Source organism: Eriocheir sinensis, unplaced genomic scaffold (assembly GCF_024679095.1).
Source record: "Eriocheir sinensis breed Jianghai 21 unplaced genomic scaffold, ASM2467909v1 Scaffold463, whole genome shotgun sequence".
NCBI lineage: Eukaryota > Metazoa > Arthropoda > Malacostraca > Decapoda > Varunidae > Eriocheir > Eriocheir sinensis.
In genome coordinates, this window is record NW_026111791.1 from 18613 (window position 1) to 90701 (window position 72089).

General features: G+C 42.3%; 2 long non-coding RNA genes across 4 annotated transcripts; one reads left to right on the top strand and one right to left on the bottom strand.

The window, feature by feature from the left end:
* Positions 1-1291: 1291 nt before the first annotated feature.
* LOC126992437 (uncharacterized) lies at positions 1292-7312 on the top strand. Its single transcript, XR_007746551.1, has 3 exons — positions 1292-1521; positions 4074-4288; positions 7167-7312. It is a non-coding gene; the product is annotated as an uncharacterized LOC126992437 (long non-coding RNA).
* Positions 7313-25090: 17778 nt separating this feature from the next.
* LOC126992440 (uncharacterized) lies at positions 25091-40896 on the bottom strand. 3 transcript variants are annotated; one of them, XR_007746554.1, is made up of 6 exons: positions 40763-40896; positions 36824-36924; positions 35949-36069; positions 34618-34770; positions 33644-33786; positions 25091-25659 (listed from the first exon to the last, which is right to left on the bottom strand). It is a non-coding gene; the product is annotated as an uncharacterized LOC126992440 (long non-coding RNA). The 3 variants fall into 3 exon arrangements; XR_007746552.1 differs by lacking the exon at positions 25091-25659 and adding an exon at positions 29515-29762; XR_007746553.1 differs by lacking the exon at positions 25091-25659 and adding an exon at positions 29515-29762 and having other exon boundaries at positions 39658-40896.
* Positions 40897-72089: the final 31193 nt, after the last annotated feature.

Sequence of the window (72089 nt, forward strand, 5' to 3'; positions counted from 1 at the left end):
TGCAGGGCAGGGACATGACCCTTGTGAGTGTATTAACGGTGTGCCTTTGAGGTCTGGCATGAGCATCCTTGATCCATGTGGTGAGTGCCAATACAATTGTGACAGGCGAAAATGACTAGACAAAAGCATGGGTGTCAGCAAGATTAGATTGGGGTTAGATACAAACGGGAGCTTAGGGTCAAGGCCTCGTACAGGCTACTGCCAGCTGAACTCTGCGTTCTTATGTTCTATGTTCCGATATTGTGTGTGTGTCTGTGTGTGTGTGTGTGTGTGTGTGTGTGTGTGTGTGTGTGTGTGTGTGTGTGTGTGTGTGTGTGTGTGTGTGTGTGTGTGTGTGTGTGTGTGTGTGTGTACACACGTGACGTGAATCCTTGTTCGATTACTGTTGTGTAAGTCAATCATTATGTTATCATTATTAATATTTGTGAATTAAAATAAAACTATGTGCTGCGTGGAGTTCTATATCCATAATGCGATGGGAAAAAAGTCGGGCGATCATGAGGGTGTGTTCGATAATCTCGGTCACTGCCGGACATGGAGGTGTTAAGGTACCTCCATGCTGCTGTGGTGCTGCCTTGCCTGATGGGCGAGCCTCCCATAACCCTCTGGGCCAGCGGGGTGCAGGGCAGGGAGACTTTGTGAGTGTGTGCGTCTGTTGTGTGCGCTGGTCTGGCATGAGCATCTTTGTCGAGTGACTTGTGACGGCCGAGAAAATGGACAAAAGTTGAGTGTCGGCAAGATGATTTAGCAAGAGTCTGAACGCATGTGGTGATATCCTTGAAACTATAGGGCGCAGGTCAATGGGACTTTAATGTGTTGTGTGTTTGTACCCAGCGGTGATGTGGTGTAAATATCCTTGTCGAGTGACTTGTGACGGCCGAGAAAATGGAGAAAAGTTGAGTGTCGGCAAGATGATTTAGCAAGAGTCTGAACGCATGTGGTGATATCCTTGAGATTGGCCGACTGGTAGAGGAGTGGTTCTCCCGTTACGCTGGTCGCGGGTTCGACCCCCGGCGCCGCAAACCTTTCCTTGTCTGGATTAATTTCTCGTGTGTTTCGTTACACGCGGTGGTCGTGTGGGAGTGTAGAAAAGAAAAAAATCCTGCCATTTCACTGCCAGACGATCAGTGCCGCTGCCTGGATATAACTCTGTGTCTGGGCCGCCGCGCAGAGACCGCCGGCACAAAGCAGCCCCCGCCGCCTCCTGCCCGGTGTTTACAGGCTAACAAGGCGGCGGAAAATCAACCAAACGCCTCAAAACAACCAGATAAATAAAACAAATCAGCGGGTGAGCACAGCAACGCGTACTGGCGGCCCCGTCTTGGTCCTGGCCTGGGTCTGGGGGCCGCCGCGCAGAGACCGCCGGGCCAAAGGCGTCCAGAGTGTGTCCGCCGCCGCCTCCTCGTTCATCATCGTCGCCTTTTCTCCCTTATTATTATTATTATTATTATTATTCCCTTCTCCCTGCGGCGGCGGCGAGGGAGAGAAGGGAGGAGGAGCGCCTGGCCTTCCTCCACACCGGTGAGTGGCGGAGGAAAGGGAGGGAGAGAGAGAGGGTGGAAGGGAGGAAAGGGAGAGAGTGGAGGAGGAGAGAGAGAGAGAGAGAGAGAGAGAGAGAGAGAGAGAGAGAGAGAGAGAGAGAGAGAGAGAGAGAGAGAGAGAGAGAGAGAGAGAGAGAGAGAGAGAGAGAGAGAGAGAGAGAGAGAGAGAGGAAAGGAAGCTGTGGGAGCAATATCGGAGGCGCGTAGTTATTCTCCATATTTACCCAAAACCAACACAATAATTCCCATGTAACTGTGTGCGCTGGCGGCCATATTTCGGAGACCCTAAGGCACATGTTGACGGGACTTTGTGAGAATGTGCGTCCATAGTCTGCACAGGCCTGGCCTAGATATCCTCGTCACAACGCTCATGACGGCCGAGAAAATGTCTGAAAGGAGAGCGTCGGCAAAGATAATGTCCTGTTAGTTCACACGCACTCTGCGATATTGTTGAAACTGTAAAGCGCAGAACGATGGGATTGTACGAGCGTGTGCGTCTCCAGTGTGTGCAGGTCTGGCATAAGTATCGTTGTCGCATCGCTTGTGGTGGCAGAGAAAATGGTAAATGGTTTGGTGTCGGCAAGATTAGTTTAGCGAGTGTCGGAAAAATTCAACGTGTTTTGCAATACCGTTGAAACTGTTGGGTGCAGGGCAGTGAGATTTTGTGAGTGTGTGCATCTATTTTGTGTGCTGGTCTGGCATGAGTATCCTTGTCATGTGACTTGTGACGGCGGAGAAAAAAAAAAAAAAAGCTGTGTCTCGGCAAGATAGGTTACCGAGAGTCTGAAGGCATGTTGTGATATCCTTGAAACTATAGGGTACAGGTCGATGGGACTTTAATGTGTTGTGTGTTTGTACCCAGCGCAGATGTGGCATAAATATCCTTGTCATGTGACTTATGACGGTTGAGATAATTAACAAAAAGTTTTGTCTCGGTAAGATAGGTTACCGAGAGTCTGAACGCATGTTTTGATATCCTTGAAACTATAGGGCGCAGGTCGATAGGATTTTAATGTGTTGTGTGTTCACACCCAGCACAGGTGTGGCATAAATATCCTTGTCGAATAACTTATGACAGCCGAGAAAATAAAAAAAAAGGTGTGTCTCGGCAACATGGTTTACCGAGAGTCTGAACGCATGTTGTGATATCCTTGAAACTATAGGGTGCAGGTCGATGGGACTTTAATGTGTTGTGTGTTTGTACCCAGCGCAGATGTGGTGTAAATATCCTTGTCAAGTGACTTATGACGGCCGAGAAAATTAACAAAAATTGTGTCGGCAAGATAATTTTAGCGAACGCCTCCAAAACATTGAACGTGTTTTGCGATATCATTGAAACTATAGGGTGCCGGTCAATGGGGTTTTATGGGCAGGTGCGTCCATGGTGTGCGCTGGTCTGGCATGAGTATCCTTGTCGCATCGCTTATAACAGCCGAGAAAAATGGAAAAAAATATAAAAAGTGAACAAATTTGGTGTGTGTGTGAGAGAGAGAGAGAGAGAGAGAGAGAGAGAGAGAGAGAGAGAGAGAGAGCACAATGTATAATCTATTGAGTGTACAGTATTTTGCGTTATAGCCAGACAGCTACTCGGTGCTTTATGACAAAGATCTAACCTGCAGTTATATATGTCAAACTATTTGGTGGGAATGGCAAAGGTTACTGGCGCGGCGGTAGAGTTCAGGACCGTGACATTGACCAAGTGGTGGTGGTGGTGGTGGTGGCTGCGGAGGTCATGTTTCTTGAAGGCCACTCCCTCTAAGCATGAAAAATGAGGAAAAATAATCACTCACGCAAACCATTTCATATTTTATATCAACGTATTTGTGATCAGTTTATGCATCATCTATTTTGGGGTTTATATCAGGGCAAAAATTTGGCCTGTTGCTGGTGTCGGGTTACTGGTGACCACTGGTTTGACATTCCCCAGACCTGTCTATATAATGCAAAATGCTGTGATTCATGTGTTGCTTCCTTAATAATGATAAGTGGGATATTACTTAACCCGGTAGCAGCGACGTGCTAGATTTGTGGCTTTACCGTGTAGTGGCTTTACCGTGTAGCAGTGACGGGCCAGATTTGTGGCTTTACCGTGTAGCAGTGACGGGCCAGATTTGTGGCTTTACCGAGTAGCAGCGACGGGCCAAATTTGTGGCTTTACCGTGTAGCAGTGACGGGCCAAATTTGTGGCTTTACCGTGTAGCAGCGACGGGCCAAATTTGTGGCTTTACCGTGTAGCAGCGATGGTCCAAATTTGTGCCATGATATAAACCCCCCAAAATAGATGATACATAAGCTGATCACAAATGATTTGATATATATTATGAAGTGGTTTGTGTGAGTGATGATTTTTTCTCATTTTTCTCGCTTAGAGGGACCATTAAGAAACATGGTCCCCGACGCTACCACCACCACCGTGTTAAAAAAGCTTCTTCATAAGGTAGGTCTCTGTCTTCCCTCCCCCCCCCCCCCTCTCTCTCTCTCTCTCTCTCTCTGCTACTAGTTCTACTTTTAATATATTTTTTTATTCAACAGGTTAGAAAAGAAGAACAACATGTTATAACCACCACCATCACCACCAACACCACCATCACCACTATGGCAACCACCACCCCCACCACATGGCTGCCACCAACACCACCACTACCAGTACAGCAACCACCACCACCACCACCACCACCACTCAGCCCACCGTCATAGAGAGTGGGCGGCCTCACCCTTTCCTGCCCTCGTATTTGCTGGACAGTGTGGTGAGTGGCTCTGTCCTGCCTCACACACCTTGCCTCACACCTGCTGACATTTTTAAAGACTGTGGCCGCCCGAGAGGGTTTAGGAGGATGTAAATTAACAGGGAAGGAGTGGAAGAGCTCACCTCAATGCCCTAACAATCCCAACATTCCCACTCAACTCCAAAGTCCACAAAATTACCTACGAAAATATACAAAGAATTCAAGCCTGTCAAAAAAGTCTGTTAACCCTTAAAGCGGTGGCTTGCTTGTTTTGCCGTGCCTGTCCTCCCACGCGGCATACTCAGGCAAAAACTTACCTCACTTCAACCTTTCATATCTTCACTCCTATGTATTTCACGTGACTCACTGAAGCACCATTGTAAAGTACATACCCTTAACTGCCCTTTGACGTTAAGTTGAAGACCATATAACCTTTGCTAGAGCGAGTACGGAAAATTGAATTAGGATCACTGAAAACACATTACTATAGACAGTTTTCCACCCCCAGTGGACTTTCCTTCTATGACTAAGACTTACTTACATTTTATGTGAAACACCCCCCAAAAAACTTAACTTCCGGATCTTCCTGATGCCTGTGGTGGGTGCTGAGGTCAAAGGGCCCATCTCGTGGATGAAATTCACTGTAAGGTGAGAAAAAGTGGCTGTCTATCGGACATCTTCTCAAAGCTAGCACAAGGCGTAAACTGACCAATGATTAGTCAAGGCAGCATGGCTGGGTATTGTTGGAAAGAAAACCACATGCTTACCCTGCTTCACCACAAACAAGATAAATTTGACGGCGCACTAAGTCAAAAAATGCCTTGTCCACTATTATCGACACCCTCGGTGTGAGCCCAGGCACCAGCTGTGACCCACTATTGTCCACACCCTTGGTGTGAGCCCAGGCACCAGCTGTGACCCACTATTGTCCACACCCTTGGTGTGAGCCCAGGCACCAGCTGTGACCCCTATGTGACCACACTAGTATCCACACCTCGGTGCCCAGGCACCAGCTGTGCCCCACTATTGTCCACACCCTCGGTGTGAGCCCAGGCACCAGCTGTGACCCACTATTGTCCACACCCTCGGTGTGAGCCCAGGCACCAGCTGTGACCCACTATTGTCCACACCTCCTGGGAGCCCAGGCACCAGCTGTGACCCACTATTGTCCACACCCTCGGTGTGAGCCCAGGCACCAGCTGTGACCCACTATTGTCCACACCCTCGGTGTGAGCCCAGGCACCAGCTGTGACCCACTATTGTCCACACCCTCGGTGTGAGCCCAGGCACCAGCTGTGACCCACTATTGTCCACACCCTCGGTGTGAGCCCAGGCACCAGCTGTGACCCACTATTGTCCACACCCTCGTGTGAGCCCAGGCACCAGCTGTGACCCACTATTGTCCACACCCTTGTGTGAGCCCAGGCACCAGCTGTGACCCACTATTGTCCACACCGGTGTTGAGCCCATGCACCACCCACTATTGTCCACACCCAGTTTGAGCCCATACCCACTATTGTCCACACCCTCGCTGAAAGGGTTAGGGATTGTGGCTGTCCGAGAGGGTTCAGGAGGATGGAGATCAACAAACTCCTCAAAATTACCACCAAAAATATGCAAAAAATTAAAGCCTGTCAGAAAGTTGTGTGTGACAAGAACTAACATTTTTGGCGGCTGTGGAACACTGGGAGGGTGTAGGGTTATGATGTTCACTACTACTACTACTACTACTACCATAGCTGGGCACGATAACAGAAAACCTTATTCCCGATAACCGATAACTGATAATGGAAAACCTTATCGGTGATAACCGATATTCATTAACTGGAGACACAAATATAGGCGATAACCGATACCCGATACCCGATATAAATCCACAATTCCGATACTAGCTAGCGATAAGTCCGATAGGCGAAAATGATACTATATTGATATTTCAAATAAAAAATCATAGATGAATTCAAATTTTCATTATCTGTATTTTAGAAAACTTAAAAACCTGAAAACCACACGTTGACACGTACCTATGGACGGTAATGCTAGAAACGCCTGAACTGGTGTTGTGTTATTTGGCGTCCCCACCGTCAAAAGCTGGTGCTTTTGTTTGCAAACACTGGTCTCTCATGAACTGCGCATGCTCTGACCAGCAAGCGTACACCTGTACAGTCTCACAAAGCTTTTTAACCGTAATTAAGAGTTGCTGGAAGGCTGAATAATCAGACATACAGTACCACTACCACCATCCCCGCTGTTTCTAGAATGACACTCTGTACGAGTTGTATGTAGCTATTTATATGTACAGAGTGTCGTTCTAGAAACAGCGAGGATGGTGGTACTGTTTGTCTGACTCAGCCTTCCAGCACCTCTCAATGTGTTAAAAAGCTTTTTGAGATTGTAGAGGGCTACGCTTACTGGTCTGAACATGCGCAGTTCACGAGAGACCAGTGTTTGTAAACAGAAGCGCCAGATTATGACGATGGGACACCAAATAACACAACACCGGGTGCCTTCAATACCATGGCATACTCACAAACGAATATGGAATATCAAATTTGAGGCAGTGAATAATAATTTTGGGGGCAAAGTTAAATGATTTTTCTCTTTGATATATTGATTTTTGAGTCTAACATAAAAAATAACCTAGTGTTTTAATGTTGATGATCTAAGTATGAATGTTTTTTTTCTTTTCTGAGAGGTGGAAAAAAGTAGCGATTATCGCTGGTTTGGTTACAAAAGTAACGAAGATACCGATATATATTTAAATAAGTAGCGGATGGCCGATAACCCGATTTTGTTATCAGCGATAAAGTATTGCGATAACGCCCAGCTATGACTACTACTACTACTACCACCACTACTACTACCACCACCTCTACTACTACTACTTCTACTACTGCAGGAGGATGGCTTGGGCAGCAGTGGCAGCAGTGAGGTGGCGGCCGGCGGAGGGGGAGAGAGACAGGCGGAGAAGAACGTCAAGGTCCATTTCAATTCTTCCTTCAACGTTGTCAAGTACAGGGACATCAAGGTGTGTGTGTGTGTGTGTGTGTGTGTGTGTGTGTGTGTGTGTTTACCTAGTTGTTAAATATAGGAAAAGAGCGGTACTAGGCTCGTGCTGTCCCGTCTCCATAACGCTTATTATCCAGTTTGGCTTTAAGTTCATGAATCATTTTTACACACACAGCCTCCTCGTCAAGTCCGTTCCATGTTGTTATGCTTCTCTATGGAAAACTGTATTTCTTGATGTCTCTTCTACAGTTGTTCTTCAATTTCTTACCATTGCCTCTTGTCACACTTCTGTCACGCACCACTAGGTCTTCCCTGTCCAATTTCTCCACTCCCTCTTGTATCCTGTACAATGCTATTAGGTCCCCTCTCTCTCTCCTTCTCTCCAGTGCTGTTAGTCCCAATGTCTCCAGTCTTTCTTCATAAGTACATTCTCTCATAGTTTCTGGTAATTTAGTCACTGTTCTTTGTATTCTTTCCAACTTTCTAATTTCTTTCTTCAATCTAGGTGACCACACTAATGCTGCATATTCCAGTCTTGGATGTATCATCCATGTTATTAGTTTCCTCACCATTTCTTCATCTAAATATGTAAATGCTGCTTTTATGTTTCTAAGAAAATCGTATGTTTCCCCAGTTATCCGGTCTATATGTTTTCCAAAGGATAACCAGTCTGTTATGGTCACTCCCAGATCTTTTTCCTAAGTTTTTTTTCAATGATTCTTTCCCTGATATTCGTCTACTGCTCTTACCAAACTCCATCACGCTACACTTCTCTGTATTGAATGTCATTTCCCATTTGCGTGACCATTCGCTCATTCTATCGAGATCTTGGCTCAGGGCTACACAGTCTTCTTCATTAGCCACCCTCCTCATTATTTTAGCATCATCAGCAAACACATTCCTATAGCTTGTCACCCCTTCTGTCATGTCATTAATATAAGTTACAAACATAATCGGAGCCAGCACCGATCCTTGGGGGACTCCACCAGTCACTTCCATCCAGCTTGATTTATTGTTCCTGATTACTGTTCTCATTTCTCTCTTCGTCAAAAAGTCTATAATCCAATCCAACATTGAACCACCCAGAGCTCCAACATGATTAAGTTTCCATATTAATCACTTGTGTGGTACTTTATCAAACGCCTTCTTTAAGTCCAGGTACAGACAATCTGCCCAACCGTCTCTTTCCTATACTATATCAATTACTCTTAAATAGAAGCTGATCAGATTAGTTACACAAGACCATCCTCCTCTGAAACCGAATTGGCTATTTGTTAATATACTGTATTCTTCTAAATACTCCACCCATCTGTTTTTTATAATTTTCTCACACATCTTTGCTACTACACTTGTTAATGACACTGGCCTATAGTTCAACGGGTCTTCCTTACTTCCTCCTTTATGTATTGGGACGATGTTAGCCCTCTTCCAGTCTCTTGGTGCCTTCCCTTGTGCTAGTGAGACATTAATCAAGTGTGTGTGTGTGTTTGTATGTGTGTGTGTGTGTGTTTGTATGTGTGTGTGTGTGTGTGTGTGTGTGTGTGTGTGTGTGTGTGTGTGTGTGTGGTTTCAATGGGTTCATGTACATTTTTTTTAGGCTGTGTGTGTATGTATGTTATTGACAAGAACTAATCTCTCTCTCTCTCTCTCTCTCTCTCTCTCTCTCTCTCTCTCTCTCTCTCTCTCTCTCTCTCTCTCTCTCTCTCTCTCTCTCTCTCTCTCTCTCTCTCTCCTTCAGTGCACCAATCAATGATTTCCTGTTCTTGTGTGTGAGAGAGAGAGAGAGAGAGAGAGAGAGAGAGAGAGAGAGAGAGAGAGAGAGAGAGAGAGAGAGAGAGAGAGAGAGAGAGAGAGAGAGAGAGAGAGAGAGAGAGAGAGAGAGAGAGAGAGAGAGAGAGAGAGAGAGAGAGAGAGAGAGAGAGAGAGAGAGAGAGAGAGAGAGAGAGAGAGAGAGAGAGAGAGAGAGAGAGAGAGAGGTTGATTCCCCTCCCACCCCCTCTATCTATCTATCTATCTGTGTGTGTGTGTGTGTGTGTGTGTGTGTGTGTGTGTGTGTGTGTGTGTGTGTGTGTGTGTGTGTGTGTGTGTGTGTGTGTGTGTGTGTGTGTGTGTCTGTGTGTGTGTGTGTGTAATCCTACCCCAAGGAAAGCCAAAATATTCACTGGGCGGTGGCTACCTGTGTCGATGTGGTGCTCTACCAGGTCCGTACACCCCAAGTCCAGGTCTCCTGTGGAAAACACATCTGCATTCCTCACGAGAAGCTCCCTGAGCTGTTCCACTTGGGGCTCCTCTAGACACTTGGAGCTCCTGTCAAACAGGTCGCGCAGGTAGTCAGGCAGCTCCTCCTGGGGCTTCGTCAGGGTTCTCCTGCAGACACAGGTTCTTGGTTTCTGGTCGATCTCTTGGCACAACCCCACCATGGTCCCTTGTTTTATTTTCTTTGGGCTGAAGGAGACATTGGCCACGACGACAGGCACTTCCGCTGCAGCAGGGTCTACCAAAGTACTGCCTACAATCACCCCGTTTTCTACCGGGCATCTACTTCCACTCTCTACCACACACAGGCTAGCCGGGGGGGCACCCGTAATTTGACAGGGTAACAGCATCTGCGACCTCGGAGGAATAATGGTGGTGCGCTTGACCGTCACAGGCAGGTCTTCCTTGTTCACAGTCGTTAGTGGCACCCTCCTTCCTCCTACAGTCAGCTGCTTAGCGCGGAAGTCCAGCTCGCACCTGTGGGAGACAAGATAATCCATACCTAGGATGCAGGGGTCATCCATGTCGGCCACGTACACAGAGAGGAACTCTTCCTTTCCTCCGAGCTCAAACTTCACGTCCACTGGGCCTCTGAGCTCTGCGTAGTGTCCTGTGACTCCGCACAGTCGATGCGGCGTCTTAGGAAGCCGACGATGACTCACCACGTCAGGCCGCACCAATGTGCGTTCCGAGCCTGTGTCGACGACCACAGGCCACAACACTCCGTCAACCTTGCCCTCCACTTGGCAGCTTGTCATGGTGGTTCTCCTGCACACTGATATCTTCGGGGCATGTACAGGACAGACTGGTCGTTGCCCCCGTGAACCAGTCCTTCTTAGTTTCCCGAGTGGTGGTCCCTCGTTGGGGGCACATTTTTCCGACACTCACTCTTCCAGTGCCCCTTTTCTCCACAGGTCCAGCACCGCCACCTTCATATTCCTTCTTCCTCTTATAGCATTCGTTCTCCTTGTGCCCAACCTTCTCGCAGTACCAGCACGTTCCTTGGAACCTGTCTGTGTCGCTGACAGCGCCCTTTCGTGCCCTAAAGCCAGAAGTCGAGTCGTCCCTGAAGCTTGACAAGCTAGACCTAACAAAGGACTCAAACTCCATGGCACGTGCCAGAGCTTCCTGCATTGATGCTGGCTAAGCTTGGTTCACTTGTATCTTCAGCTGAGGGCTGTCCAGGGCATCGATGAATTGATCACGAAGCAAAACCGTCAGCAGGTCAGGGGTGGCACCTGGGTATGTCTTGTGCGCCATGCTCTCAAGGTCCTGAGCGAGTTCCTGAAGAGACTCGCCGCGCCTCCTGTTGCGGGTTCTGAACCTAACCCTGAAGAGCTCGTTCTGGTGCTTGGTCCCATATCGTTGCTCCAGCGCCTGTGCCAGCCCGCTGTAGCTGCCCTTTGTCGCATTGTCGAGCTGAGCAAGGACCTCCAGCGCCGCCCCTTTGAGGCTAGTGGCCAGCTGTACCGCGCACTCTTGGTCATCCCATCCGTTCCGAGCTGCCAACAGCTCAAACTGAGCGCGGTAGGCCTCCCAAGAGACCTTGCCATCAAACTCCTGAGGCTTCTTTCTAACAGGCGAACCCAGCAGACTCATGGGGCTGGCGGAACTTCTTGCGGGGATAAACTCAAGCGAAACAGGGCTCAAACTACCCCGGACTTGTGTAGGAGAAGCATCTTGGGTACAACTAGCCCCTGCAGGCACTGGCTGTCCGTTTCCAGCCATGCAGTCTTCAAGGGCCTTCACTCTGTCACTTACTTCTAATATTTCTTTGTGTGTCGTCTCCCGTACCACCTCCATCTCTTGTTGAAGATTTGTGTGTTCTTTCTCCACCTCTATCAGGCGTTGTCCCAAGTTCGTGGTCACATCAGTCATTTCTCTTCGCACTGATTCACTTCCATCTTGTACTGCTTTTAGCTGTAGCTGTAATCCTGTGAAGCGATCATCTAGCTGTTCTTTGAGTTCTTGGAGTGTTCCTTCTTGTTGATGTTGTGCTTTTTCTTGTTGTTCTTTGAGTTCTTGGTGTGCTTTTTCTTGTTGTTCTTTGAGTTCTTGGAGTGTTCCTTCTTGTTGATGCTGTGCTCTTTCTTGTTGTTCTTTCAGTTCTTGGTGTGCTTTTTCTTGTTGTTCTTTGAGTTCTTGGTGTGCTTTTTCTTGTTGTTCTATGAGTTCTTGGTGTGCTCTTTCTTGTTTCTTCCCCTGTAGTCTCAAGGCTTCCAAAAGTTCAGTCAACATGTCGTCCCTCTGGGCAGCTTGGGAACGAGTCTCCATGGCGAAAAAACAAATGGCTACACTCCTGACGCCAGTGTTATGCCGGACGTGTTACTTGGGTTCCGTGTCGCCGTCAGGAGACTCCGTGGGAGGGGGATATGTAAACACTTTGCACCGCTTCTGTAGTTTAATATTCTTCCTCAGTAGTACACTTCACTCTGACTCTTCACTTACCACTAGCTTACTATGACTGGAACTGCCCTCTCTCGCCCTCTTCTCCTATATATATCCAGAACAGTACAGTCTAGAATGTTACAGTATATTTTAGATCATACAAGAACATGTAGCAAAAATATATGCGAGTTGGCAACACTTCCCGCCTGGCGCCTGGCCTTGCCCCGCGGGGCGCGGACGGCTCGCCTTGCTCCCCGCCCCCTTGCTCGTTTCTCCGGGAGCCTTCTAGAGGCCTATGGTCGCCGGGGGAGGCTTCCAGCACAACAGTATTAATATCTGGGGCTATTACCATGTGGTTGGACCTCAGTGACGACAATAGTTAAAGACCGTCAGATGGCAGTGAAAAGTTTGACGCCACGTAAAACTCCAAGCGTATGATAACAAGTCTTTTGCCTAAACTCACAGGTAAACAAACAGTACCAAGGACATTGAGACTATCGCCGGTCACGCCACAAAGGTCTAGGTCAGAGGCTCGAAGGCTCTAGCAACCTCCATGCAACGCTTATTTTAAAGCCATGTACGTCTTCTGACAACACATCAACTGCAGCGCTGATGTTGTCGACAAAGGAAGCTTTCAAAGACCCACCACACCACAGCACCACAGACTCTATTAAGGTACTATCGTCAGGCCCAATTGCAGTCTCATTTTCTTTGAATGCCTGGCTGGGTTCCTACCCAGGGTCAGTTTTGGGAGTGCATTCGGCCTCCCCAGAACGCAAACCCTTTCCATGCCCACCTGCCCGCTGCTTCTTCAATTTTGTCCCAGAGAAACACTCATCAGTACCATGACTATTAGTGCCGTGAACGACAGACAGTACTTGCCAGTGTTGTTACCCGCGGCACGGCTTGAGGAATGGACGGCGCAGCGTTTCCAAACTCCTGCGTGTCCCCCTTTGCACTCTGCCTTCGGATCTCCCTGGCGTTTTTACAATAGTCAGCGACGTGACTGTTTCGCTAGAAATTGTTTCGTAGAAACAGTTGAATTTAGGCTTTCCGGTGACGGATGCAACCACGGATGAAGTAGAAGCACTACCATTATCAATTTTATCATTATTCTGCTCCATTTCAGCTACAGCTCTTCAGCTTTGGTCTTGAGTTTGAGCAGGAAATCATGTAGTTGGTCATCGGGGTTGAAGACAAGAGATAAGGAACTCCTTCCACACTGGCCTTCCTTACATTCCTGTCTAGTATATATATTAGTGCCTTTCATCGCTCGGCCTCGCTACCCAGTGCTAGAATCATTTTAGATATCAAAGGTGTTAGTCATTCACATTTACTCCAGTCAGGGGATATGTGGAAATTTTACTGGCCTGACCTGGGGTAGTTTACTGACTGGCCCTGGTGGTAACGTGATCCTTTTTTTGTGCCAAGAACTTACAGTTGATGAGAGGGGCGGAAACATTTGAGAGCACTGACCTAAGCTTATATTGAGTTATGGTGCCCCTGTTAGTCAGTCAGCTAGTTAATTACTTCATCCATTGGTTACTTTATTAGTTCATTGAGTCATTAGTTAGTAAGCAGTCATCACACATAGTTAATCAGTTAGTTCATTCATTAGTTAGATTATTAGTTGATTGAGTCATTCGTTAGTTATCATTCATCACACATAGTTTGTTAATCAGTTACCTCATCCATTGGTTAGTTTATTAGTTCATTGACTCATTAGTTAGTAAGCAGTCATCACACATAGTTAATCAGTTAGTTCATTCATTAGTTAGAGTATTAGTTCATTGAGTCATTAGTTAGTAAGCAGTCATCACACATAGTTAATCAGTTACTTCATCCATTAGTTAGTTTATTAGTTCATTGAGTCATTAGTTAGTAAGCAGTCATCACACATAGTTAATCAGTTAGTTCATCCATTAGTTAGTTTATTAGTTCATTGAGTCATTAGTTAGTAAGCAGTCATCACATGTAGTTAATCAGTTAGTTCATTCGCTAGTTAGTTTTGTATAGGTGTGAGTGTGTATGTGAAGGCAGTGCTGTGATTATTAAGTTATTTAGGCCGGCACGTCACAGCAGAGGTCATAATAATCCACATGATAATAATCTTTCTGTACATATTCTCATCAATAATTTTCTCATAATTTTGTTGATTTTTTCCTCTTGTCAACAAGGGTCTATACTGTACATTATGGGGTGAGCCAGACTGTGGTGACTCTTCCCTCCTGCTGTTCATCTTCTTCCTCCTTCAAGTCTTCCTTCCTCCATTCTTCCTCAATCTCCACACCTTTTCCCTTCACGTATGTTTTCTCCCCTCCCTAAAATGTGTATATATATATATATATATATATATATATATATATATCTATATATATGTATATATATATATATATATATATATATATATATATATATATATATATATATGAAAAATTGTGCGTTTTTTTGCCCATTTTGTCAAAATAATGCAGAAAGTAAGCCATAAAAATGCTCTTAAGTCCATTTTACTTAAAAGACTCTCCGGAGATAAACTGCTTTGGTGTCTGTAAAATAATAACTACAAATTTTTTTGGCAATTATTTATTTAATAAATACAGCTGTTAAACACATCACAACAGAGCACATTTCCTTCAATATGAGGCCGAATCTGCATGAACCTGACATCTTGTTCTTTCTTCTTCCAGAGTGTGTGGTGTGTCGCTTGCAGAGACAGCGCAGGCGGACCAAGACGCCCGAACCTTCAGGAGATGTTCGTTCAGCCGTTCGATTCTGCCGAGGGAAAGAAGTCATGTTAGTCAACTCTGATGACTTGCACATCTCTGGGGACTCTACTCTGCTAGGGACTGTTTTGTAAGCCAGTCACGGAAGATGTGAACTGAATCTGTACTATGAAGTCTTATAAATAAAGTTATGGGCCACACCTATGACTTTATCTCAACCAAAAATGCAATCTGGCTATCTCCGGACGCTTTTAGAGGTAAAATTGACTTAGGTACATTTTCCAAGCATTAACAGCAATTTTTTGTCATTTTCAAGCTACTTTTGAGCCATAAACTGATATTTTGAACATTTTAAAAGCTAATTCTATTTATTTTAAAGGGAGAAACTAATTTTTAAATGGCATAAAACTACTTGTATAAAGTAAATATAGATTAATATACGAGGGAATAAACATGAGAAATACTAGAGAAGACAAAGGGAACTTATAAGAGAATGACAAGAAATTACATACATAAAGAGCCCAAAAGTTATAGGAAAAGCAATGGAAGTTAAGAGAAAACATATGAAATAAAAGCCATAAAAACAAGACTTCTAAAAAATGAGAACTCAAAGACGATTAAACGTCACTAAAAAGTGAGGTTTGTGGACAAAATATATCAAAATTAGCTTAAAAATGACTGGAATTTGACAAAAAAATTATCAAAACGACAAAATAACAAAAGAATGACCCAAATGACAAAAACATTACCAGAATTTGACAAAAAAGTACCATAATCTGGCAAAAAATGACCCAAATTTGACAGAATAGAGCTTTGTAGTTGCAAGACTGCATGCATGGAGTGGGAGGAATGTTAGCCACACCAAGCTAAGCACAACCTACCCAGCGCTCAGAATGAAGACCTACTGACAGCCTAATGTCACTGCACTTCGTAACGTCACAACATGACGTAGGGACTTCAAGTTTGTGGCAGAATGAAGAGGAAGGATGGATACACAAATGCTCATGTATTCAAAGCTACCGGGTTAGGGAGAGCTGTGATACTGATAATGGATAGTGAAATATTTGCAGGGAGACATCACAACATTGCCGTACAGGGATAATCAATTTCATGGTACGTTCCCGCTCTTTAGGGAAAGCCGGTACTTTTAAACATATCTTGTTTGAAAAGCCTCTCATAGCATAAGTTGCTGGGCTTATCAAGGACTGTTTTGTGACCCTGGTGATTGTTTTACAGGAACTCTGCTCCTTGAATGGGAAAATTACCCATGAAAACCCGGTTAATCTTCTCTGTGGCCTTCAGAATAGTTATACTGAGTGCTAAAAAGCCTCTTGTATTACTTCCTGGGCTTTCCATGGACTATTTTGTGACCCTGGTGATGGTTTTACATGACTTATATGCCATGAATGGGAAAACCACCCATGACAACCTGGTTCATCTTCTCTGTGGCTTTGGGAAATAGTTGTGAGGGGAGCCCGTGACGTATAAGGATATTGACGTTAACCTGAAAATCAAGCCACGTAGCTGTTTTCTTATATATAGCCTGTGAATGCACCAGACCTGTCACCCATACAGCACAGTGAGTAATATTAACACCCAGGATAAGGGAGGCCGACACATCGACAGTACCAATATTACCATGGGTGCAGCAAGCTTGGGACGCGCTCAATACTGCTACCCTGAGAAACCTGATGGAAAGCATTACCCTGAGGTCAAATGAGGGGGTTAAGAGGTAAGGCTTCACATCAAACTACTAAAGAAAGGAATGGTGAATGTACAGTGAAAATTTAATGTTATTCCATGGGGTAATTTAGGGTAATTTAGTGGTTATTATGACGTTTATGAAAGGTAAACAAAGCAGTCCTCAGAGGTTAAATGGGGCGATTAAGTGGTAAGGCTTCTCGTCAAACTACTAGAGAAAGGAACGGTGAATATCCAGCGGAAATTTGACATTATTTTACAGTATAATTTAGTGGTTATTACAGCGTTTTGAAAGGTAAACATATTGTAGTGCGGCGACGGCCTGATGAACGAGCCTCCCATAACCCACTTAGCCAGTGGGGTACCTCTTTGGCCGACTCGGTAAGGAGTGGCTCTCCCGTCACGCTGGTCGAGGGTTCAATCCCAGGCAGCCGGGGAATACCCTCACTTTGTCTTGATTAATTTCTCGTGTTATTTCGATACACGCAGAGGCCGTGTTGAGAAATAGGAAGGATGGAAAAATAAGCTCGTCGGGGCATTACAATATGACTATTATACTGCCCACAATATGAGCCTTTGTTGACAGCATGTACTAAGGCTTCAGTGAGAGGGAACAGGAGGTATTTTCATGGTGTGTTTTAGTGGTTATTACGACATTTATTGAAAAGTGAACACATGATTATTCTGCCCGTAGAGTGACCCTTCCTTAACTGTATATACTCAGGCTTCAGAGAAAGAGAGGGAGCAGATGATGATGACACACTACTAACTAGAGTTTTTACTTCATTTTGTCCCAAGTTCTCCCTATTTTTCCTCCCTCTCCTTCAGTCTATCTTAAATCCTCTCTCTTCCTCCCTCTCCTCCAGCCTCCAAATATCCCTCCGTTCCCTCCCTGACTGGAGAGATGTAAATGGGACAGTGATGTGCTTCTCGGATGACTGTTTGGATTAATGAACTCTCTTTCTCTGTTCTGACTACCACAATCAACCGAGATCAACCAAAATTCATCCCAACCTAGCCAAGGGATCGATCTACCAGCCTACTGAACGTCAACCATCTACCACACACAGTAACAGAATGGTAGAGAAAAAGGTTGACAATATTACAAAAATTCTTTACTGTCTTGACACCTACACTTAATGCATGACTCTCTATTCTGACCACCACAATCAACCAAAATTCATCTGGACACAGTCAAAGGACCCATCCACCAGCCTACCGAACATCAACCATCTACAACACACAGTAATTGAATGGTAGAAAAAAAGGTAGAAAAATATTACCAGCAAAATTCCGTACAATCCCATGACTCAGACTTCACACAAAAAGGGAAAATAGTAATCCATGAGTTACTTTAAGTAACACTCACCAAGGAATTCCTGTGTCCTCCTCTTCCTCTTCATCTTTCTTCTTCCTCTTCTTCTCCCTGTAATATAAGTAAGGAAGTATTAATCTGTATAGAACTTAAGATACATTTTCATAAAAAAAAACATTCTTTTCAACTTTCAACCCTTCCTTTCCTCTAGGTTCAAGGTACAGAGGAAGGGTCACACTACCACCAGGGTCATAAAACTACCCCTGGAAATGTCTCCCACAACTCACAGGAAAGCCTTGGCAAATGTGTGTTTCTTAGGTTTAACCCCTTGACTGCGTATTTCCTACAGTCAGACCTCACCAAGCTACAGGAATGGAACAAAAAGTGGCTGCTACAATTCAATGAAGAAAAATGTAGTCCTGCACCTTGGGAGGGGAAATCCAGCACACCAATACCACCACATGGGAAACACTCCACTATCCACCACAGAGGCAGAGAAAGACCTGGGAGTATATGTTACCAGGATACCCGTGAAAGCCAAATCCGTGCCAATCGCAGCGGACGGGTTAAGGTACAGCAGAAGGGTCACACTACCAACAGAGTCATAAAACTACCCCTGGAAATGCCCCAAACTCTTAGGAAAGCCTTGTCAAATGTGTGTTTCTTAGGTTCATGGTACAAAGGAAGGGTCACACTACCAACAGAGTCATAAAACTACCCCTGGAAATGCCCCAAACTCTCAGGAAAGCCTTGTCAAATGTGTGTTTCTTAGGTTCATGGTACAAAGGAAGGGTCACACTACCACCAGGGTCAAAAAACTATCCCTGGAAATGCCCAAAACTCCTCCAAAAGCCTTGTCAAATGTGTTCTATAGAGGTTCCTGGTACAGAAGGGTCACACTACCAACAGTCATAAAACTAACCCTGGAAATGCCTCCCACAGCTCCATGGAAAGTCTTGTCAAATGTGTGCTTGGGTGCTGAGATGGCCCAGGAGTCTGTCCACACACTGTCCTTCCCTCAGTTCCCGGCACAGCTTGACGCACCTCCCTTAGCCGAGAACTGAGAGCTCCTTCCTTATACACACTGAAGGGGTGTTTTTCCTCTCCCGATGTGCACTAGCCACATCATCACATCAGTAATAGTCCATGGACTGGGGGGGGGGTTCCCGTGTGCATGATGAGATGTACCCTAAGTGTTGTTTTATAGCTCCTTGAATTATCACAAAAATCAGGGTAGTACACTTTCTGAAACCTGCCAGGAAGTGAGAAATTTAGGCTCAATTTCACTATATCGGGTGAAAATTTTGACCTGTAAATTCGGGGTAGCTGAAAGTAAAATATTTGCCCATATCTCCCTGAAAATTTTACTTAGAGAGATCATTTACCACTCAAAATGTTCCTTGTAATGAGTTCTTTCCAATGCCGCTATAAATGATTTTTACCTTCATAGTAATATTAGATCATAAATTACCTAACTTTTACCAGAAAAAGAAAACATAATAATTTACCTTCCAAAGGAAAAACTGTCACACAATATTAAAGAAAACAGTTTATATTGAATACACTCAACACAGCAACACTGTACCACTAATAAAATTGTAGGCAGTTTATGACATGCCATACATGTAGGAGCTTACGGTAACCTTGGATAGAAACTCTATTTTCAAAATGCCACTCTATGGCCATTACTATCAAGGTGGCTCTTTGTCATTGTATCCGTATTGATATTTGATGATTATTTACTTTAGAAAAGTTACCCAGCAAAGAAAATATTGGAAAGTTTGGGGATTGTACAATTTCCTTATATAATTATTGATTTTTTAAAAATTCTGGCTATAGCAAATTAATTGATTAAGCTTTGAAGTAAGTTCAGTAATTGCTTTGAAAAAGTACCATGAGAGGGAAAATCAAGAAAAATGTAATAATTAAATTAAACCAATTCCATATTATAGGGCACACATTACTTCCTCCATTGTAAGTCTAAAATGACCTTTTGTAAAAACTTAGTTTACCTTCTTTGATGCCAAAAGATCATTTAAAAATAAGTGAGTAATTAATGATTTAAATACAAGTGGTGTAGGAGCAGCATCCTGCTTGTACAAACTGAAGGTGGCAGCCTTTTGTTCGCTGCAAGATGAGCGTGCTCAGAGCATAAAACAATGTGGATGGAGTCTCAGTCAGCATTGTACACTCACAGAGGTGGCACTCAAGCCCTCCTGAACACTTACGCCTGTGCTGTAGTGTGTGTCTTGGTGTTTTGAGCAGTACAGTGTGCGTTCATTTTGGTTAGTGAGTTTTGGGGTTTGTGAGCCAGCTTGCCAGATTGTCGTACTCAGAGGACCCTATTTACTGGTTTCTGACGCATAACTATGGCCAAGAAACATCAGGAATTAATTATTTTAGTGAGAAGTGTAAATTAAGGGGGGGCGGAACAGCTGGAATGGAAAAATGGGGTCAAGAATACTTTTTTTTTTTTTTTACATATTTTCATAGGAAAACTATCTAAAAAAACATATATGACTATGAGAACAATGGGAGCGCCTGGGAAAACGTTTTAAAGGGACGCGGTGCGCAGACATTTACACGCCCGGGTGGACTTTAAATCTTATGTACAAGGAGTTTCTGCTGTATTTTCTTCACTTAGGCTTGGTGGGATACGCCGATATGGTATAAGAAAAATACAAGAAGAAGAAAAGAGAGCAGAGGAAGGGGAAACATATGGCGCTGGCATAGCGCCTGTGTAGAGATACAGTTATGTATCTTTTTGGTGAGCAGTGTCTTTGAGTTGAGGGAAGGCGCTCATTGCTGGTAAAACAAGACCCCTCAACAATGATTTGACACTGTGAAGACACCCCAGCAGTGAGGACCCTAATACGGTCCGCTAAAAGCGCGAAGAATCATCAACTCATGGGACCCACTGTCAGTCACTGGAGAAATACGCGGTTGAGAAAAGAATGCATTTCCTTATTGTAAATACATTATATTGATAACTTTTGACTATTACATATTATATTAGTGTGTAGTATATGTTTGTAGTGCATATATGTAAAAATGAATGTAATCGTGCAATAAATAAATGCAATAACTAACAAAATATGTAATGTGAAAACTTTAAACGCGTTTTTCTCAAAACCACAAAAAATAACTTCAAAAATCAGTTCTGCAAAGAATACTCCATGGAGCTTGATGAAAATCACTACACTTATACATTTTGGGTGTATCTACATTTACAAGTAGCGGTTTTTTGAAATATTGAAAAGAAAATGTTTTTTGAGTGTTTTTTTGGTAAAAAATTGTTACGTAACGATTTACATGAAATTGCGACAGCGATTACTCGCGAACTATACAAAATTTAGCAAAACCGCTACTTGTAAATATTTCTACAACATTCAACTACTACCATGCAAAATTTCGTAACTCTAAAACGAAAACTGTATTTTACGCTGATTTTTAAAGTCTTGATCTTATGAGGTCATGACCTGACCAATTAGCAGGTTCTACCTTTGGGATAGTATCTGAAACATGATTTTAAACATAATAGAGAAGTTTGAGGCAAAAATATTCAAAACTTTTTTTTTATGAATATTTTTTACCTACCCGTTCCCCCTCCCCTTAATGTAGTTACTTGGGTCCAGATGTTTTTGGGGTTGAAAATTGGTAAATATGAGAAGCCGTGTACGACAATCTGGCTTCATTGTTTGTGAGCAAAATAACATTACAAATTATGCTGGTAAACCGTGGTGTGACTATTTGCTATTGTTATATGTTGTTATTTATTACTGAGCCCGACGAGTGTTTCCTGCGCAGAGGCCACTACCATAAATTATCCGTGCAATCTGACGCAGCAGGTTGCCAGCGCCCGGTAACACACACCTCAAGAATCGCTGTGCCCAAACTGTCCTTTCTATGTCTATTCTATTCTATTTTTTGTTTATTTCAGTAGCAGGTATTATGTGTTTAGTGTTATACTATAAGATCCATGACTCAGCTCACTTGAATCATTTAGGACTGATGGAAGACTTGTAAATAGGGGCATTTTCTTTATACCTAGCTCAACCTTACCTAACCCAACCTTCATATACATCTATTTTTGATTATGTGTTTAGTGTTATATTATAAAACCTAGATCCATGACTCAGCTCACTTGGACCATTTAGGACTGATGGAAGACTTGGGGCATTTTCTTTATACCTTACTCAACCTTACCTCTAGCCATCCAAATATGTCGAGGCCGGTCTGGCGTAGGCTCCCGCGGGTCCTTTCCTCCCCTCTGCTCTGCCACACAGTCCCAACACCTATCTCTTTCTCTCATATGTAAGCTGTAGGTAACAAATGAGAGGAAAAAATAGGTGTTGGGACTGTGTGGCAGAGCAGAGGGGAGAAATGGACTCGCGGGAGCCAACGCCAAAACGGACTCGACAATTTGGTTTCACTGTACATAAGAACATAAGAACATAAGAACGCAGGAGTCTGCAAGAGGCCGGTAGGCCTGTACGAGGCAGCTCCTTTGACCCTAAGCTCCCGTGTATCTAACCCCACCTAATATCGCTGTCCATGAATTTATCTAGTCTATTTTTGAATGTGACAATTGTATTGGCACTCACCACATGCCTGCTAAGCCTATTCCACTCATCCACCACCCTATTAGTAAACCAATTTTTGCCTATGTCCCTGTTGAATCTGAATTTATCCAGTTTAAACCCATTACTTCGTGTCCTACCCGGTTCTCTTACCAACAAAACCTTATGAATGTCTCCCTTATTAAAGCCCTTCATCCATTTATAAACCTCGATCATGTCTCCACGCACCCTTCGCCTTTCTAGAGAATGCAAGTTTAACTGTTTGAGTCTTTCCTCGTATGGCAAGTTTCTCAACCCCTGAATCATCTTAGTCATCCTCCTCTGCACCGATTCTAACATTTTGATATCCATTCTATAGTAGGGTGACCAGAACTGAACCGCATAGTCAAGATGAGGTCTAACTAATGCTAAATATAGTTTGAGGAAGACTTCGGGGCTTCTGTTGCTTACGCTCCTTGAAATAAATCCCAGTACCCTATTAGCTCGATTTCTAGCTTGAATGCATTGTGCCCTTGGACGGAGATCAGAGCTCACTAAGACCCCTAAATCCCTCTCGCACCCAGACCTACTTATGAGAGTGTCATTTAAGCAATAGTTCAATTTTTGTCTCTCTCTTTATATATTCATTATACCTCCCACCCCTCCCTTCCCTTACCTAACCTTCATATATACAATAAGCACGGCTACTACTGTGAGACTATGTGGGCGACAAATGAGCTTGTGTAGTAGGAATACATATTCTTACGGGAAAAGTTATATATGGGCAGCAATGCCTTACAGTTTTTGTATCACTGCCTCCCTCGCCAAGCCCCGCAGGACATCAAGAAGGCACACATACAGTAAACCCTCCATATAACAAACTAACTTGGGGGGAAGCTTAGTCCGCTAACGCCAAAAGTCCATTATAAGCAGCGAAAAAATATATATATATATTACCGACGAACCTAACAAACATCGGTATACAGTTTTTTTTATTGTGTATGTTGTGTGCACGTTATCTACATAGCAGCTCAGCACAGCTGGCGATGGACTGCAGGGCACCGAGGCTGCCTGTTGTATACCCACAGCAGCCCGCAGCTGCATCGCAAAATAACTCATAGTTCAACTTTCCCACTGTTTCTACACTTCACTCAGCGCTCACAAAGATCACAAGTGGACAAACTAGAACAACACCAGGCAAAGTAATGTTTTCCTGCCGTGTATTCCCCCATGCGTGGTGGACACCAGAGCCACTTCTTGCTGCCAGGAGTATTTCTCACAACAATGGACAGCAGATTGGACCAAGCACGCCGCCCCGTCCCTCGCTGCATATTTCTGCACCCCACACTGCGAAGTGCCCAATAAATCTACAGTAACCAAGCAAAACCTAACTTAACCTTACCTAATCTTATATATACCTATCTATCTATCTGTATATACACGTTTGAGTTTACAGGCAAAACATCTTTCAGGCAGACAGAATTCATCCCCCCAAACACATACCTATGGGTAAAGAATGGGTAAAAAGATATCATTTTAACCTCATGAGCCTTGGGTTACAGTTGGCAAGCCAGGATCATTGAGGGCAAAAAGTTGAATGTTTCTCTGGGGTGATACTGGCGGCGGACACCTGACGTACATTGGACAGGTCTGCGTACATTGGGGTATCATACGTGCACCTAACATCACCACATCATAGGAAATGGATGTAAGAAGAGGTGTGGCTTGGAGAGGAACCAAGCCTTCAGGTGTCTGCCCCAAACACTTCAGGTACAGGGAGGGATCCTTGACTTACGACGGAGTTCCAGATTTTGTGTGAAAGTTGAAACACATTAATTAAGGAGACGTCACCGTTTTATGAGCACACGTCACTCACTCCTATAAGGTTACACACGCCCCAAGACTCCTGACCTTTGACCTAGGATAACGGCGGCCCGACCGAGGAGGAGAAAATAAAACAGTACTGTACAGCACCTAATTGCCTATATGCTTAACAAAACTAAGAAGGAACTGTTGTCAGACCAAATCCAAGTGCCATAAGTGCCTACATCACTCACCATTAATAATCATACTTATAAGCATCTATCCATCATACAAGAACCAGCAAGGAAGGAAGGAAGGAAGGAAGGAAGGAAGGAAGCAAGGAAGCAAGGAAGCAAGGAAGAAAGGAAGCAAGGAAGGAAGGAAGGAAGGAAGGAAGGAAGAAAGGAAGCAAGGAAGGAAGGAAGGAAGGAAGGAAGCAAGGAAGGAAGGAAGGAAGGAAGGAAGGAAGAAAGGAAGCAAGGAAGGAAGGAAGGAAGGAAGGAAGGAAGCAAGCAAGGAAGGAAGGAAGGAAAAGAAGATTTTTAACACTCACCATTGGTTTGATGTCTGCCGTATTACCAGTCCTTCCTCTTCTTCTTCCTCCTCTTCTCTCTCTGTGTGTCCTCTTCTTCTTCTTCCTCCTGTTTAAACAATTGAGATTGTAATAAATTAATGAAAATTAAAAAAAAGAGCAAATAAAAAAAAAGGAGAAAAAATTACAATGAAAGAAGAAAAATAAGATAAACACCTTTATTGATTTTATTAATGTGTTTGTTTGTTTGTGTGTTAGTTTGTTTGTTTCTCATTCAGAGTCATGCTTGGAGAGAGAGAGAGAGAGAGAGAGAGAGAGAGAGAGAGAGAGAGAGAGAGAGAGAGAGAGAGAGAGAGAGAGAGAGAGAGAGAGAGAGAGAGAGAGAGAGAGTTTTTATAGTTTATGTAGTTATTTTTTATATAGATTTTATTCTGCCCTTTGAATAGGCAGCACACGACAGTGCACCTTTGGGTATGTAAATAGTATACATGTGCCTATGTTTAAATAATAAAAAAGAGAGAGAGAGAGAGAGAGAGAGAGAGAGAGAGAGAGAGAGAGAGAGAGAGAGAATGGCAGCAAACTTAAGCGTAAACAAATTGATTCATTGAGGACACATTCCCAGCGCTGAACAACCTTCCCTTCCGTGGTCCAGTGCTGCAGCAAACAATACATTTCAAAACAACCTCCACCGTCACTTCCCTCCCTCAACTTAACCGTCCCGGCCGATAGGGCCCATATGGGACTGCGTCACCGCAGGCCGATAGATCCCTAATGGGACAGCTACTTTACGCGCGTATCATAACTGCGCTAACATTAGTAGCGCTGCTAATTTGGCTTGAGGAGTAGGCTTATGTCTACACTGTCGCCCCGGACCATCACCACCTCCCCCACGCACCCTACCTCTGTCCCATAGACCGACCCCAGTAAAGTGACCACCACCTCTGCCACGCCAACAACGAGTGCTGCGGCAGCTGTAGCAACGGCTGCTGCTTCTGCACGTGCCCCTAAACGTCCAAGGGGACCAAAAAGGCTGCAATGATGTCGGGAGATGATGCACACGGGCCAGTTATGCGGGGGTCCAATGCAGGCGGCCAGTCCTCCTACGCCTGAAAAATATCACACTGTGACTGCCCCACTGTCACAGAGGGTCCAAAACAAACAAACAGGCCAATAATAGACCGGGAAAAGGCCTTGGGCACACAACGGACCGAGTCTGACACCTCAGCAGTCTAGCCCAGCTCGGAGGGTTGCACGCCACCACAATCTCCAACTACTGGCGATTATTCTGAAGCAACCAGGGTGAGCTAACCAAAAATATTTCACATGCTGGTGTATTTTAATAAATGCTACAGCTAAAATTGCTTCCAGGTCATTCTGCAAGAGTTGATTTTAAGACGATTAATGCGGCTTTGGGGTGTAGACGCGGGGGGTATCGTTGGTCTTTATGGGTTAATATCCAATAATGATGTTGAAATGCAAAGTCCTGCTGACATTGAGTTTAACCCTTACAGCGCGGGTGTGGACAGCAGTGGGTCACAGCTGGTGCCTGGGCTCAAGGCGCGGTGCGGACAACATTCAACAAGCATTTTTTGACTTGGTGCGCCGTCAGATTTACTTTGTTTGTGGTGAAGTAAGCATGTGTTTTCTTTCCAACACCACCCAGCCATGCTGCCTTGACTGGTCAGTGTGTGCTGCCTTGTGTTAGCTTTGACAAGATGTACACCCACCTCTTCTCACCTTACAGGGAATTTCATCCACAAGATGGGGGCCACAGCACCCACCAAGGGCATCAGGAGGGCCTGGAAGTTAAGCTTGTTTGGGTGTGTTTCACATAAACTGTAGAAAAGTTATGCTCTTTATTACTAAATCATAGAAGGGAAGTCCACTAGGGATGGAAAACTGTCTATAATACGTTACGTTCTTTCAGTGATCCTACTTCAATATTCCATACTTGCTCCAGCAATGGTTATATAGTCTTCAACTTAACGTCGAAGGGCAGTTGTTGGGACCCAGAATATGGACAAACAGAAGACGACCATAGCAGCACAGTTAATTAATAGTGACCCCAATCAGAGCCAAATACCGAGTGGAGATATGGAGACAAGAATTGTAAATATGATAGGAGAGGGAAGGAAAGCAATTAGTCAGATATACAAAGTTGTAAACATCTGATAAGCACTAACACTACAGAGAGGTTATGGAAAATACCCAGACCCACATACAGAAAACAGATACCCAGTAGGCGTGGTCAGGAAGTGTGGATAACCATTTAAGAGGACTCTAACATGTCACGTGCGGTGTGACGGAATGCTATAAGCGAATAACTGAAAAGAGAAGTCACTGTGGGAGTGTCTTAAGAGTGCATCTCGAATAATCAGGAGTAGTAGTCAATACAACATAATGAGCGAGCCAATGGTTGTTGACAGGAAGTATTGGCTACTGGTTATGTAGGAAATGAAGGCGTGTCAAGGATGTAGTTCCGCCTCAAGCAAGGAAAAATGTGACCTAGACAACAGTGATAGGGGCAGACCGAGCCTTGCACTCGCTTCAAGCAGTACTGCTTCTCACTCAGCTGAGAATGGCTGTTGTGATCTTAATTGTGAGTAGAAATTCGAGAATCTAAGGGAAACCGACTGTATTGTCCTGGAGATTATAATGTAGGAGATGTGTAGTAGGATTGTGAGTGGGACAGGATTCTGATTATTTTATTGCGATGTAAGGCAAAGGTAGAAACCACTGGGTGTGGTATAATTTGGTGCTTCCGTGAAATTGTAGTAGATTATACTATAGGAATGTGTTATTAGGATATGAGGAGAGTACTTAAATATTGTGATGTAAGCAGAGAGAAACAAACCACTGCTTGTGGAATGATAAGTGTTATTATTATTGGCAACAACTGAGCACAAATTGTAGTATTATGTTTAAAGACATGTCGTTTATTATATGTTGTATCCATCGCTGAATATGCCAGCGTTATGATCGTCTGAGCATAGAATATTGCGTAAGGCAATTACTTTCATTTAATTTTAAGTAAATGTATATTTTCTTTTTCCTTTGTTTATCCCCGAACACCAGTCTCCAATAACAACTTATACCGCATCACGCTACCAGGGATACGAGACTGTGAGATCATTTATGGAGTAATTAATGAGTGATAAAAGAGTTGTTTTAATACAAGCTAAAGCAAATGAAATAAAAAAGTAGGAATTAAAATACAAGAAAAGAAGGGTTCAAAACAGCTAAGGGTAAGTACTTTACAATGGTACTTCATTCAGTCACGTGAGGTAAGCAGAAGTGAAGATATAAAAGGTTGAAGAGAAGTATGTTTTTGCCGAATATGCCCGCGTGCGAGGACAGCCTGCAGGGCAAAACAAGCCACCGCTTTAAGGGTTAACCACCAAAGGGAAGATGAACAGCTGGGTGACCTGCACGCCGACTGCCCGGGCCGGGATTCGAATCTGAGCCCAAGGAGTAACAGCCAGGCATGCTGACCACAGGAGCATGGAGGCATGGTCACAGGCCTGCTAATTTTTATAGCTGTGGATTGGCACATTGGTGCATTTCCCCAAAGATGCACAAAGGCTGACCCTGATAATTTTTTCATCACCTCCAAAGCTTCATGGGGACAATTTGGCCATTTCCAAGGAAAGGATGATGTGTGTGCATGCAAGAAACGCCAGGAAGAATGATGGGCAGCATGACTCACTGGCCACACATACTGTACTGTAAGTTACAAAAATTCCTTACAAACAGCTCGTCCCTGAAACAGTCCTCACCATGAAGCCTCAGACATTTCCTTCATCTTCAAGTTCAGGTCCTTAAGTTTCCCTTCCATGGGCATCATTTACTAGTGAATACTTCTTTCTATAGAGATGAGGAGATAAAAGTGTGGAGAGTGTACAAAGCAGTGACTTGTTGGTGTCTTTCTCTGTAGTGGGCTGGGCAGGAGTCCTGAAGGCCGGGGCCTCAGCTGTTGAGGGAAACATTCACGACTCATCACTGGCTGAGTGTGTCGGTGCTAACACACTCCATTACAAGTGTACTGAGTGCCCTAACTAATGGTTTGTTATCCCATTAAGTATAAGTAAACACTATCTGTTTCCATACTTGGCATAAAACAATAATTCCTGCATTCCTTGGCTGTAGTATCATGCTGTAAATAACACACACTGGCATGTGTTAAGTATTACTGGGCTGACTTGAGGAAGAACAAATGTTACAGTTTACAAGTCACCAGGTGTGACAGTTTTCTTTGGTCACCATCCAATAGAGTAACTGTTTTGCTTCAAATCTTGCAAGACAACAATGCTATGTCTGATTTTGTTGTGTCAGCCAATAAATAAATGTTACAGACATCATTATTACTGTGGTTTGCAGCATTTCCAACACAATCAAGTAACACTTTCAAAATATTGCAGCCATCAGTACTTAGAGCATGTTACAACCGGGCAGGTGGTGACACTTTGTTTTGGGCAGGCAAAACAGGCCAACAACAGTGTTGTTTTGGCATAAACACATGGTAGTGAGGGCATTAAAATATTCAATAAGTTTGTAAGGCAGCAGTGTTTCATCACTGCCTGCCACTCACTGATGTCCCAAACCTTACATGGGCTCAGGGAACCAAAGCTGGCTGTGGCTTCAAGCTTTGCACAGACTTAACCAATCCTTAGATTTAGAGGTCAGTGTTCTGAACACTGAATCATACCAGCCAGCAGCTGTTAACCCTTTCATTGCTAATCCCTTGCAGCAGGACTATCCCCCCAGGCTCACTTGGGCAGCCCAGCTTGGGGAGGGGGGTCTCTGTTAACCTCAGCATCTCAAAAACTATTCATCACAGCTAAAAAACAAAAAAAAAACATTGGAAAGAGGAGGCCAAGATCTATAAGATTCCGTTATGTAAGCCTCTCCTGCAAATGTACAGGCACGTTCAGGGAGTGTTGCCTGTGAAGACGTACATTTGTGCGTGCGTGTCGGTCAACCGTAAGGCAATTACTGAGTAGCTCTCTTGATGATGGGGTGCTGGCAGGGCAGTACTGCCATATGCAAAATTTACAACTATATGGTCAAAAAATCAGTGAGGTGAAGCTATGCAGAAATGCTGCAATATTGGACAACAACATCCACCAGTTACTCGTCCGTAGATTTTCTGCGCTTCTCCGCTCTAGGTGGTGGTGGTGGTGGTGGTACAGCTGGTTCCACATCGCTGATCCTGCAAATAATGGTTCATAAATATACAGTTGGAGACAGGCTGGAAAAAAAAATGGAAAAAAAAACATTTTTTTTTTTGTTTTAATGTTTTTTTGGTTTTAATATACACACACACACACACACACACACACACACACACATATATATATATATATATATATATATATATATATATATATATATATATATATATATATATATATATATATATATATATATATATATATATACACACACACAAGATTGGAAGAGAGCAAACATAGTACCAATTTATAAAGAAGGAAAGAGAGAGGACCCATTAAATTACAGAGCGGTATCACTCACTAGTGTGGCTGCGAAGATATGTGAGAGGCTACTTAAAAACAGGTGGTTGGATTTTTTAGAAAGGGAGAGAATTATCTCGGATTGCCAGTTTGGATTCAGGAGAGGGAGATCTTGTGTCACCAACTCGTTATGTTATTACTCAAGGGTGACAGATTTAATACAAGAGAGAGAAGGTTGGGGGATTAAGTGTACCTGGATTTGAAAAAGGCATTCGACAAAGTACCGCACAGAAGATTCATTTGGAAAATTAAAAATAGGGGTGGAGGGTGATGGACTGGCTGGAGGACTTCCTAACTAACAGGGAAATGAAGACAATAATCAAGGACAAGGCCTCCAACTGGTGCCCAGTGAGGAGTGGGGTCCCACAAGGTTTAGTGTTGGCACCAATACTGTTTGCTGTTTATATAAATGATATGGTGGAGGGAGTGACCAGCCATGTGAGTTTGTTTGCAGATGATGCAAAGCTATTGAGACGAGTCAATGATGTGAAGGACTGTGAGGCATTGCAGAGGGACCTGGACAAAATATGGGAGTGGAGTGGTATATGGCAGATGGAATTCAACCTTGGGAAATGTAAAAAAAATAGAGTTTGGGAGGAGCGATAGAAGATGTGAATATGATTATAAGATGGGAAGTGAGATAATATGCAGAGGAGTGGAAGAAAAAGATTTGGGAGCGACTGTCTCAGAGAACACGTCACTGGACAAACACATCAACTGGATAACGGGACAAACTATGAATTTGCTGAGGAACATAAGGACGGCATTTGTGTATTTGGACGAGGAGATGATGAAGAAATTAATAGTTACAATGATAAGGCCAAGGTTGGAGTCTGCAGCAGTGGTCTGGTCTCCTCACAAAAAGAAGAATATAAAAAAGCTGGAAAGAGTACAGAGAATAGCAACTAAGATGGTACCGGAACTTAGGGATCGGACTTACGAGGAGAGACTCAAAAGTATGGGGCTCACAACCCTGGAGAGTATAAGAGAAAGAGGAGACCTGATAGCGGTGTACAGGGTAGCGAGCAGGGTGGAGAATCTGGAGTGTGTGTGGAGCGAGAGGGATATGAGAGGACATGGAAAGAAGTTGAGGGCGACCACGTGTAGGCAAGATGTGAAAAAGTTTAGCTTCCCAAACAGAAGCATTGAGTTGTGGAATGGACTGGAGTAGGAGGAGGTTTGTGCAAGAAACATTCAAGATTTTAAGAAAAAGTTGGATAAGAGAGGATATGGAGACGGGACAGCGCGAGGGTAGCTCTTTTCCTGTATGTCACAACTAGGTGAATACACACACACACACACACACACACACACACACACACACACACACACTGCATGAGGCAATGGGACAAGCCATACAGTCAGCGACAATTAGAGAAGTTCTGTCCCCCCAAAATTGTCAGTGATCGCTAGCTACTTTAACTAAAACAGAGTCAAGGCCTGTTGATGCTATGAAGACTCGCTCACTTTAAAATCTCTCACGTGATAAGTCATGATGCACTGTGCCTATAGTCTACAAGACATTGATCCCAAGTGTTTATGCTAACATATTTTAGGTTAAGGGGTGAGAAACACTCTACCATTCAGTTAATACAAGCTAAATACTTGCACCCAAGCTTACACCATTCTCGCATTTTTGTCTAATCCCCTGCTGCATGTATAGCTTGAACCATTTTTCCAATAGATTCCACGAAGACTTACTTATGTTCAATCTGGAAAGTACCAAACAGAATCTAGCCAGTAGAACTCGTGGTAATGAGATATTCAAAAGGCCGAAACCCGCACAGTACCGAAAGGAGCCGCTGAGGGGCTGAATTCACTCTCACCAGGACTTCATACCTGTCAAGTCTTACGTTTTTTGCATAAGTCTTACGTAATTTCGGTGATTTTCAAGTTTTACAATGTAAGTTGAAAATCTTACATTTTTTCTCCGCTGGCGATGTTTTTTTAACCCTCTCGCGCACGATGACGCGTTTCGCATCATCAAAGGTAAAAGGTCCTGGCACACGATGACATGAAACGCGTCATAGAAGTTAAAACATTGATTAAAAATTAAGTTTTCGGTGGAAGTGCGTCAAATTTGAAGCGTCATTTGTTGGGATAAGTTTCTTAATGGTAACATATGGCAACCTTTCTAAGGAGCGTAAGTGAGGAGCATGGAGCGATTTTTAGTTGTTAGCCTACTCTGACGGAAGAGGAAAAAATACAGTTTTCTTGGTGTAAGTCAGGAACTAATAGGCGTATGAAGATTTTGAGGATACCATAATAATCCTCACTACATTCCGCTTCGAAACATATAATCGGCTAAAAAAATTGGCCCACAAAATTTCGAGATAGCAAGTGGGGAAGAGTTGGTACTTAAGATTTATTGTCTACAATACTCTATACGGAGACTTGAAACGAGCTTCTATTGTTTATATATATTTTTTCCTCTATTTTTATTTGCGCATGTTCTAGTACAAGTCTTTATGAAGCCATTGATACCAAATTTATTGGGGTACGATATATCTGTGATGCTAAAATACGTATTGAAATGTAAGAGTTTCGCGGCGGCAAAAAAAGGCTGGTCGGGCCTGAGAGATGCATGGTGAGTGGAAGAGAAACTTACTGGAAATTTACTGTGCACGAGAGGGTTAACACGTTTGTTTTAAACAATTTTAAATATATCGTACGCGCCATATTTAAATCCATGTGAGCATGCTGAGTAACGGCTACTATTACGATTAGTGTGTGTGTGTGGGGGGGGGGGGGGGGGGTATCTCGGGCACCCTGCGTGAGTCCGTCGGAAGTTTTTTCAACACAAACTTATGGTCTCTAACGCAAAATCTTACGGCAAGACACCACAGTAGCTTGACAGGTATGAGACTTACCAACACAGAGGGCTGTAGCTGTCTAGGACACTGGGGAGAAAGAAACAGTGGAACACCTAATTATAGAATGTAGCAACTACGAGAGGCAGAGAGGAGAGTTAGTACCAGAAGAAGTGATGGCCGTGATGAGCCGATGAAAAGCGATACAGGTAAAAAGAAGAAGAAGAAGGTTTGTTTTGGTTTGGAATGCCAAGTGGTATAAATCTTCCTCCAAGGTATAAATACATAATGAACAAGTAAAGTCTGTGTTTGTTATTTATTAATTGCTTTAGTGTATCAAGTGCCTAAAATTGAGAGTACAGAAGTTTTTGTAGACCTAAAAACATCAAACAACAGGTCGTAGATTCAGGCTGCTTTGCAACCTAAGTTTCATAATTTCATTTATCATAACACTGCAACTCTGTCAAAGATTACTGAAGAAAATGTTCTTAATATTCATAACAATGTCACTCACCCTCTGGCTTATAGCCTTTGACTCTTTCCAGCAGGGCCTGTTTATTGGCTTAATAATAATAATAATAATAATAATAATAATAATAATAATAATAATAATAATAATAATAATAATAATAATAATAATAATAACAATAATAATGATAATAATAATAATAATAATAATAATGATAATAATAATAATAATAATGATAATAATAATAATAATAATAATAATAATAATCAAGCAGTCCTACCTTAAGATGAAGCAGCTGTTGTGTGTGAGTGGCAAAGTCTGGGCAGGAGTGAAGCAGAGGGTGTCTGGCTCCTGAGGTACAGCTGTGAGTGGCTGGAGCAGTGAGTGTGGCAGCCACCCTCCACAGCCTGGGTCACCACACACCTGCAGGCCATGACAGGGGTTACCAGGAGGCATATTCCCCAAGTCTGTACTCTTGAGCAGGGCAGGATAGGTGAGGTTAGGTTAGGGAAAGTTAGGTAAGGTTTGGTTGGAGTTACTTAAGGTAATTTTGGGAGGGGGGAATCACAATGAGAGTATTTTCCAGAACAGCCCGTGGTTGGCTGCCAAGTTACAGCCGAGCGTCTTCACTCAGGGACCACATGCCCGCAGAGACTTCAGGAACATGCGACCAGGAGTGCTCAACTAGCAGGGGACAAAACAGATGACCATTCTCTTCCTCTCAATCTTTATTTGAATATTCTTCCTTTCTCTCTCTCTGTCTCCATCTTTATTTGTATATTCTACCTCCTCCTCCTCATCCTTTATTTATTTTCCTCTTGCTCCTAATATTTTTTTTATATATATTTCTTTCCTTCCTTCTTTCCTTTCTCTCTCTGTCTCCATCTTGGTATTTGCATATTCTCCTTCCCCTTTATTTTCCTTTCATTTCCAGTTTTTTCTTTATATTTCTTTCCTTCCCTTCTCTTCCTTTCTCCCTCCCTCCATCCTTATCCATATTCTCCTTCCCTCCCTTCTCTAACTGACATTCCTTTTCCTTCTCTTCCTCTAAGTCCTGTCACTCTACACTTTCCCTGCTCTTAACATTGGCTGAAAAAAAGAAAGTTAACCCTTCCCTAAACTGCACCAGACACCTTAAGTTGACAGACATTCCAAACTGCATATCAAAAGTTCACTCGTTGGTAGCAGGGTAAAATAAACTGAACCTTACCTTGCTACAGCATCATCCTTCTCTCTCAGCCGATCATACCCTACCATGAGATCCATCCATCAGGCTGTAGCAGTCATGGAGGGCTTTACTTTGTCACCACCAACTTGTGGCACTGGCCAGCCAGCCAAGCAGTTCTGTGCAAGGCTGGACCCCATCTTGACCAGGCAGTCTTGCAGGGCAGACTGGCTTGACGGGTCCTGTGGAAGGAAGGGTTTGGGGGTCACTCTTGCCTTGGAAAAATAAAGAATTAAATGTTCTTAGGTCAATATTGTTATACATAATGATATCCTATTACAACTGTGTCCCAAGGCCACTGAGAAGATTATCCAGGTTTTCATGGGTGATTTTCCCTTTCAAGGTGCAGGAGTCAGGTCAAACTATAACCAGCATCACAAAAGTACATGGAAACCCAAAAACTTATACGAAAGGATTCTCAGACAGGCGTACCAGGCTAACATTACAAGTGTTTCCCAAGGCCACAGAGAAGACTGACCAGGTTTACATGGGTGATTTCCCCTTTCAAGGTGCAAAAGTTGGGTCAAACTGTCACCAGCATCACAAAAGTCCGTGGAAAGCCAACAACTTATATGAGAGGATTCTCAAACAGGCGTATCAGGCTTCCATTACAACTGTTTCCCAAGGCCACAGAGAAGATTATCCAGGATTTCATGGGTGATTTTCCCTTTCAAGATGCAGAAGCCATGTCAAACTATAACCAGCATCACAAAACAGTCCGTGGAAAGCCAGCAACTTATACGAGAGAGTTTCAGCTTCTACTATGACTGTTTCCCAAGGCCACAGTGAAGATTAACAGGGCTTTCATAGGTGATTTCCCTGTTCAAGGTGCAGAGGGCGTGTTAAAACTATTACCAGCATCCCAAAACACCCCATGGACACCCCAACAAGTACTATGAGAGGCTTTTCAAACAGGTGAACTGAGGTGCCCAGACATTTAGTACAGACCTTTGTCCCTGTGATAAAAATAATTTGTTGGGAGTAAAATTTAACATAAAAATTCAAATCCCTTGCAAACTAATAAATGAGTATATCAAATAAAGGGATATATATATACACCTTTATGCCTTGTGTGAGGGACAGTACACAAACACACACACACACTTAGGAACTTATGTAAGCCCTGTTTCACTCAGCCTCAGACACCCACAAGCCTAGATATATCTTCCCCAAGCCCTGTTTCACTCCCCCAGCTCCTCTCTAAGCCCTGTTTCACTGTACCTCAGATACCTCAAGCCCTGTTTAACTCCCCCAGCTCCTCTCTAAGCCCTATTTCACTGTACCTCAGATACCCCAAGCCCTGTTTCACTCCCCAAAGCCCTCCCTGTTTCAGTCACTCTGGGTAGCGTCATCTACTCACTTGGTACCTCCGAGCAGGTGTTCATGGAGACGACAGCGGCACTCACACACTCAATGAAGAACACCTGTGAGTTCTGGTCCCCTGTTCCTGCTTGTCCATCTCCTGAGAGCCCTGCACCATCCTGGAAGGGGTAAAGGGGGTGGTAAATGACTGATGGTGAGAATTATTAGGGTATAAGTAATGGTGAAGGAGGGCCAGATTCTTAAACATTTTGACGCCCAGACACACACACACACACACACACACACACACACACACACACACACACACACAATGACAAGGCTTTCATAGGAGTTGTGATTATTTCCAAGGGTAGTTTCTTAGCCCGGTAGCAGCGACGGGCAAAATGTGTGGCTTTACCGTGTGTAGCAGCAACAGGCCAAATTTTTGCCATAATATAAACCCCCAAAAATAGATGATGCATAAACTGATCACAAATGTGTTGATATATATTATGAAATGGTTTGTGTGAGTGATGATTTTTTTCTCATTTTTCTCACTTGGAGGGACCATTAACAAACATGATCCCCGCTGCTACCACCGGGTTAAGATCCATGCAGCAGAGCTTTTCCCACTGGGCTATCAGAATGGTGAGTCTGCATGTGTGTGTGTGTGTGTGTGTGTGTGTGTGTGTGTGTGTGTGTGTGTGTGTGTGTGTGTGTGTGTGTGTGTGTGTGTGCTAACTCATGTTCGTCAGTAAGAGCATGGCACTTCAGCAATTATATCTTTTTTGAGGACAAATTTTGACTAATATTATCCTTTTCGGTACCCTGAAGTGCTTGCCTCAATTCTCTGTTCACTTATTTTATTTTCCTTAGGCCAAAAGAAAATAAAATAAGTGAACAGAGAATTGAGGCAAGCACTCCACCCCTTACCATGGTCCCCCTCATCCAGTGTGCTGTACTCCTCGCCCTCGGCCTTGCCCAGCGCCCACGGACACCTCCTCATGGCTGCCAGGGTCCACAAAGTCCAGCATCTGTGTGGCAAAGTCCAATTAGTATATCTGTGGGAGATTTAGCACCGGAGAGTACATCACCTTACCCTAGTGTTGGGTTTGCTAAGTATTATAAGGTTTCTTTATCCTGTGGTGTATGATCAGAGTTTGACATTTATATAGCAAGGTTTAATTAATACAGTGAGAGGTTATTAAGTGCTAGAGTATATCATAGTATTTCTTCACCTTACCCTACTGAAGTGATATACTGGAGTTTGACAAATATTATAAGGTTTATTTATCTTGTGTTATGACTGTCATTTGTATAGCGAAGTTAACTTAGCACAACCATGGAGAGAGAAGAAGGGGTAGAAAAAGATAAACAGCTTCAATTTGTGCACATGTTACAAGTTGAGGAAATGGAAAAATAGCAAGAGGTTAGTGACTGCACACCATCAACATCATCATCACAAAAGAAGAAGAAAAGACACAATAAAACAAGGAAAAGAAACATTACAAAATAAAGTCCAATCCTTCCATCACTCTCGTTATTGAAGTTGAAGGAAAAAAAACTAAACTGGAATCCATTTTGACAGTTGGGGAGGTCAGACCAGGTCAGGTGATGCTAGGTCAGGTTAGAATGGTTCATTTCCATTGTTTTTTGAGCCGTAGTTTTTATTTCCGTTCAGCTTATTCCATTTTATTTATTGTGCAATGTTGAACAGCTTATTCTTCACCTTGTCTGCATCATAGTGTGAGGTCAGACTTTGATATTTCTGTTATATATACTCCATCTTATTGACTTATTCTAGTCTGTATATATTCTGTGAGGCTTGTCAAGGGTTTACTTTTCTGTGTAGTGTGAGGTCAGAGCTTTCATTAGTTCTCCATCTCTTCATAATATTTTATGCATACATCCTGTTCTGTTTGTTATGTGAGGGTCAAGGGATTACTTTTCACCATGTATGTTGTGAGGTTCAAACTTATGGTGAGTTTTGATTTGTCCCAAACTCACAATACAGAGATGAAAATGAAGCCCTTGAGCCTCACAGAACAAGTAGACTACAACATGTCAATGAAATAGAATATAATAGACATTAAAATAAAATCTGTAATATTTGTTTCGCAGAAATCACTTATTTTCAGAAGGGGAAAGGAAGGGGGTGCCCACAGAGTCCATGCCGTGAGGTGCTTGGGGTGGGGAGGAAGGGGGCTTGCAGGGGGAGGAAGCCCTGGGGTGGGCGAGGCGACGCACCCCCAGCGTATGCCCCCCCATGATTAATTGGCTGATTAGAGGAGGGAGGGGAACAAAAATCCTGATTTGATGTAACGAACTAACCTAACTATTCCTGAAGCCTATCATATTGCTACCAATTCAATCCAGCCTATCCCAACCTGTCAACAATTTAATCTAACCAAACAATCTATCCCAACCCAACCTGACTTGACTAAGGCCGGGTGCCCACTATCCCGTTTTGATGGTGGCTGTAAATGTTAATGACGGCAAAATGGCTTGACAGAAGTGGCAGCCGGAGAGCTTGGCTCCGTCATGGCTCTTATTGACAACCAAAGCCTGGACCACATGGACCACAGCGACTCCTTGATTGGCGCCTTTGTACCAGCTGCTGGGTCAGCAGACAGGCCAGCTACTAGGAGGAGGCCAAGGTTCTGGACAGGCCAACAATTATATTTCAAGCCTTGAAATTATTGTTAATTAAATGTTACAGGCAACACAACCAGAGGTGGGCATTCCGCTAAGAAGGTCCGCTAATCGCTAATCCACTAATTAGTGAGCTAAAAAAATGTTAGCGGATTAAAAAATTTAGTGGATTAGTGTTAGCGGGTGCCAAAATTGTAGGTCCGCTAATCGCTGATTTCCATTTCCTCTCCTCTACTTTCAGTACTTTCAACTGTATATTTCACACACACACACACACACACACACACACACACACACACACACACATTATAATTAGTCTATTGATTTATTCTATGAAAATAAAACTTAAAACTTTGTATATAAGTTAGTATTACTATTCACTGGAAATTATGTTTTTTACGGATTTAACAAAAAAAAAGTTAGCAGACTCTTGGGGACTTGATTAACAGGCAAAAAATAAATAAATAAATAAATAAAAATAAATAGCGTTAGCGGCCCAGCAAATACACATGTTTGGCCACAGTCTCCCCAGCACCAGTGGGTTAGTTTACACCTGGGTGTTGTATATGTGTTGTTGTCACACTTATGGTTCTCAACAAAAATTATTCATCACCACATGTAAATAACATATAATGAAATTATATTTAAATAATAATTATACTGAAATTTAGCTGTATATTATTCTGTATCAAGTACAGTAAACCATGGACATAAAGGACTCAAGGTGGGTAACTTAGTCCGTTGATTTTGAAAGTCCATTATAAGCGGCAGAAATTTAAAAATACTTATAATAGCTGTGAACCTAAAAAATGTAGGAATATAGTTTTTTTTATTGTGTATGCTGTGTACTCTTTGTCTGTATAGCTGCACAGCACACCTGGCAAGGCTGCTGGCATTAACATGCAGTGCGGGACGGGGCGGGGTGGGTCACTACGCGGGCCTGTGGTAACGGGGCGCCCCAGTGGCAAGTGCATGACAGGCATTGAAAAGTCATTCATTTAGTGATTTCCATAAAAAAATACCATGTCCATATTAAACAGCATCATATTTTGTCCATGAATAAGCAGTTAGCATCTCCAAGTTAGTAGGCTACCCTCTCGTAAACAATCCCCTACGTCCTTGTCAGCAGAGGCGGGCCGTGACAGTGACAAGGCGTGTGCTGCGTGGGCTCCGTGCGGGATTGGCAGTGCTGATGATGGCTGCTGGACACAAGATTAGGGATGTGAGAGATTGGTGTTACATCTGTGAAGACTTTACAGGCAATGCATCAATATGGATTGGATGTTGTTTGTGTCCTAAATGGTGCCGTATAAAATGTACTTTCCCGGGTGCAATCAAGCTCGTTGGATATTTAATTGTGATACTATAACGAAAATATCAGACACGAAAACTGAACCAATAGATATTTGTGATATTATTCGTGAAAACAATTAAGACACTCTCACTCACTACAACGTTTGAGAAAAAGTGCATCCAAGATTACTCTTGAGGCTAACACTGTAATTGTTGACGGCCCTCGTAGACACCAGCGGCGGAGCAGCAGGGCCTGAAACCTCATCAACGGTGAACGGTAAGTAGCTATTAGTCTGGCAGGAGGTGGCTGGCTGGCTGCCCTCTTGCCATTCACCGCTGATAGTTTCAGGCCCTGATGCACTGTCAGCGCAACACTACCCCAGGACGCTGTGGGCTGCCTGCTGTGGTGGGATGAGGGCTGCCAGCGGGTGTAAGTCTAGAGTTTTACCAACATGTTGAAGGCAATGACAGTATCATATTGTACAGATGGAGACAAGGCTGTGTGTGTGTGTGTGTGTGTGTGTGTGTGTGTGTGTGTGTGTGTGTGTGTGTGTGTGTGTGTGTCGAGACAGGTGAATATGCCTGGGCCCCGTAACAGGCGGGGCGCCGCCCCCCACACCGCAGCAGCGTCCCTGGCATGGAGTAAGTCGATCAATCAACCAAGTGGGGCTTACGCCGGGGGGCGCGTCGCCTCACCCACCCCACAAAATAACACTTCTCCACACACACACAAACGCACACACACAAACACGAAAAATTCTGCCACCCCCTCAGCTGGCCGCCATAGCCTTGGTCACCTTTCCCCGTGTGTCCAGGGTTTCCGGCAGCTGCTTGTGGTGTCCAGGGGCGGAGAGAACGATCAGCACGCCACAACAGTCTCACACACCTCCACAAGGCGTTAAACGTCCAAAAAGTCAAAATACATACCGTGTTTTGCTTGACTGGGGCAGACGTCGGCGGCGGCCATCTTGTCTTCCTCTTCCTCTTCTTTGAGGTGAGTCGTGCCGGCATTGTTCAAGCACTTCTTTGGTGATTTCAGCTGTGTGTGTTTTAATGGCGCGAAACACTTGAAAAGAATGTGGTGACTCCTCTCACGGGTTTAAGCTGCGTTAGGGAAGTGTTTGGGGAAGGCTGTTGGATCTCACGGCATTGATAGCGGAAAATGATCAATTAAACGTCATTGTTGTTGTTTTTTGTGAATTTAATTTGAGTTTTTATTTTTATTTTGGTTTGGTAAGTATTTATTTTTTAATTTGTAAAACATCAACTACGGGAAATAGTTTGTGTCAGCACCCTCTTCCCTCTCTTGCCCTCCGAAATAGATAGATAATATATATATATATATATATATATATATATATATATATATATATATATATATATATATATATATATATATATATATATATATATATATATATATATATAGAGAGAGAGAGAGAGAGAGAGAGAGAGAGAGAGAGAGAGAGAGAGAGAGAGAGAGAGAGAGAGAGAGAGAGAGAGAGAGAGAGAGAGAGAGAGAGAGAGAGAGAGAGAGAGAGAGAGAGAGAGAGAGAGAGATTTACATAGATTTACATAGAAAATCAGACCACACAGACCCCATGGTCCAGACTAGGTGGTCTGTCCTTAAAACTAAGTGATTTTACATTAATCAGATGGCTCCAAAACGTTGCTTTTCTACTCTAGTTAGTATTAAGTTCAAGGAAGTGACGGTCGAGCTTCTTTTTAAAGGAGTCAATCGTGTTACACTGGACCACTGACGGGGGAGCTTATTTCATTCTTGCACTACAACGTTGGTGAAGAAAAATTTGGTGCAGTCTGAATTTACTTGTCTACATTTGAGTTTTACGCCAGAGAGAGAGAGAGAGAGAGAGAGAGAGAGAGAGAGAGAGAGAGAGAGAGAGAGAGAGAGAGAGAATATTAAAGGAATTTTGGTAGTGGTAGTAGTAATATATAATAGTACGTAGTAGTAGTAGTAGTAGTAGTAGTAGTAGTAGTAGTAGTAGTAGTAGTAGTAGTAGTAGTAGTAGTAGTAGTAAGAGTGAAGGAAATATATGGAAAAATGGAAATAAAAATAGGGAAAGGGAAATGGAAGAGGAAAAAGTTCAGAAAGAGTGAAAAAAAAATGTAGTCACAATTATTTACATAGATTTTTTCTCTCTCTCTCTCTCTCTCTCTCTCTCTCTCTCTCTCTCTCTCTCTCTCTCTCTCTCAACGGGAAATGACAAAACAGAAGAATAAGCTAATAAAAGAGAAAGAAAGGAGGAGTAGGAAAAGGAGAATGAAGAGGAAGAGGAGGAGCAAATAAGAAAAAAAGGAGAGGAAATTAGAGAAAAAGAAAAAGATGAACGGAAGAAAGGAGGAGAGTGGGAGAACAGTGAGAGTGGGAGTGGAAGGAGTGAGCGAAAAAAAATAGAAAATAAAGGGATAGATGAATAGGGAAAAAAGACAAAAAAATAATAAATATTAGATTGAATAATAGAGAGAGAGAGAGAGAGCGAGAGCGAAGGGCGGGGGACACCCTGACCGCTGGGAGTGACCTCCCTCAGGGGTGCGGGGATAAAGACATATCCCACACCTCATTCACGGGGAAAAGGGATTGGGATTATAATTATCATTCATTCACATAACTCAAAATCTAGCTAAGTGTGTGTGTGTGTGTGTGTGTGTGACTATATATATATATATATATATATATATATATATATATATATATATATATATATATATATATATATTTAGATAGATATATATATATATATATATATATATATATATATTGATAGATAGATATTTATAGATATAGATATATAGATATAGATACATAAGTAGGGCTAGTGATTAGACAGATAGAAAGACTTAAAGTCACCAAGGCGCCAGGGACAGATGAACTTTTCCCCAGGGTAATAAAGGAATGTGAAACTAAAATCAGTGGGCAGTTAACGGAAGTATTTAGGAAGTCGCCAGACACAGGGGGGTGCCTGTTTCATGGAGGCAGGCACACGTTATTCCAATATTTAAGAAGGGTGACAAATCTTCTATGAAAACTATAGGCCAATCAGTTTGACGTCAGTTATAGGTAAAATGATTGAGTCAATAATAGCTGATAGTATTAGGGACCATATACACAGACATAATTTAATTCACGACTCACAGCATGGGTTTACTAAAGGAAAGTCGTGCCTCACTAATCTTATATCCTTTACAATAGAGTATACGAGGCAGCTGACAATGATGAGAGCTATGATGTACTTTATCTTGATTTTAGTAAGGCCTTCGATAAGGTACCTCACCAGAGACTGTTGAATAAAGTCAGGGCTCATGGGATAAGAGGGAAGGTATTTGATTGGATTAAGGCGTGGATTAGCGACAGGAAACAGAGGGTTACCATTAACGGTAAAAAATCCGAATGGGGTAATGTTACCAGTGGGGTTCCTCAAGGTTCAGTTTTAGGCCTGCTTTTATTCATTATCTACATCAATGACATAGGCAATGGGGTAACTAGTGACAAAGGTAAATTTGCAGATGACACCAAAATAGGACGCACTATTAGGACAGGGTAGGATGCTAGAGCACTGCAGGAGGATCTCAACAAACTGTCAGCTTGGTCAGAGAAATGGCAGATGAATTTTAACATCACCAAGTGTAGCGTACTTAGTGTAGGAACACGCAACCCATTTTTTTTTTTTTTTTTTTTTTTTTTTACGTGTTAGCCCATATGCACCGTAGGCATATTCTGCCTCTTCGGTGTTGCTCAGAGGCAGGCCCGTTAGTGGTGCGGGCGCGGGTTTTATAGTGGCACCTGAAAGGCCCATGTTACCCCCCCAAAGCTCATCTTTATTGCTATGCAACTAGAACTCGGGTGTCAGGGTGACATGTAGGTGATTTTAAGCCACTCGGCAAATGACACAAAGTTTCAAGGTAGCACTGGTGGGGATTCGAACCCATGCGTCGACATCAGTCCGATCCCAAGCTCACCACCTTATCCACTAGGCCACAGCGATAGGCAGGTCTGAGTGTGAAAGGGATTTGGGAGTGTTAGTGAACTCTGACCTAAAACTATGGAAGCAATGTATTAGTGCGAGGAATAGGGCTAATAGGGTATTAGGCTTTATTAACAGGACGGTAACCAACAGGAGTGCAGAGGTCATCCTCAGACTCTATTTAGCGTTAGTTAGGCCACACTTAGATTATGCTGTCCAGTTTTGGTGCCCACACTACAGAATGGACATCAACTTGCTAGAATCAGTTTAGAGGAGGATGACCAAGATGATTCAGGGGCTGAGGAACCTCCCGTATCAAAAATGAAGGTCGGGAGAAGCCCGGCCGTAAGTGTGTGTGTGTGTGTGTGTGTGTGTGTGTGTGTGTGTGTGTGTGTGTGTGTGTGTGTGTGTGTGTGTGTGTGTGTGTGTGTGTGTGTGTGTGTGTGTGTGTGTGTGTGTGTGTGTGTGTGTGTGTGTGTGTGTGTGTGTGTGTGTGTGTGTGTGTGTGTGTGTGTGTGTGTGTGTGTGTGTGAGAGAGAGAGAGAGAGATAAATATTTTTTAGTTAAACCGTATAGCTATGTTTTATTAACACTAACTTATTATGTTGTTGAGTTGATAACACTAGGTAATATATATTATTCACATATCGGTGCACCGATATGTGAATAATATATATTACCTAGTGTATTGAATCTGTATACCCATGATATAAGAAAACTTATTCACATACTCCTTTTATGTTTGACGGTGTCTGTAATATTTAATAATGTTGAGAAAAGTAGTGTTGGATTTTATTTTGATTTCCAAGACCAAGACCAAGACCGCCCAGGCCAGCTGATATAAACACTCGCCATAGCCACCTATCCTCGTTCAAAAGTTCACTTGTCCTCCTTCAGTGTACACTCTTTGATAGCAAAAGTCAGGGACCATCCCGAGTTATGGGACCACAGCCATTCAGATTTCTGTAAGTCTACGCTGAAGAAAGTTATGATGTTATGATGTTGTACACATCATGGGTCTCCCTCCCTTCTCTTCAGCCATGACCGAACCCAGACTCGTTTTTTATTCTTCTGAGCTCTTTGAATAACAGCAAGTAATGCCGTCACAGCTGCACACTTAGCCGTAATGCGAAGCTTAGGTGTAGTAGGCGCCATGGTTGAGGCTTTGTTTACAATGTTGCTCGCCGGTCGCCCCTCGTCGCTCGTCAGTGTGACGACAACAGTGACTTGCTCGCGAGCAAAAGCTGCCAGCAAGAGCTCGTGCTCGCCAGATTTGGGTCCAGTGTGATGCCAGCTTTACAGGTCAAAAGAAGAAGAATGTTTGTTTACATATCCGGACTCGTGGTTCCGTTTTTCAGAATCCGGCTACTTGTGTTCCATTTACCGCGCAAGAACCCAGACCCAGGTCTGGGTTTAACCCGAACATGATTCCGTGTTTTGTGTCTAAATGGAAAAGGCTATAAGTGCGTGGCATCTGAGCACCAGGCGTGTATCCCGGGGCGAGGCGAGACTCGTGCGGCGTCACGCTCTAGGGAAGGGGTGAGGGGCTGACATGGCCACTTCTCGACATGGCGAGGATTGAAAACATGGCCTTTAGCAATTGAAATAGTGCTGTACTTAGGGGTGCCCTAAATAAGAACAGCTTCAGGCTCCGGGGCCAGAAAGACGCACTCGCTGGAAATAGCTGGTAAGAGACATCATTGTTTCGCGACAAGTCTTTGAAAAAACACCAAACTTTTCTTTAGGTAATCACCAGCATGCGTGCATCGACTAAAATACACATTGTGGTGAATGTTTTGACTTTTCGAGGCTGTCTATGTCTCTGGAATCGAGTTAAACATTCAACGCACTTTTTCCATTCCTTGTCCTAAAAAGCCCTCTCTCATCTCTATACAGTGACTGATAAAATTAAAGTTAGCGTAACCATCTTGAGCGCCAGAAGTTTGAGGTGCTACATAGGAATATATTGCAAGATTTATTAGCCCATGATTTCATTCTGAGGTTCTTGTTATCAACTCAACAGCATAATAAGTTAGTGTTAATAAAACATAGCTATACGGTTTAACTAAAAAATATTTATTCTCTCTCTCTCTCTCTCTCACACACTGACTGCACACACACACACACACACACACACACACACACACACACACACACACACACACACACACACACACACACACACACACACACACACACACACACACACACACTGACGCACACACACACACACACACACACACACACACACACACACACACTTACGGCCGGGCTTCTCCCGACCTTCATTTTTGTATTCTTTTACCGACACGGTGGGGTCACCCACTTGGCCTGCTGTGACCTTTTGTTCGTCGGCATTTCCACCCACGCCGACCCAGCATGAACTGGATACCTCCGGTTTTGGGGAGCGGGATAGTGACCACCCGGGGTCTGTGGAATATTTCACCCGCCGCTCCTTATCTGGGCCATAGCAACCGCCCCGCGCGACGACCCGGGGTCAATGTTGCCACCGGGCTGTTCCTTCCATTTAAGAACATAAGAACATAAGAACATAGGGAAACTGCAAGAGGCCGGGTGGCCTACACAGGGCAGCTCCAGAATCCCCCCCACTACTCACGGTGGGTGGGGTATAGTTACAGGGGTTACAGGTAGAGGCCTGATCCTCGTTATACCGGCGGTACCCAGGCACGCATCCAGCACCCCGTCACCTTATTGCACCCACACCTCACTGCCACCTGTCGTCATCGTCCATGTAGCTATCCAGTCTACTCTTAAAACAGGCTATCGTCCCTGCACTAACTATGTGATTGCTGAGTCTATTCCATTCCCCCACCACCCTATTACTAAACCAATGCTTGCCTATATTTCTCCTAAATCTATACTTTTCTAATTTAAATCCATTACTGTGAGTTATATCCTGCTGGCTATTTCTCAGTACTTTACTTATATCGCCTTTGTTGTAACCCTTGACCCATTTGAATATTTCTATCAGATCTCCCCGCACTCTTTGTCTCTCTAGTGAATGTAAGTTTAGATGTTTCAGCCTATTTTGATACGGGAGGTTCCTCAGCCCCTGAATCATCTTGGTCATCCTCCTCTAAACTGATTCTAGCAAATTGATGTCCATTCTGTAGTGTGGGCACCAAAACTGGACAGCATAATCTAAGTGTGGCCTAACTAACGCTAAATAGAGTCTGAGGATGACCTCTGCACTCCTGTTGGTTACCGTCCTGTTAATAAAGCCTAATACCCTATTAGCCCTATTCCTCGCACTAATACATTGCTTCCATAGTTTTAGGTCAGAGTTCACTAACACTCCCAAATCCCTTTCACACTCAGACCTGCCTATCGCTGTGGAGTCTTAACTATACCCGTGTAATGGGTTGCGTGTTCCTACACTAAGTACGCTACACTTGGTGATGTTAAAATTCATCTGCCATTTCTCTGACCAAGCTGACAGTTTGTTGAGATCCTCCTGCAGTGCTCTAGCATCCTACCCTGTCCTAATAGTGCGTCCTATTTTGGTGTCATCTGCAAATTTACCTTTGTCACTAGTTACCCCATTGCCTATGTCATTGATGTAGATAATGAATAAAAGCAGGCCTAAAACTGAACCTTGAGGAACCCCACTGGTAACATTACCCCATTCGGATTTTTTACCGTTAATGGTAACCCTCTGTTTCCTGTCGCTAATCCAAGCCTTAATCCAATCAAATACCTTCCCTCTTATCCCATGAGCCCTGACTTTATTCAACAGTCTCTGGTGAGGTATCTTATCGAAGGCCTTACTAAAATCAAGATAAACCACATCATAGCTCTCATCATTGTCAGCTGCCTCGTATACTCTATTGTAAAAGAATATAAGATTAGTGAGGCACGACTTTCCTTTAGTAAACCCATGCTGTGAGTCGTGAATTAAATTATGTCTGTCTATATGGTCCCTAATACTATCAGCTATTATTGACTCAATCATTTTACCTATAACTGACGTCAAACTGATTGGCCTATAGTTCTCCATAGAAGATTTGTCACCCTTCTTAAATATTGGAATAACGTGTGCCTGCCTCCATGAAACAGGCACCCCCCTGTGTCTGGCGCCTTCCTAAATACATCCGTTAACTGTCCACTTATTTCAGTTTCACATTCCTTAATTACCCTGGGGAAAAGTTCATCTGGCCCTGGCGCCTTGGTGACTTTAAGTCTATCTATCTGTCTAATCACTAGCTCCCTACTTATGTATCTATATCTATATATCTATATCTATAAATATCTATCTATCAATATATATATATATATATATATATATATATATATATATATATATATATATATATATATATATATATATATATATATATATAGTCACACACACACACACACACACACACTTAGCTAGATTTTGAGTTATGTGAATGAATGATAATTATAATCCCAATCCCTTTTCAACGTGAATGAGGTGTGGGATATGTCTTTATCCCGCACCCCTGAGGTCCTCCCAGCGGTCAGGGTGTCCCCTCCTTCTCTCTCTCTCTATCTCTCTCTCTCTCTCTCTCTCTCTCTCTCTCTCTCTCTCTCTCTCTCAATTATTATTCAATCTAATATTTATTATTTTTTTGTCTTTTTTTTCCCTATTCATCTATCCCTTTATTTTATTTTATTTTTCTCTCACTCCTTCCACTCCCACTCTCACTGTTCTCTCACTCCCCTCCTTTCCTCCGTTCATCTTTTTTTTTTCTCTGATTTCTTCTCCTTTTTTTCTTATTTCCTCCTCCTCTTCCTTTTCATTCTCCTTTTCCTACTCCTCCTTTCTTTCTCTTTTATTAGCTTATTCTTTTATTTTGTCATTTCCCGTTGAGAGAGAGAGAGAGAGAGAGATCTATGTAAATAATTGTGACTACAACATTTATTTTCAATTTTCATTTTTTTTTCACTCTTTCTGAACTTTTTCCTCTTCCATTTCCCTTTCCCTATTTTTATTTCCATTTTTTCATATATTTCCTTCACTCTTACTACTACTACTACTACTACTACTACTACTACTACTACTACTACTACTACTACTACTACTACTACTACTACTACTACTACTACTACTACTACTACTACTACGTGCTATTATATATTACTACTACCACTACCAAAATTCCTTTAATATTCTCTCTCTCTCTCTCTCTCTCTCTCTCTCTCTCTCTCTCTCTCTCTCTCTCTCTCTCTCTCTCTCTCTCTCTCGCTCTTTATCTCTCTCTGGCGTAAAACTCAGACTGCACCAAATTTTTCTTCACCAACGTTGTAGTGCAAGAATGAAATAAGCTCCCCCGTCAGTGGTCCAGTGTAACACGATTGACTCCTTTAAAAAGAAGCTCGACCGTCACTTCCTTGAACTTAATACTAACTAGAGTAGAAAAGCAACGTTTTGGAGCCATCTGATTAATGTAAAATCACTTAGTTTTAAGGACAGACCACCTAGTCTGGACCATGGGGTCTGTGTGGTCTGATTTTCTATGTAAATCTATGTAAATCTCTCTCTCTCTCTCTCTCTCTCTCTCTCTCTCTCCTTCAACTTAATAACAACTAGAGTAGAAATGCAACGTTTTGGAGTCTTCTGATTAATGTAAAATCACTTAGGTTTAAGGACAGACCACCTACTCTGGACCATAGGGTCTGTATGGTCTCAATATCTATGTAAATATGTGTAAATTCTCTCTCTCTCTCTCTCTCTCTCTCTCTCTCTCTCTCTCTCTCTCTCTCTCTCTCTCTCTCTCTCTCTCTCTCTCTCTCTCTCTCTCTCTCTCTCTCTCTCTCTCTCTCTCTCTCTCTCTCTCCTTCCTTATATATATATATATATATATATATATATATATATATATATATATATATATATATATATATATATATATATATATATATATTATATTTCCTTAAATAGATGAAAAAAAATATTAAACAATACAGCAACACGTTGCAAGGCTTCAATGGTAATATGAGAAAAAAATGAATAATTTGAATGACATGAACTCACTTCACGTGTTGACCAGTAAACGTCCTGCTGATAATTTCAACTTCATTGATTGATGGTTTATTGTTGCAAAATACACAATAAAAGAGAAGGGAGGATAATACTTGTCACCATTATTCACCTGTTATGTCTTCTTTGTCAAACTCGTATTATTCTAGTTACCTAATATGTATGCATAGGGCATATATACATATATATATATATATATATATATATATATATATATATATATATATATATATATATATATATATATATATATATATATATATATATATATATATATATATATATATATATATATATATATATATATATATAACGAAATCAGCCCTATAAAGTAAAGAATAAATGCGGTCTGATAAATAAGTGTGAATAATGAATAAATGTAATTGATATTGGTGAAGAGGGTCTTGCTGACATCTGCTAATATAAGAAAACTTTAATTAATACTTCTCACCGTTATTTCATCTTTTCCGCCTAGGAAATATAAGGCTATCAGCAGATTTGACTATTCTTTCATCATATATATTCTTCACAATTACTATTTATATTTATTCTTCACGTTTACTTTTTGTACGTTTATTTTTTTCATATTAATCCTTCATAATCCTCCGCTCAGCTGATGTAATGTTGACATTTCCCGCCGCTCCGGCATACCAACACTGCCGAATCACGCGCCTTCGTCTTGTCATGATCGTCACCACGCTGGTGGTCGCCGATACCACGAAAACAGCGACTCTGAAAGCGGATCGAGGCGATGGTAATGGCTGTTACCAGGATGGTAGGGCCTTTGATAAGGGTGCGTACCAGACGACTGTGAAAGCGGCCCTTAGGCTCTTCGTCCCATCAGCTCTCCTCTTCTTACGGATAGTCTTCTACCTCTTAAATTCCGTTGCGATGTTGCCTCTCTTTCTATCTTTTATCGATATTCTCACGCTGACTGCTCTTCTGAATTTGCTAACTGCATGCCTTCCCCCCTCCTGCGGCCTCGCCTCTCACGACTTTCTGATCAAGCTCATCCCTATACTGTCCAAACCCCTTATGCAAGAATTAACCAGCATCTTCACTCTTTCATCCCTCACGCTGGTAAACTCTGGAACGATCTTCCCTCATCTGTATTTCCTCCCGCCTACGACTTCAAGTCTTCCAAGAGGAGGGTTTCAGGACACCTCTCCTCCCGAAACTGATTTATCTTTTTGGCCACTCTATTCAGGAGCAGTGAGTAGCGGACTTTTTTATTTCATTATTGTTCTCTTTTTTTTTACACTCTAGCACTGTCTCCTCTGCTGTAAAAAAGAAAAAGAAAAAAAAACTCCAGACGGCACGAGGACGGCAGCAGCGACGCACACGGGACGGGAGCGAGACACGTCCTCCCTCACCCACGGCCGCCAGCAGACTCGATGATGCGTTCGAGGATCCATCAGAACTGCAGGGTTTACCGGAGTGCTGAGTTATTTGCAACTTACCATAGGCTTGTTGTTGCAACACTCAAGCTTCATGTCAGGACAAGAAGAATCTCGAAATGCAACTCTACTACTGTTCCATCTCGAGAGATTGGAGGACCTGGCATGTGCACAGTAGTATGCAGTGACAGTCTCAAATCGGTTTGAAGTGCTCGGCACCCTGGAGGACCCTGTAGAACGGTGGGATACCTTCAAACGCGAGACTCTGCAAGCTGCCGAGGAGTGCACTGGAGAGCGCCCGAGATATAGGAGTGGCTTTGCCTCGGTGGAGACGCTAGATTCTAGAGTATATCGAGGGGAATCGCGCTGCCATACTTGCTGGGAACCGGGACCAATAAAGGGCTCTGTCACGTAGGACTAGAGCACTCCTGAGGAGTGACAAGGAGAGGTATGCCAGGGGTCTCGCCGAGGAGGTGGAGGGCCATTTAAATGCGAATGACCTCCGACCTGCTTACCGAACCCTGAAGAAGCTCCGCTCCAAGTCTTCCCCTCAGGTGAGCGCTATCCGAACAGCTGACGGCTGCCTCGTGTCGGACATGGATGGGGAGAGGGCTCGTTGGGCTGAGTACCTTGAGTAGCTGTATATGGCAGACCCTCCACGTGGTCAGCGTCCAGTTGCTGGGTTGCAGGTGGCGGATGTTTACCCACCCATTGACGAAAGCCCACCCTCTTTGGTTGCGGTCAGAGAGGCTGTGGCTAAGTTGAGGGGTGGGAAGGCACCTGGCGCCTGTAACATCAGCGCAGAGCTCCCCAAAGCTGGAGGTGAGGCCATGATCCACGGGTTGCATGCGGTCTTGACTGCCCTATGGCAGTCCGGTACCATTCCTCCTGACTGGAAGAGGGGGTTGGTAGTCCCTATCTGGAAAGGGAAAGGGGGCCACCAGGACTGCAACATCCACCGTGGTATTACACTGCTCAGTGTGCCAGGCAAGGTGCTTGCCCACCTATTGCTGATGAAGCTGCAGAGACCTGATCAGTCTGGGTTCACGCCTGGTAAGTCAACAACTGATCGTATCCTAGCGCTTCGCGTACTGGTGGAGCGCCGAGGTGAGTTTCGACAAGGGACGCTTGCAGCTTATGTCGATCTCATGAAGGCGTTCGATTCAGTGCAAGGTGAAGCACTCTGGGATCTTCTGCGACTCCTTGGGATTCCTGCGAGGACTTTTGGTTTGCTGAGTGGCCTGTATTCTAGGACAGAGAGTGCTGTGAAGTGTGTGTGGGGGGGCTTGCCCAGCTTCTTTCCCGTGAATGCGGGAGTGAAGCAGGGCTGTGTCCTTGCCCCATCGCTTTCCAACACTTGTATGGACTGGGTACTAGGCAGATTGAATGATTGATTATTAGATCGTTGTGTCTTGGCACCGCAACTGCAGAGTTGTGGACCAGAGTCATTGCGGAGTATCCATTGGCAATACCAGGGTCACTGACCTTGTTTTTGCTGATGATGCAGTAATCCTAGCGAAGTCGCTGGAGGTTTTGGTGATGGCTCTCGGGGCACTGCACGAGGAGGCAAAGTCCTTAGGACTTCAGGTCTCCTGGGCCAAGACCAAGGTACAGATGTTTGGAGGCTTGCTGGATGACACAGTACAGTCTGTTCATGCGTGTGGCGAAGACGTTGAGATCTCAGAAAGTTTCACGTATCTTGGTAACGTAGTTCATAGCAACGGTGAGTCTGGCCAAGAAGTCTTACGGCGGATTGGTCTGGCCCACGATGTTATGGACTCGCTCAACACGAGTATATGGCGTTGTCGATACCTGTGCAGAAGGACAAAGATCCGGATCTTCAAGTCCCTTGTGCTCCATGTCTTACTCTATGGTTGTGAAACATGGAGACTTGGAGAGGCGGATTAATGCCTTTGGTAATAAGTGTCTACGCAGAATCATGGGATATCGCTCGAATGACTGTGTCAAACCGGCGACTACACCGTGAGACTGATTCGACATATATTACCTGCATAGTTCGTCTATGCCAACTCCGGCTATACGGGCACGTGGCACGTTTTCCGGAAGCTGATCCTGCTTCTCGGGTTGTCTCTGTAAGAGACAATCCAATGTGGAGGAGGCCAAGGGGATGCCCACGGAGTTCGTGGTTTTAGCAAGTCGATAGATCCTGCCGGGAGGTACTCGGGTTTGGAAGGGGGCCTGCATGGAGACTCGCCCCCCGGCGTATGCCCCCACTGATTGATTGATTGAGTCATCAAACAGAGCTGTGGGGATGAGTGTTAGTTCATAGGCGATAACGTTTTTGAAGTTCACATTTCTAGAACTGTCTTGTAGTCCAATAACTCTTGAGAAGAAGAATTATATATCATACATGACTTTATGGCCAACTTTTATTCCCTTTCTTATCACGGACATGGTGGCGACTATTTTTTCAGTATTGTTCCATATCAGTTTGTCATTTATGAACTTAGGAAGCAGCTCCTCATCAATGCTTAGTGCCTTCTCAATATTCACTGATGATGTAACAACGTAACCAGTGGCTAAGTTGGCAAGTTGATCTGGGTCTGCATCATGACTGAGATGGTGGATACACATATCAATTATCGTTCTGATTCCATCTCTGTCTTTCTTATCACTCTCCATACGAGCAACTGACTCTTCTTTGTGAGTCCTCTGGAATCTTTCATCAGCTGTCTCACCTCTCATGCCAGCCAACTAGCTGCACACATGACGGCTGAGAGCCCATGTTTTCAAGGTTTCTGGATTGAGTGTGACTCCAACAATTTCAGCTCGCCAGTGCCCATACCTCACGAAGGTTGATTCTATGAACATGTCACTCCAGATGCCATTCCATAACCCCTCCATATGCCGCATGACATGTTTGCCATTCAGGAAATGAGCAAGGATATCTGATGGTAGTCTCCCAATCATTCTCAGGTAGATCAAAAGTGATCTGGCATCGTTCGAGTGCCCTGCAGCAAAGCCATATACTATCATTGCTTTCACACACACTACATGCAGGGACCAATCTGCCTCTCTGCTTTGACATATGCCATCATGATGAAGACAGGCTTTATAAGGTAGTGAGTCCATACCCTACATACTCATGATTGCTCTATTTTCCAAATACTCCATGAGGTCATCACACTTGACTAAAGTGTCTTGAAGGACTGGTTCAAGGATTACTTCTGCCACCATTCGTCAAGCACGTGAACACTGTGGGAACTCCTTGCCTGTGAACATTTTCTTTAAGTTAATATAATTAAGATTTTTTATTTCCCACTTCTGGATAGCGACACAAGCAACAAAAAACAGTCCAGCAAACAAGGGAGCAAAAAAAAAACAAATATATATATATATATATATATATATATATATATATATATCTATATATATATATATATATATATATATATATATATATATATATATATATATATATATATATATATATATATATATATATATATATATATAATGTTACGAGCGACACAGTAGTTTTGTCTAGGGTGATAATTTAAGAAATACGAAGATAGTCCTTAACATAAATTTAATGTATAAGTAAGAAACAACAATATTAACAACACCTGTAGCAAGTGAGAGTAATTACGTTACTTGCTCTTAAGACCTTATGGTCGTTTAAATCAAGTAAATGGTGTGAAGGTCATTAAGCACAAAATAGTTCAATACGAGTATGGAAAATAACAAGATAATATACCAAAACGAAGATTAAACCAAAGACAAAATGACACACAGATAACAATGAGAAAAAAAGAAAACACAAGAAACCCACACAATGACACACAATAATAATAGATAATAATAACCACCACCAATGAATAAATGGATGATAATCACTGATGAATGGATGAATGAAAAGATAAGATGGACACAGAAATGATGAGATATGAGAAAAATAGTATTGTTCACCTCCTATAGTTCACTGGTCACTTTGTAAGTGGTTACTGACTCACTGACTCGGCTGATGACGTGAGAGTTGTTGTTGCTGCTAGCCGAACCCTCAGGAGATGAGTACACTTTGGCCTTTGAAATGAGACTAACTCTCACACTTTGTGGAGGTTTCGACAATGCCTCTGAAATAGCCCAAGGCTATTTGATAAGCCTAAAGCCTTAGCCGAAGCTAGCTCAGGGAGCAACAGGTACAATAATTGATAATTCAGTAGTTAGCAACAGAGATAGTCTGGTTGCAGTAATACCTCCCCCCTGAAGACGACACCACTGGGTTGATTTACACCACTGGGTTGATTTGTAGTTGTAGGTAGCCGTTGTTGCCCAGTGGAGTCGTAGTGGTTGACTTCTGGTCAAGTCGAGTTTTTAGATGCGAGATAGGGCGTCGGCGATGATGTTCTCCCTCCCTTTTAAGTGGTTGACATTCAGGTTGTAGGGCTGGAGAAACAGGGACCATCTGAGAAGTCGCTGATTGGTAAACTTGCTGCGATTGAGGAAGGCCAATGGATTGTGGTCTGTGTAGACTTGGAGTGGTTCTTGAGCAGGCTGTATGTAGCATTCGAATTTCTGGATTGCTGAGACGATGGCCAGGAGCTCTTTCTCAATGGTGCTGTATCTTCTCTGGTGGATATTAAGTTTGCTGGAGTGGTACGCCACTGGATGAAGGATACCCTCCACCTCCTGCAGTAATACAGCACCAAGAGCGGCATCACTGGCATCAGTCTGCAGGGCAAAGGGCTGAGTGAAGTCTGTGGCGATGAGTACAGGACCCTGGGCCAGGAAGTTCTTGAGTTGGTCGAAGGCGGCCTGGCAATCCTCTGTCCACAAGTAGTGTACGGCTCCACTCGTGAGCCGTGTGAGAGGGACAGTGGCGGCCGCGAAGTTAGGGCAGAACCTCCTGTAATACCCTGCCATGCCCAGAAAGCGCCGCAGGGCCTTCCGAGTAGTGGGGGCAGGGTATTCAAGGATGGCAGAGATGTTGGCTTCCTTGGGTCGTACTCTGCCATTGCCCACCACGTGGCCCAGGTACGTCACCTTGCTCGGCCGAAGGTAGTCTTAGCCAGCTTCACGGTGAAGTGGGCTGCCTGCAGCCTTGTCAGCACATCCCTGAGTCTCGCAAGGTGCTGCTCCCAATGCTCTGTAAAAATTAGAATGTCGTCTAGGTAAACGGACACTCCAATAAGATCCTGTAACAGATAATCCATGGCTCTCTGGAAGGTTGAAGGGGCATTCTCATCCCAAAAGGCATTACATTATATTGGTAGAGCCCAAAGGAGTGATGAAAGCGGATATCTCTTGTGCTCTCTCTGTGAGGGAATTTGATAATAGCCTTCAATAAATCCAGCTTTGTTATATACTGGGACCTTCCCACCTCATCGATCAAGTCGTCTATCCGTGGCAGGGGGTAGGCGTCTGGGACTGTCACAGCGTTGACCCTGCGGTAGTCGGTGCAGAGACGCAGCTGTCCATCTTCCTTGGGGACGAGTAGACAAGGTGACGCCCAAGGAGACTGGCTGGGTTTCGCCAGCCCCTGCTCGAGTAGATAGTCCACCTCTTGCCTCATCTGGTCACGTTTCCTGGGGCTTATGCGATATGGAGGGTGACGAAGAGGAGAGGTGCCGGGGAGGAGCTTGACGTCATGAGAGGTGAGGTTACACAGGTTTGGATGATCATTGAACACATTAAACTGGTGAAGGATGGATAGGATGTCTTTTGATTGAGAGGATGAGAGATGGGACAGGTAATTAGATGGGTTACATAATATGGATAAATTATTTGTCCCTTCTGCATGAGTGGTGGTGGTTTCTAACGAAATAGAACATACAGGTCTCTCTGGTGAGCCAGGTGCAAGGCTAGCTCTAGTTTTATATAATTTAAGTAAGTTAATGTGTATTTTCTGGGTACTTTTCCGGCGGTTAGGAGTGTCTATAATGTACTTTTGTTCACTGATCTTCTCATTGACTGTATAGGGACCATGGTATTTAGTTTGCAGGGGTGATCCTGGGATTGGAATAAAGACAAGGACTTTATCACCTGGTTTGAACTCTCTAACTTTAGCTCTAGTGTCAAAGTGTTTCTTCATGTCTCCTTGAGTTTGTTTGAGGTTGTCACGGGCAAAGGAGCGAACTTTGGTTAGTGTGTCTTTAAGTTTAACTAAATACTGGGTGACAGTGACAAGTTTGCTTGAGGTGTTATTAAGCAATTGGTCCTTGATGACTTTAAGGGGACCTCTTACCTTATGGCCATACAGTAACTCAAAGGGGGGACTCAAAGGACTCGTTAGGGTCTCTCTTATGGCAAACAGGACGTAAGGTAGAGCCTCGTCCCAGTCCTGGTCCTGATCGTGACAAAATTTACGAAGAAGAGCCTTCAGTGTTTGGTGACATCTTTCTAAAGCTCCCTGTGACTGTGGATGGTACGCCGTAGATAAAGTTTGTGTGATGCCAAGCTCGGTGAGAACTGCCGTGAAGAGATCGCTCGTGAAATTAGTGCCACGGTCACTCTGAATCTCCCTGGGGATGCCAAAAGTGGTAAACAAGTGTGTAAGTTGGGATACAACAGTTTTGGCAGAGATGTTTTGATAGGAAACCTTCTGGGTAACGGTGTAGGGCACATGACAGTGAGGATGTATTGGTTACCTTTCTTTGTTTTGGGTAATGGGCCCACGATGTCAATGATGATTTTTGAGAATGGTTCTTCAGGCACCTGGATGGGCTGAAGAGGATAAGGAGGGATATTCTGGTTGGGTTTCCCCATTACCTGGCAAGTGTGGCAAGAATTAACAAATGAGGCAACATCCTTCCTAAGACCGGGCCAATAAAACTCATTAAGTAGCTTCTCAAGTTTTCCTGATCCCATGATGGCCGGCTAGGTTCCATGAGCGATCTCCATCACTGGCTCTCTTAAGGTGACGGGTAGGACTACTTGATGGAGCTCAGCCCAAGTGGCATCATCTAAAAGTTGAGGTGGTTTATACAATCTCATAAGAATTTTATCCTGGTAATAGAAAGAAGGTGAGGAAGTGATCTGGTCTTTAGGTATAGCTTGGGTATGAAATCGAGACAGGGTGGTATCGTCTTTTGAGCCTCAGCAAGTAAGTGGTCAGTGAATACCTTACCAACCCCAACGTGAGGCGTAGGATGGAGGGTGGTTGGTAAGGGCTGAGGTGGCTCTGGAGCAGCGGCAACAGACTGTGCTCAGTGACTGCACATTCAGGAAAAATGTTAGGCTGCTCCTTTTCCATGTCAGCTGTAGGGTTGTAATGCAATGGGAGACATTAGTTATGATAGGTGGAACGACTAGTCCCCAGCCAGATCATTAGCCAACAGGAAATTAGCATTAGGGATAGGAAGAGAATTATCCTCACTGACAGCAATGGTAACTGCTCCCACAACCAACGGACAGTTTAAGTGCACCTAGCCAGAGGTATGGGAAAGGTTTGATGAAAATCTTTGAGTACCTTCTCCCCGTGTACTGCTGCTCAATCCCTGGAAGAGCGGATTTTAAAATGATAGATTGGGCAGAGGCAGTATCCCGCATAATCTGGAGAGGGTGCCCTTCAGAGTCCGTGTTGAGAGCCACAGTACCTTGAGACCTGAAGGGTTGAAAAGGGTCAGTGGGAGGAAGTACTGAAGGAGTGTTGAGAGAGGCGACTGGTTTAGAGAATGTAGAGGTCTTTGCTACTTTACCCTAGGATCAGGACAATTCTTTATGAGATGGCCCACCTTTTTACAAAAACTGCAAGAGAAAAGACTTGGCACTACCACTACTCTCTGTGGGTTTTACATCCTTGCTATAGCTTGCACCTGACTTACCACAGGCTGAAGTTTCTTGTCTCCTGAGGGCATAGAGCGATGTATTAGTGAAAAGACATCCGCCAATTTGGCGGCTTTTAAGAGTTCAGTCTCATCCTTATCAGTGATGTGCAACATGATTGAGTATGGTATCTTCCTTTTGAATTCCTCTAGAGCTACAAGGTTTACCAGATCGTCATATGTGGTTACAGCTGCCGACTTAAGCCAGTGTCTCAAAGCTCGGAGTTTCTCTGATGCAAACTCCAAGTATGTTTGACCAGATGTCTTGTTCATGTTGCGGAAGGTTTGTCGATATCTCTCTGTGGTGACTGCATAAGCTGCTAAAATAGCGCTTTTACTACCTCGTAATCTGAGTTGTCTTCGATATTGTCTAGGACTGCCAAGGCCTTACCGTTGAGTTTGGGCTTGACTAGCCATGTCCAGTCCTCCTTAGGTAGATCGAAGTGAATGGCAGAGGATTCGAATTCCCGAAAGAATGCTTCTGGATCGTAATCCGAGAATTGAGGCATAAGAGGAAGAAATTTGGTTATCTGCAACCTATTAGGGGTTCGAGTCCCCCCGTCTGAGGACTGCAGCTGAAGCACGCTGAGTTGATGTTCACGTTCACGTGCTTTCTTCCTTTCACGTGTTTTCTCTTCCCTTTCACGTGTTTTTTCTTCATTTCTTTCGTTCGTGTTCAAGTGCTCTTGCTTCTTTTCATATTCTAGCTTCATCTGGAGTGCCTGCATTTTCACCCTCTCTATCTCTAGGGCGATTGCGGGGTTTGCAGAACCCAAAGAGGTAGGGCTTTCCATGAGGTGGTCAGCCTCCTCCTCAGGGTCACCCAGACGAGCTAGAATTAGGGACATCAACTCGGGTTTTCTTGTTTGACTAGTGAAGGGAATATTATAGTTTGTAGCAATATATTTAAGTTGTTCCACAGTTACAGTTGCTGTTTTAAGTTCCTCCACAGAGGGATTACCGACAAACTTTTCTACGTTGAACACCATTTTGATTGATGTACAAGTCGATTTAACGGTTGTAAGAAAGTTGTTAGTAACTACTAATGGTTAAAAGTGATGCTTGGAATGTGACACAGTAATCTCCTGAACTATTAACTAGTTCACAATCCTGGCATGAGATTAATTGATAGGGGAGCGACCCCTGAAGAGATAACACTTCGACGAAGATAACGAGCCAGTGGAGAATGACCAGAGAATGCAATACCCACATCTGCAAACAGGATCTGGCATTAAGTACTCGTTTGAGTTTGAGCTGGTCAAGTTATGAGTCGAGTGAAGTATTGAATTGATTCGGAACGTCAGTGGTTCCTAAAGAAAATGAGTCTCGTAGGCTATGGGGAGAAAGTGTCTCACAGGAAAGATTCGAACAGAGCAAAACGTAATTAAGAGTATGAGGAACTGATAAAGTCTCCACGCTAGGCCTTTGCGTGGTTAGTTATTAAAGGCACAGTCAATCCCTACACTCAATCACGTTGCACATGAAACAGCACCAACAAACACAGTGACACAGTGATTACAAAAGTAATAGGAGTGATACTAGGGGTGAACGAACATACATGAAACAATAAATGATTAGCGAAGATGAAGTGGTGGAAAATAACAATGAATTAGTTATAATAATCCACTACATATCATCCCGGACAGGCCCCCAATAATGTTACGAGCGACACAGTAGTTTTGTCTAGGGTGATAATTTAAGAAACTGGTTACCCGAACATTAAATGAGGTGATGAAAATACGAAGATAGTCCTTAACATAAATTTAATGTATAAGTAAGATACAACAATATTAACAACACCTGTAGCAAGTGAGAGTAATTACGTTACTTGCTCTTAAGACCTTATGGTCGTTTAAATCAAGTAAATGGTGTGAAGGTCATTAAGCACAAAATAGTTCAATACGAGTATGGAAAAATAACAACAAGATAATATACCAAAACGAAGATTAAACCAAAGACAAAATGACACACAGATAACAATGAGAAAAAGAAAACACAAGAAACCCACACAATGACACACAATAATAATAGATAATAATAACCACCACCAATGAATAAATGGATGATAATCACTGATGAATGGATGAATGAAAAGATAAGATGGACACAGAAATGATGAGATATGAGAAAAATAGTATTGTTCACCTCCTATAGTTCACTGGTCACTTTGTAAGTGGTTACTGACTCACTGACTCGGCTGATGACGTGAGAGTTGTTGTTGCTGCTAGCCGAACCCTCAGGAGATGAGTACACTTTGGCCTTTGAGATGAGACTAACTCTCACACTTTGTGGAGGTTTCGACAATGCCTCTGAATTCGCCAAAGTGTATTTGATAAGCCTTATGCCTTAGCCGAAGCTAGCTCAGGAGCAACAGGTACAATAATTGATAATTCAGTAGTAAGCAACAGAGATAGTCTGGTTGCAGTAATAATATATATATATATATATATATATATATATATATATATATATATATATATATATATATATATATATATATATATATATATATATATATATATATATATATATATATATAATCAAATAAAGCTAGTCCTGTACTATAAATTGTTCAACGCTGACTGATGTCCATCAGGTTGATTAATAATGTTGGGTATGTACATATTTTGGGCCTATAAATATATATATATATATATATATATATATATATATATATATATATATATATATATATATATATATATATATATATATATATATATATATATATATACCCATATGCAAGGTTAGGCAAAAAAAGACCCTTCGGCTGCCGGACTAGAGGGCAAAACATAAGAAAACAAACAAAAAAATAAAGACAGAATAAAAAGCCCGCAAAACGCTACAAATGCAAAAACAAATTGAGTTATGTTGAGAAGAGGTAAATTTAGGATGGAGAGGTGTCTTGACACTACCCTAATTGATTGTACATCCAGTTCTCATTATTTTATGCTACCAATTACCCCACCTTTGCCTGTACACATATACCTGACTGCCTCACTGCCACCCTCCCGTCCCTTGGTAACTGGTATGGGAAACATGATGGAGACTGCTGCTATTGATGATGTATGTATCGTGGAAAGTGATAGGCTATCCTGTTTGTTGATATTGTTGACATGGTTATTTGCTTGAGGTATCAGTTATTTGTTTCATGAAACAGTGATAGTCTACTGTTTGTTGATAGTGTTATTTGCTCAGTATAGTTATTATTTGTTAAATGATACATGTTTTTGTTGTATACTTAGGCCCGTCGTCTCAGATGCTGACGGCTCTCACATTCACTATTTCAAAAGGGCGAAAAAGAGATGATTCGGGTTCTCATATTTTTTTTTTTCACGTCCATAGTACATAGTACATAAGACGAGAATAGTGGACATCACTTTATTGAAGAGGAATAATCTTTGGAATACTTGTCAACAACGAACAGAACAACATGCCAGTGATTCAGTGAACAGAAATGTTTCCATGTTTCACGACATAAAATTATTAGTCAAACACTACACTACGGTATACTTCCACTTTAGAAAAAGCAGTGGCAGGTAAAAGGTGAGACGTATTCAACTTTATGTAGCAGACTAATATAATATTAGGCAGGCCCAACAAAACTTACCAGTAACATGATAATCTACATATTAGTAGGTATTTTACAATTTCCCCTTACTCATCCTTAGTCATTTTCCTGTCTCAGGTTTACCTTGCAGTATTACTGAATCAATAGTTTTAGAATACATGATAATTATTTTTATGAGACTCATGGACACTAATGAAAACCAAAAGTGATGGTCAGTATAACACCCATAGGACTCATAAAAACTGAACCTCCCCAGTCAGATTACTCTAATAGCATAGACCTTTACAGTACTACTACCTGTAAATCATTATACGTGAGGAGGTTGCATAAGGTTCTTAAGGTAAGGGAAATAAAACTCATATGAATTGTTTTCAAGTAGTATTGTCTGGCACGTGTAGTATTTAAGGTTGTGGCTGCCTGCCTGGCTCTGGTGGAACATGTGGTTGAAGGGAGTAGATAACTTTCACCCACATTTTACTAGAAAATGCTCTTAAATTTGTTCCTGTACAAAATTCTATATTTTTTTTATAAGAAAATGGATGTTGTTAAGGCATGTAACTTACATATTGCCTCTGAAAAAAGATCCTTAACCTTAAAGAAAAAAAAATAAATCCATTATTAGAAAACAGAAGAAGGAAATTGTACTGTTGTAATTACTTCAGTCCTTGATCATCTACCTTTTTCATCTACCATGCTCAACACTAGTGCAACAAGTATTTGGTATTGTTATGCTGTATTTAATGTGCATCTGTAAAAGTTTCAATGGCAGCATGAACATGCATGTTGATAGACTTTAATTCAAAATGAATGCCCGAGTACGAGTTGTTCTTCTAAAAGTGTACTACAAACTTTTACAGCCATTGTAAAATAATTCATATGCTTGCATTTTCATTGTTGACATTATTACAATGACTTATGTCACATCTTTTTAATTCTAGGTGGTGGTCCAGCTCCCCCTCCTCTCTCGCAGCTGGACGGCCTCGTTGCTCACATCTTGGGGAGCGGCAATCTGGTGTTTGGTGGCTGCCACGATCTGCTAACAGACATCCATGTCGGTGAGCCACCTGCTTCTCCCCTCATAACCGTCAGCTTCGAGGATCAAAGGTATGGGCTACTTCACCACTTAGGATTGTATTGTTGATGCTATTTCTCGGGTTACCTGCTTAGTTTATTAGCATAATGATAAATAAATTAACCCCTCGCTTTTACGGAAATCAACAAACTTTTCTGGTACAGTCCTGTGTCTGCGGGAATTCACTGATACAGTTTGACAGGTGAGGGGTTTGGTTCCTTAGTGGCCCGGCAGAAATTATACGCCCTATTGTAAACACTTTCATTCTTGTCCTTTGGTGAATCCCCTTTCATCTGCAGTCATGAATATATATTTTTAGTTACAATAATGAACACCAAAAGATAACTTTAAGCTCGTACACTAAACAAAGTTTGGATATATATGAAAAGTTTGAACCACTCAGACTACTGGATGTTAAGATGCGTCACCTCCTTTCCCCCTTTTAGTTTGTTATAGCGAGGGTTTATCAAATTGCAAAATTGCATGATTACTTAGCATAAGGAAACATATTTGTCAAACTGGACTGTAATAGATTTGCACACGTCCATGATTGTCCGGGACCCACAGAAGGTATATGTAAGGTGCCATGGAAATAACTTCAAAAATGAGTTTTTTTATAATATTTTTTTACCATGCGTGACTGCACATGCTCTCAGTGCTCTCAGTCACACAGCAACGTTGTTATAATAAAAGGTTTCAGTAGGAATTCCTGAAGTTAAATTTGCTGCTGTGCATTAGCATATATTTGGACTATTTTTGTTTTATTTAATTTTCATACTATATCTGGAGATCAATTTGAAATTATTTTCTTCCTCATTTGGAGTTTCCTAATTCAATTTTCAGTGTGCTTACCACAAACTAATTGCATTTATTTGTTGCATAAAAGTATGAATAAGAACTTAGTAAACCAACACTTACCGTGTATTATTTTAAATTAATTTAATAATTCAGTGGATGTAGTGCCAGCATTAACTAAAAATGGTATACGTTGATATTTATTATGATTCTGAACATATTAATACTTTTTCAACATACATCCTTTTCACTTAACCAGCAGGCTACTTGAGGAGGAGGAGGAGGAGGAGGACGACCTCGTGCCTGTGCTGTCTGGCCCCAGAGTTCTCCCCTGTACAAGTCACCACCTTCACTGCTGCTGCTGCTGCATCTTCCTCCACCCCTCAGGCAGTTCCACAGCCAGCTCAAAGCTTCCTTCTTGTTGATAAAGAAGAAGCCCTTCACCTTACTAAGAAGAGGAAGCTTGAACTGGCTATCTTAGAGGAGGAGCTTGCTATCAGACCAGAAGTTCGGCGGGCAGAAGAGGCCAAGGCAGCCACCGAAGAGGCCAAGGCAGCCACCGAAGAGGCCAAGGCTGCCTATTATGAGGCCCTGACCAAAACACTTGGTTAATGGGAACAAGCTTGGCTTGGCAGCTTCTGCATCAATTATGATGAGATCAGGTACGCGACGGTTTCTTATTCTAAAATCAGTTAACATTTTTTTGGGTTATTTACGTTAAGTGCCAGAAAATTTGATTTGCACCAGTCAGTAAAAAGGTGAACCTGGGCCTAAGTACTCATTACATTCATCATTTAATATTCTACCAACAATTACCGTGTCATCGGCATTTTTAATTATTGTGTAATTACTAAAACCACTCCAACACTCGTCTGTTTATAAGATAAAAGCTTGCTCTTCTTTGTATAAGCTTAAAGTTTATAAACAAACGATTGTAGAAGTGGTTTTAGTAATTGCAAAATAATAAATTATGCCAATGACACGGTAATTGTTGGTAGAATATTAAATGATGAATGTAATGAGTACTTAGGCCCAAGTTCACCTTTTCACTGACTGGTGCAAATCAAATTTTCTGGAACTTAACGTAAATAACCCAAAGAAATGTTGATTGATTGTAGAATAAGAAACCGTCACGTACCCGATCTCATCATAATTGATGCAGAAGCTGTAGAAAGGGTGAAAGTATAAATATGGAGCTGCCCTGTGTAGGCCACTCGGCCTCTTGCAGTTTCCTTATGTTCTTATGTTCTTATTTGGGTTTAATGATTAACAGTGATTTAAAAGGTAGCAGAAATACAAACATGGGAGTGAATAAATGTGATAGCTTCATTTTGAAAAAAAATACACATATGTTAAAAGATAATAAGTAGGTTGAGTGCAGAAGCAAATTAAATCAACAAAATTAATCATGGAGGAACATTGAACCAGGTGGACATAACCATGGAAGAGGTAACACATCACCTCCACTCCTGCTGCTACATTAGTTTTAGGAGAAACTGGCAGGTGGGAGAGGGGCGGCCAGGGGGTTCAGCCAAGGTCAGTACCGCCCCGCATCTTGCCACACACACTCCAACACGTCTCGCTTCCTCTCATAGGTCAGCTATTTACTAACTTAAAATTAATTTATTTAGATAATTTGATAATCCAATAAGGTCATAGTGTCATGATTGTTTAGTTTGTATAATAATAACAAAGCTTTTGTATACATACCACAACACTTGACAAATTTGGAATACGACATTGTCAAGTGTCATCATGATGATCTTACTGGAGAAGTAATAGTGCAAGACGTGCCAGGATCTCTTGAGCTCCACATTGAAAGTAAAGTACAGCAGAAGACTCTACGTCCAAAAATCTTCCAGATCCAGGAAAAGGAAGCTATGTGAACCGCAGCCAAACTGGAGATATAAACAACTACAATACTACAAGGTGAAGCAACGAGGAAGAACTTACGAGGACAATTTGCAGAAAATGAAGGAAGAAATGGAGCATCTCACCCCTCTGGAACTGTTCGAGTCAATAATGTCTCCAAATATTTATGATCATATTATAAAAGAAACAGTGCGCAATGCAACTGCATGCAAAAACAAAGCTGACTTTGTGTTTACTGTAGAAGAGCTAAAGTGTTTCATAGCAATCTTGCTTTTTTTATCATATCACAAACTACCAGCAGAGAGACACTATTGGTCAAAAGAAGAGGATCTGGGAGTGTCTTTGATGAAAAAACAATGTCTCGCAATAGATTTCAGATTATAAAAGGCGTTGTCCACTTTTGTGACAATGCAGAGGCTGAAAGCAATAAATCAGATTAGGGGTTCACAGTAAGGAATCTTATTACATTACTTCAAGAAGCATTCATATAATTTGTAGTATTTGAGCCTTGTATCTCTGTTGATTAAATGATGGTAAAGTACTATGGGCACAATAGTTTAAAACAATTTATTTAGGTAAAACCTGTTAGATTTGGCTACAAACTATGGGCACTTTGTGGAACCTCAGGGTATTGCTACAACTTTGACCTTTATTGTGGTAAGAACTCTGAACTTGATGGGAATGAGGACTTGCTATTAGGTTCAAAGGTAGTACTGCGAATGTTACAGGCCGTAGCTGATCCAGAATCTCATTCATTATTTATTGATAACTATTTTACTACCTATGACTTATTAGTACACCTAAGAAATCTTGGATATCAGGTGACAGGAACATTGAGGGAGAATCGTTTGAAACAGTGTCCCCTGGAGTCCTCATGTGCTATGGAAAAGAAACCATGAGGGGTATATGACTACAGGCTCGACACAAATGAGGAAATTCTTATGATAGAGTGGTTTGATAACAAATGTGTGACAGTTGGAACTAATTATGATACAGTAGAGCCTGTTGCAAAAGTTCAGCGTTAGCTGAAACATACAAAGACAAAGGGAAGTGTTCCACAGCCAAATGCAATGTTCAATTATACCAAACACATGGGCGGGGTTTATCACCACGACTGGTTAGTAGGTAAATATTTTGTGTCAATTCGAGAAAAGAAATGGTACTGGCCCTTATTCATGCGATTCATAGATATGGCAGTGGTGAATTCATGGGTCATTTACAGGATGTTACATCAAGGAGACAACAATGCACAGCTGAGTGTTTTAGACTTCAAACGAGCTATCTATGTACCATATATGAAATTAAGGGGGGCGGAACAGCTGGAATGGAAAAATGGGGTCAAGAATACTTTTTTTTTTTTTTTACATATTTTCATAGGAAAACTATCTAAAAAAACATATATGACTATGAGAACAATGGGAGCGCCTGGGAAAACGTTTTAAAGGGACGCGGTGCGCAGACATTTACACGCCCGGGTGGACTTTAAATCTTATGTACAAGGAGTTTCTGCTGTATCTTCTTCACTTAGGCTTGGTGGGATACGCCGATATGGTATAAGAAAAATACAAGAAGAAGAAGAAAAGAGAGCAGAGGAAGGGGAAACATATGGCGCTGGCATAGCGCCTGTGTAGAGATACAGTTATGTATCTTTTTGGTGAGCAGTGTCTTTGAGTTGAGGGAAGGCGCTCATTGCTGGTAAAACAAGACCCCTCAACAATGATTTGACACTGTGAAGACACCCCAGCAGTGAGGACCCTAATACGGTCCGCTAAAAGCGCGAAGAATCATCAACTCATGGGACCCACTGTCAACCACAGGAGAAATACGCGGTTGAGAAAAGAATGCATTTCCTTATTGTAAATACATTATATTGATAACTTTTGACTATTACATATTATATTAGTGTGTAGTATATGTTTGTAGTGCATATATGTAAAAATGAATGTAATCGTGCAATAAATAAATGCAATAACTAACAAAATATGTAATGTGAAAATTTTAAACGCGTTTTTCTCAAAACCACAAAAAATAACTTCAAAAATCAGTTCTGCAAAGAATACTCCATGGAGCTTGATGAAAATCACTACACTTATACATTTTGGTTGTATCTACATTTACAAGTAGCGTTTTTTTGAAATATTGAAAAGAAAATGGTTTTTGAGTGTTTTTTTGGTAAAAAATTGTTACGTAACGATTTACATGAAATTGCGACAGCGATTACTCGCGAACTATACAAAATGTAGCAAAACCGCTACTTGTAAATAGTTCTACAACATTCAACTACTACCATGCAAAATTTCGTAACTCTAAAACGAAAACTGTATTTTACGCTGATTTTTAAAGTCTTGACCTCATGAGGTCATGACCTGACCAATTAGCAGGTTCTACCTTTGGGATAGTATCTGAAACATGATTTTAAACATAATAGAGAAGTTTGAGGCAAAAATATTCAAAACTTTTTTTTTATGAATATTTTTTACCTACCCGTTCCCCCTCCCCTGCATGGAAGTGACAATGGGACGACCCTGTAGTGCTTTGACATCTTGCACAAGTGTTACTGATGTTCGGTATGATGGCAAAGACCATATAATTGGGAAGAGGCAAAAGCAGCAACGATGTCAAAACAAACCATGTAGAGCTAAGCCAAGAACATATTGTTATAAATGCAATGCTACTCTATGTGTAGAGTGCTTCGGCTCATATCATCAGAGAAGATAAACTCTTCATAGAATAAAAGCAATTTTTAGTTCATGCTTCTGTTTGAAATATCATCACGGCTTGGAAAGATGTTGTGAATTTTAATTATCATACCATACTATTACCAAGATGTTATAATTGCTCCAGTCATATAACTTTGTCTTCAAATCAGGATACTTTTCTGTAAGCTTTGTAATCTCACTTGTAGTCTTATTATCCTAGTGTCCTCATTTGAGGACAGCTTATTGTAAGCTTACTATTATAAATATTTTTTTTTTTTTAGCATTTATTATTATTATTAACCCATTATTTTACAGTATTCTACAAACAAACTCAGTTTATTTCAAAAATAAAAAAAGTTGGAATGTAATGGGTTAAACACATACTCGTACATCATTATATAGAGAGCGTTCATTATACATCCATATTCATCAATCATACACTACATTAATAAAAAATAGGCTATTTCTGTTAAATTGATACTGTTTAAAACACGTAAAGCATTATTAAGGAAGCATTCATTGTGTACTTCCACATTCATTAATCATATACAGCACTTATAAAACGTAGGCTATTCCTAGTAAACTCATCTCTTCAATGCATACACCATTATTAAAAAAAAAAAGCATTTATATCACATTCATAGTCACTTCATATTAAACTCCACATAAGTATACAACCCAACACACAAGCAATTATTATACAATGAACACTCGTATTATACATCTCTCAACTTCTTACGGCCACTCACAGTTTACATTGAACACTTTATATTTCTCTTACAACTTTTTCCATTTTTTTCCACCACTAAAAGACTTAAAATGGCTTCTTACATCCTGCTCATTTTATTAAAATTTCTTACGATAAATTCACAACTTACAATAACGCTCTTAAACATCTCGTAACTTCTTGCATCTTCTACGACCACCTCTCGCTTGGCAATGTTATGCAATGACGTCATCGACCATGCCAGCCGGTGCATTTAGGAAACTAGTAGGTTATTATGCTTTGAATTGAATTAAAAAGCTATTATTTTGCATTTACGAATACTACTTAGTTATTATTATTCATTTAAGAAAACTAGGCTATTATTTGCAGAGATAAATTAATTCTCTCTCTCTCTCTCTCTCTCTCTCTCTCTCTCTCTCTCTCTCTCTCTCTCTCCAGAATGCACACTGACGACCAAAGCCAAGCAAGTATTTAGCTTATGGAATGCAGAAAATCTTATTACAGAGCGTGAACTAGTGGAAACAAGAGCATTCATAACATTTTTTTTAACCCGTGGGCTTCGGCTATGGGAAAGCCGAGAAGTGGCCGGGAAAAGACAAAATTACACTGCATTTTGAAACTAAGAAAAGAACAGGGAATGTACATTAAAGTACTCCTCTCATTACCTTTTTTAAAATGTACAAAATGAGAAAAATTGCCATTTAGTTGTAGTTTATATTGATACCTTAGAAAAGACTATCAGAATGTTGATTTTCTTAATTTTTTTAAAGTGTAAAAAACACATTTTCGAGATTTTGGTTCCATTTTTTTTTTTTTCCATTTCATGTGTTTTGCTATTTTTATTCACTTGACTGGCATGAAATCTTCACATATGATTGTTTATACGTTGTTCACTTACTGGAGAAGGATAAGGCATCTGGTCCCCCTTTATAAAAAAAAAGTTATCACTCAAAGGTGGTGGTGGTGGTCGGGGTGCGGTTGGTGTGAAGATAAGAGTCGTGACTGAAAAATCCGAGTGGTAGCGTGGGGATTCGAACCCGCGTCGTCCATCACGCGGTGAATGTGGGCCCAGTACGCTACCAGTTCGGCCACCGCCTACCCATACGCCTGCGTCAGCCGCAGACACACTTGAAATCTGCAACAGGTGACATTACATGCATGTAATCTTATACTAACCACTAACTAACTACTAAATAATGAAGTATTACTCTTCTCTCAATTATTTCTATAATCCATTTCTTTTATGATCTTTATTATTTTTTTTTTATAGCAAAACAAACATAAAGGAAAATAAAAAGCTCGCATAGCCCTGCTCTTGCATAAGCAAACTGAGTTGCCCACAAGAGATCAATTTCGGATGGAGAGGTGCCTTGATACTTATCCAACTGATAGCACATCCATGCTCATTGTTTTATGCTGCCAATTACGCCACCTTTACCTGCACACATTTACCTGGCTGCCTCACTGCCACCCAGCCCACCCTCCCGTTCCCTGCTAACAGGAATGGGAAATATGATGGAGACAGCTGCTATTGATGCTGTTATATGTATAGTGGGCAGTGATAGGCAATACTATTTGTTGCTATTGTTGACATAGTAATTTGCTTGAGATATCAGTTATTTGTTTCATGAAACAGTGGGAGGCTAGTGTTTGTTGCTATTGTTGACGTAGTAAATTGCTTGAGATATCAGTTATTTGTTTCATGAAACAGTGAGAGGCCAGAGTTTGTTGCTATTGTGTTGATAGTGTTCTTTGCTTAGTATACCTGATATTTGTTAAATGATACATGTTTTATGTTGCATAATTAGGCTCTTATTCTTAGATGCTGTCGGCTCTCACATTAAGTATTTCAAAAAGGTTGAAAAAACAAAATGAATTGGATTCTCATGAATTTTCATTTTCACGTTCATAAAACAGCTAATGTGTCAAACGTTGAGATGATTCTTTATTCATATTGATTAAAAGACGAGAATAGCGGACATCACTTTATTGAAGAGGAATAAAATAATCTTTGGAATACTTTTCAACAACGAAGTCATTTAATCAATACACACACGAAAAAAAAAAAAATCGTATTGCACTTAATGAGCGTTATCATATGAGAAGTTATATTCTGTTCTCTGAACCACTATCATATCGTTCTTTTCGTTGTTTGTAACGGGCTTGCCGGGGGCGTTTAAAGGGCGTTGATTAAGACTTCAGCTTCCTTAAACCGAATTATATCCGTAGCCTATATGTACAAGAAGCGTCGTAGCGACAGCGACTCCGTTGTGTGTCAGTCGGACTCTCGTGAAGGAGTGACGATTTACAGGTTGGAAAATAATTGTTA